We start from the raw sequence: 72,089 nt of genomic DNA on the forward strand, positions 1-72,089 counted from the left end.
AGGTAGACAGCATCCAAAGCAGGCTCCAGGCTCTGAGCTGTCAGCACAGAGCCCAACCTGGGGCTCGAATCCACAAACCACAAGATCACAACCTGAGCGAAGTCAGACTAGTGAGCTACCCAGACACCCGTGAACTCAACAGTTAAAAACGAATTCAGTTAGTAGACAAAAGACTTGAACAGAAACTTAACCATAGAAGATCTATGCAAGGCCATTCAGTGGGAGAAAGGACAATCTTTTCAATAAATGGTGTTAGGAAAACTAGATACCCTTGTACAAAAGAATGAAGTTGGACCTTACATCATAAGCAACTAGTTCAACGGATCAAAGACTTAAACCTAAGAGCTAAAGCTATAAAACTTAGAAGAAAAGGGAGGGGGAAATCCCCATGTCATTGGGTTTGGCAATGGTTTCTTGGATGTGACACCAAAAGTACAGACAATAAAAGAAACAATGGATCAATTGGACTTTATCAACATTTTAGCCTTTTGTGCTTCAAAGAACAGTAACAAGAGAATGGAAAGACAGAAAGGGAGGGGGAAATTTTAAGGTGTACATATTTAATGTGCAACATGATGAGTTTAAGTATACATTTGTGAAACCATCACCAACATCCAAGCTATAGACTTATCCATCGCCTCTCAAAGTTTCCTTCTCGTTATTATTATTAACTTGCATGGTGGGGGGTGACGGTGTTAAGAACACTTAAGATCTACCCTCTTAGAAAAATTTAAGTATATAACATAGTATTGTTAGCTATAGGCATTGTGTTGTATAGTAGACCTCCAGAACTTATTTATCTTGTATAATTGAAATTTTCTATTCTTGGAACATCGTCGCCTCATTCCTTCTTCCCCCAAGCTCCTAGAAATCATTATTTTACAAGAGAATATCTTTGCAAATCATATACCTGATAAGCATTAGATATCTAGAATATATAAAGTACTCCTACAACTCAACAACAATTAAAAAAAAAAAAAAAACCCCAAGCAGGGGCGCCTGTGTGGCTCAGTCAGTTAAGCATCCAACTTTGGCTCAGGTCATGATCTCACAGTTCATGGGTTCAAGCCCCACATCAGGTTCTGTGCTGACAGTTCGGAGACTGGAGCCTGCTTCGGATTCTGTGTCTCCCTCTCTGCCCCTCCCCTGCTCATACTATGTCTCTCTCTCTCTCTCTCAAAAATAAACATAAAAAAAAAGGAACCCAATTCAGAAATGGGCTTAAACAGACATCTCCAAAGAAAATACACAACTGCTCATGAGCACATGAAAAGATACTCAAAATCAGTAGTCATTAGAAAAAAAGCAGATCAAAATCACGGTGAGGTACCAATGCACAGCAGTCGGGATGGTTTTTGTCAGAAAAGCAGACGATAACAAGTGATGATGAGGGTGTGATGAAATTGGAACCCTGACGCATTGCTGTAGGGAATATAAATTGGTGCAGTCATTGTGGAGAACATTTTGGTGGTTCCTCAAAGAGTGAAACATAGGATTACTATATGATCCAGCAATTCCATTCCTAGATACAGTACCCAAAAGAACTGAAAGTAGGAATTCAAACAGATACTTGCTATATTATTAGGGCTGACATAACAAGTACCAAAAGCTGGGTAGCTTAAACAACAATTCTGGAGGCTAGAAATGTGACGTTATGGTGTCAGTAGGGTTGGATCTGAGGCTCCTCCTTGGTTTGTGGGTTGCCATCTTCTTCCTGTGTCTTTACATCATCTACCTTCTATATATGTCTCTGTTCAAATTCCCTCCTCTTATAAATAACACTAGTCAAGCTAGATTAAGGTCCACCCCAATGACCTTATTGAAGATTGATTACACCTGTAAAGATCCTGTCTCTACACACAGTCACATTCTGAGGTACTAGGGGGTGAGACTTCAACATATGAATTTTTGTGGAGATTCGATTTAGTTCGTAATGTTTATACACCGATGCTCATAGAAGCATTATTCACAACAGCCAAAAGGTTAATACAACTCAAATGGCCATCAACAGATGAATGGATTAAAAAATTGGTGTACCCATGTGATGGAAAAGCATTGAGCCTTAAAAAAGGAATGAAATTCTGATATGCGATTCATGGATAAACTTTGGCAACATTATGCTAAGTGAAATAAACCAGAGACAAAGGGTCAAATATTGTATGATTCCATTTATATGAGGTAACTAGACTAGGTAAATAGAGAGAGACAGAAATTAGAATAGAAGTTACCAAGGGCTAGAGCGGAAGGAGGCATGGAGAGTTATTGTTTATTGGTACACTATTTCTGTTTGGTGTGATAGAAAAATTCGAGAAACGTGGCACACTTTGTTAAGTGTCTTTTACCACAATTTTTAAAAATTTAAACAGAAACTAAAAAGGAGTAAAGGAATGACACTTGATAAACAAGGGAAAATGAATCCAAGAAAAAAAAAAACCCATGGAATCAGAAAAGAAACAGTGTAGAATGCCACAGCCACTCTGGAAAATAGTTTGGTAGTTTCTTATAAAACATATGCTTACCATCCAAACCAGCAATAGAACTCCTGGCCATTTATTCCAGAGAAATGAAAACTCCTGATCATGCAAAACTTGTGTACAAATGTTAAAAGCAGCTTTATTTTGAGTAACTTCAAAGTAGCAACATTCCATATGTTATTTCATGCCACATACATACGATGGACCACTACTTAGCAACAAAAAGGAAAAACTCTTAATACGTGTGACAGTTGGAGTGAAAAAAACCCCAGCCTCAAAAAGTTGCATACTGTATGATTCCATTAACATAACATTGCTGAAATGATAAAATTATGGACATGGGGGAAAAAATTAGTGGTTGCTAGTGGTTAGGAACAGGAGTGGAAGGTAGCATGAGGGAGTCGCTTTGTGATGGTAGATCTTGATTTTGTTTTGAATCTTGATGTTGGTGATGGTTAAATAAATCTATACATACTACTAATTGCATAGAACTACACATGTGTGAAAATACAAAAGAGTGCATGTAAAAAAGGTGAAATGGGAATAAGTTTGGTAGATTGTACAAATATTGATTTTCTGGTATGATACTGTACTACAGGTATGTATGGTGTTACCGTTGGAGGTAGGAACGCACAGGAGATATCTCTACTATTTTTGCCAACTTCCCATGAACATTTCAGAATTAAAAGTTTAATCATGTTGGAAATAATTATTTCAAGGGTTTCCAAGCTTCTTTTCCATGTGACAAGTGGCCAGAGGCCACACCTTTGAATAAAGCCAGCTTCAACAGTAAGATGTTTTAATGGTAGAACAAAGTCTAAATACGAATGACTGAGGGAGGAGATGTACAAATCCCAGCTGGCTGATTTTCACTCTCCTCCTTATCACAAGTGATTTCTTTCCACCCCTCAATGGTATACTTCTGTATTACCAATTTTTGGTAAACAATTAAAGTAGAACTTCATCTTACACTATTATGAATTTAGCTCCTGATGGATTAAAGAGACAAATATAAAAGTATAAAATGGTAAAAGAACTAGTGTAAAATATATGTAAATATTCCCTTTACCTTCTGTCGTTCTTAAAATGTTTTCATTTGCAGAATGCATATTCCCACAAAGGTGGGGAAGTTGGGGAAGTTCATCTATGTATAACATCAGTTAAATATAAACACTATTAAATGTAAATGGATTATATTCTCCAACTCAAGGCGTAGAGTGGCTTTCTGGATAAAAAGAAGATGCTGCCTACGAAAGACTTGAATCAGCTTCAAGGACACGCATAGATTCAAAATGAAAGGATGGGAGTAGATATTTCATGCAAATAGAAACCATAATAGAGAAGTGCTAGCTCTACTTATATCATACAAAATAGACTTTAAGTAACAACAGACAAAAAAATTCATTATGTAACGATAAAGGGGGAGATTCATCATAAGAATAGGACAATATGTTATATATTATATTTTATATATATATATATATCCAACATTAGAATATCTAAATATATTCAGCAAATACTAACAGATCTGAAGGGAGACATTGCCAACAATGCAACAATAGTAGAGGACTTGAAAACACTTTCGGGGAGCCTGCATGGCTCAGTTGGTTGAGCATCTGACTCTTGATTTCAGCTCAGGTCATGATCCCAGGGTTGTGGGATCAAACACTGCATCCGGCTCCATACTAAGTGTGGAGCCTGCTTGGGATTCTCTCTCTCTCTGCCCCTCTTCCCCATTTGTGTGCGCTCTCTCTCTCTCTCTTTTTTTTTTTTAAGTTTTATTTATTTATTTTGAAAGGTGGGGAGGTCAGAGAGAGAATCTCAGGCAGGCTCTGTACCATCAGTGCAGAGCCCAATGGGGGGGGGGGTCAAACTCACGAACCATGAGATCATGAACTGAGCCAAAGTCAGAGGCTTAACTGACTGAACCACCCAGTTCTCTCTCTCTCTCTCTCTGAGATTATTTAACTGTAAAAAAGAATCCTGCCATTTGCAACAACATGGATGGACCTTGAAGGCATTATTCTAACTGAAATAAATCAGATGAAGAAAGACAAATATTGTATGATCTCACTTATATGTGGAATCTTTTAAAGAAAAATGAATTCCTAGATACAGATAACAGATTGGTGATTGCCAGGGGCAGAGTGGGGAGGGAGGTTGGTGGGTGAAATGGGCAAAGGTGGTCAAGGGCACAAACTTTGAGTTATAAGATAGATATTATAACTTGGGGATGTATTGTACAACGTGGTTACTCTAATTAACAATACTATATTGTATATTTGAAATTTGCTAAGAAAGTAAATCTTTAAAGTTCTCATGAAAGAAGAAAGGAAAATAAATTGTAACTATGGATGTTAACTAAACCCATTATAGTAATCATTTCACAACATATACATTTATAAAATCATTATATTACACACCTAAAACATACAATATAATATGTCAATTATTTCTCAATAAAAATTAAAAACAAAAAACTTCTACACAGCAAAGGAAACCATCAAACCAATTGAAAAGATAACCTATGGAAAGGGAGAAAATATTTGGAAACTATACATCTGATAAGGTGCTAATACCCAATACATACAACTCAACAGCAAAAACAAAACAAAAACAAAAAACAAATAATCTGATTTAAAAATGGACAGACATCCAGAATAGACATTTTTACAAAGAAGACATGAAAAGATGCTCCACATCACTAAATATCAGGGAAATGCAAATCAAAACTCCAGTGAGATATCACCATCCCTGGACCTGATAAAAAAGATGAGAGATAACCGTTATTAGTAAGTGTGTGGAGAAAAGAGAACCCTTGTGCACTGTTGGTGGGGATGTAAATTGGTACAGTTGCTGTGGAAAAAACTACGGAGGTTCTTAAAAAATTAAAAATGCAATTACTATACATCTAGCAATCCCACTTCTGTGTATAGATGTGAAAAGAGATGAAATCACAGTATCTCAAAGGGATATTTGTGCCCCCATGTTCATTGAAGCATTATTCACAATTGCCAAAGCTTGGAAACAACCTGTGTCTGCTGACAGAGAATGGATAAAGAAATGTTATAAATATATAAAATTTTTTTAATAAAAGGAAATCCTGCCATTTCTGATAACATGGATGGATCTTGAGGACATTGATGCTAAATGAAATAAATCAGACAGAGAAAGACAAATACTGTATGATTTCACTTGTGGAATCTATGTGTGGAATCTAAAAAGGCTGAACTCATGGAAACAGAGCAAAATTGTTGTTGCCAGAGGCTGAGGGGTGGCAAATGGGGACATATTGGTCAAAAGGTACAAACTTCCAGTTATGAATTAAGTACAGCATGTGACTACAGTTAACAATTTCTGAATTACATACTTGAAAATTGTTGAGAACGTAGATCTTAGAGGCTCCTGGGTCACTTAGGAAGTTGAGCATCCGACTCAAATTGGGCTCAATCCCTGGGTCATGGGATTGAGCCCCACATTGGGCTCCATGCTTAGTGTGGAGCCTGAGTAAGATTCTCTGTCTCTCTCCCTCTGCCCCTCTCCATTGCTTGCGTGTGCTCTCTCTCTCTCAAATTTATTTTTTTTTAAATATTTTTATTTATTTCTATGAGAGATAGAGACAGCGTGAGCAGGGGAGGGTCAGAGAGAGAGGGAGACACAGACTCTGAAATAGGCTCCAGGCTCTGAGCTGGCAGTCAGCACAGAGCCCGACGCGGGGCTCGAACCCATGAACCATGAGATCATGACCTAAGTGAAAGTTGGACGCTTAACCGACTAAGCCACCCAGGCGCCCCCCTCTCTCTCAAATTTAAAAACAAACAAACAAACAAACAAATAAAATAAAAGTAGATCTTAAATGTTCTCACCAAAAATAAATAAATAAAATAAAATGAAAAGGGTAATTGTGTGAGGTGATAGATATGCTAACTAACCACTTTGTGGTAATCATTTTGCAACATAAGTGTGTATTAAATCATGTTATACACCTTAAACTTACCAATGTTATATGTCAATTATATCACAATAAAGTTGTGGGGGGGAATAAGACAAATTACCAATACAAATATGAAAGAAAACGGAAGTACTTTTTCAAATATGAAAATTGAAAACATTTTAACCATTTAAAAATTCACAAAGGTGGCGCATCTGGGTGCCTCAGTCAATTGAGTGTTTGACTTCACCTCAGGTCATGAGTGAGTTCCACACTGGGCTCCCTGCTGTTAGCACAGACTTGGGATCTTCTATCCCCCCTTTCTCTCTCCCTCCCCTGGTTGCACTCTCTCAAACATAAATAAACATTTTTTTAATGCAGAAAGGGTGTGAACAAACAGTTCACCATTTAGACTTATGAATGGACAGCAAGAGATGAAAATTGCAACCTCATTAGTAGTCAGAAATGTAAAATAGTTTAATAACATAATTTTTCTCTTGTCAAATTGGCAAAAGTAAAATTTTATGATAACGTTTCATGACTAGGAGTGTACAGAGAAATGTGCCTCACTGATGGAAAGACAGATTATAAAATTTCCAGATGGCCAATCAGTGCGATGTATCAGAGCCTTAAAAATCTTTTTACTCTTTGTGGCGGCTCGGTGGCTCAGTAGATGGAGCGACCAACTCTTGATTTTGGCTCAGGTCATAATCCTAGGGTTGTGGGATTGATCTCCACATCAGGCTCCAGGCTGAATGTGGAGCCTGCTTAAGAATCTCTCTTTTCCCCTCTGCCGTTCTCCACTGCTCGCTTGCTCTCTTTCCCTCTAACATTAAAAAAAAAAAAAAGTTCTTTTACTTTTTGGCACAGTAACCCCATTTCTGGAAAGCTATGCTAAAAAAATAATAAGAAACACAATAAAAATTTACATTACAAATACGGACTACAGAAGTTAAACTTTTTCAGTGTTTAAATTGTGTAGAGGGGGATGTTTAAATCAAGTAATAATTATGTAGAAAAGCTGTCCTAGCATGATGTGAAGCATAGTTCCAAATTTGTTTTAAAATTCCATGCAATGCTAGAAAAAAAGAAAGAAATACAGCAAAATCTTTCCTCTTTCTTTTTTTAAGTTTATTTACTTATTTTGAGAGAGAGAGAGAGAGAGAGAGAGAGCAAGTGCATACAAGCAGGGGAGGAGCAGAGAGAGAGGGAGACAGAGAATCTCAAGCCGGCTCCTCGCTGTCAGCACAGAGTCCGACTGGAGGCTTGAACTCACGAACCACGAGATCATGAACTGAGGTGAAACCAAGAGTCCAGCACTTAACCGATGGAGCCACCCAGGTGCTCCAGAAATACAGCAAAATCTTAACAGTAGTTACAATTGGGTTTGGTTATTACAGATGGTTTTCATTTCCTTTTTAATATTTCCTAAATTTTCCTTATATAGTACCATGGTTGTTTTATAATCAGAAAAATGAAAAATGTATTTTAAGAGTGTGAAAACCAGTGCTCTCCAAACCGCCACACAACACAGAATTGTAATCATGCATATTAGCTCTTAAAGGGAGAAGTGTGTTTTAAAAGTGACACAGTTGATCTCTAAATGGGGTTTCCCAGGCAACCCCTCTGTGGTTACCAATATAGAATGCCACCTCTGGGGTAGAATCATCCTGCTGGAAGGTTCTGAGACCTCCTCCTCCTTAAAAGAATAATGAGTTGTCTGCAGGGCCAGGTGTCTGGTTTAAATTCCCTCTAGGGAAGTACACACTCGCCGAATGGTTTCACTGCCAGAAGAAGAGTGCTACTCCCTTAATAAAAAGTCGATGAAGCTGAAAGAAATCTAGTTTCTTGGACTTGGGGTGACAGCTGGAAGCATGGTAAGCATTCTTACACATGGAGGCATTGCGCCTGAGTGCTGAGTCCACAGTCAGAATTGACCTGAAATTTTGGTGACACCTGCTGTGAGTCTGGGAGGGGGAGGAGTCTGGTCATTTCCTCCTGATTTGAAAAGTCAGAGGGGTGGATGGACATGGTCACAGCTTCAACTGAAGACTTTCTCTTATCATTTCATAAGTGATAGCGGTTCATTCTGAAAGCTCTTTTTTTTAAAATAATTTTTTAACGTTTATTTATTTTGAGAGAGAGAGAGAGAGAGAGAGAGCGTGAGCAGAGAGAGAGGGAGACACAGAATCTGAGGCAGGCTCCAGGCTCTCAGCACAGACCCTGATGGGGGGCTTGAACCCGTGAGGGGAGATCATGACCTGAGCTGAAGTCCAATGCCAATGGACTGAGCTACCCAGGTGCCTCAGAAAGCTCTGTCTTTTTAAAAGTGTTTAGATGAAGGACGCCTGGGTGGCTCAGTTGGTTGAATGCCCAACTTGGGTTTAGCTCAGGTCAGGATCTTGGAGCTTCTTGGGTTCAAGCCCTGTGTCAGGCTCGGCCTTGACAGTATGAAGCCTGCTTGGGATTCTGTCTCTCCACCTGTCTCTGACACCCCTCACCCCCCAGCCGCCACCCCCAGCACTGTCTCCGTCTCTCTCAAAAGGAATAAACTTTAAAATATATATATGAAAAAATAAAATAAAAGGGTTTAGATAAGTCAATCAGTAGTGTGCTGGATTAGATGGTCTACTCAAGTTTCTTCCTTTAAAATTTTTTTTCAAGATTTATTTGTGAGAAACAGCGAAAGACGGAACATGAGCAGGGGAGGAGCAGAGAGAGAAGGAGACACAGAATCTGAAGCAGGCCCCAGTCTCTGAGCTGTCAGCACAGAGCCCACTGTGGGGCTGGAACCCATGAACCATGAGATCATGACCCAACCCAAAGTTGGACACTTAACCGACTGAGCCACCCAGGCGTCCCAAGTTTCTTTCTTTTAAAACCATATTAACACTATGCCCTATATATATTCTAGCCCAGACTACATATGCAGAATAGTGCTGGAGGGGCTGCAAAAATCCACACGTCCTGGACTCTGCCTTCAGCTTATTTATAGTCCAGGAGGAATGAGAAGGTGCAAAAACATGAAAAGTTAAATAGCTCAAGACTTAGCTGAGTGTAAGATACAATGAAAGTGACAGGCAACAAATGCATGTTTCACTGCATAATTGTGGCATCTTACATACAATTTACCCTTATATACCAGATCCATGCTAAGTGAGCATTTAAAATGTATTACCTCTTGACTGTGTCTAACAAACCTAATTTAGCAGGAATAATAATAGGTAGCATTAATTAGTGCTTGACACATGCCAGGCACTGTGCTAAGTGCCTCACATGGAAGAACTTATTTAATCTTCTCAAGTAGCCTGCAGGTCGGTTGTACTTATTATCCTGAAGCACAAAGAGGAAACTGGTGCATGGAGATGCCAGCGTGTTGCCTGAGATCACAGAGCTGAAATGTGGAGCCAGGATTGAAACCTGGCAGACTAGCTCCAGGGCCCCCACTCTTTTCATTTCTTTTACTTTTTAGTCTGGTAACGACACTTAACATAAAGTCTATCCCTTCACAGATGTTTAAGTGTATGTTATTGCTGACTCTAAATACAATGCTGTACAGTAGATATCTAGAACCTTAACTGAAATTTTTGGACTATTGATTAATAACAGTACAGCAACCCCTCCCCTCCCCCCCCCCCCAGCCTCTGGTAACCACCATCCCAATCTTTGATGTCATGGAATTGGCTATTTTAGATACTTCATGTTAAGTGGAATCATGCCTTATGTCCTAAGATCCATCCATGTTATCCCATTTTGCAGAATTTCCTTATTTATTTATTTTTTGGCCAAGTGGCATTCCACTGTATGTGTACACATTTTCTTTATGCATTCATCCATTGATGGCCATTTAGATTATTTCCGTGTCTTAGCGATTGTGAACAATGCTACACTGAACACAGGGGTGCAGATCTCTTTAAGATCCTGACTTCTAATTCTTTTGGATAATATGCCCAGAAGTGCTGGATCATATGGTAGTTCCATAGTTCTATTTTTAATATTTTGAGAAAATGCCATACTATTTTCCCTTGTGGCTGCACCATTTTACATTCCCACAGAGTTCCCATTTCTCTCTTTTTTAAAATGTAGGGGCACCTGGGTGGCTCAGTCGGTTGGGTGGCCGACTTTGGCTCAGGTCATGATCTCGCGGTCCGTGGGTTTGAGCCCTGCATCGGGCTCTGTGCTGACGGCTCAGAGCCTGGAGCCCGTTTCAGATTCTGTGTCTCCCTCTCTCTCCGCCCCTCCCCAGCTCGTGCTCTGTCTCTCTCTGTCTCAAAAATAAGTAAACGTTAAAAAAAAAATTTTTTTTTAATGCCTTTATTTTGAGAGACAGAGAGAGAGTGTGTGAGTGGGAGAGGGACACACTGAAAGGGAGAGAGAGAATCCCAAGCAGGCTCTGCACTGTCTGCGCTGACAGCTCAGAGCCCGCTGTAGCGCTGGATCCCACAAACCATGAGATCATGACCTGAGCCGAAATCAAGAGTCAGTCGCTTAACTGACTGAGACACCCAGGCACCCTGAGATTTGAAGCATTTTTATTAGGGACAAGATGAAAAAGAGGAGAGGATGTTTTCAGTGGGCTGTGGCTGTTAGGTCATCAGTTATTGGGAGATTAGGATAATAGCATTTCAAACTATAATATTTGGTTTACATTTTAACAGATGCTGCCCATTCCCGAGCAGCCAAGGATTTCTAGTTGACTATAGGATGCAGCAGAATCACCCTGAGGTTGCCACAGCCTAAAGCAGGGGGCAGAAACGATGGCCTGCAGCCAAATCTGCCACAGCACTTGCTTTTGGAAATAAGATTTTATTAGAATACAGCCACTCCCATTCATTTTGTGTCTTTCACAGAATGAGATGAATAGTTGTAACAGAGACCATATGGTTCATAAAGCTTAACATATTTTTTTTTGACGGAAAAGTTTGCTGACTTCTGGCCTAATGTATCACAGTGATTGTTATTTTTTCTTTTAAAGTATGGTTTTGAGACGCGTCAGATCTACAGAAATATTAAAAGAATACTATAATGAACATTTGTATGCCCTTCTCCTTGATTCAATACTTAACATTCCATCATATTTGCTTCTCTCTCTCTCTCTCTCTGCCTCTCAGGTGCGGATGTCATAACTCAATACCTCTGTTTAGGATATATCTAAATATAGTATATATATATCTCCTAAGAATAAGGACAATCTTTAATGTAACCACAGGAATTTAACATTGATGCATTAAGCAGAAATTTTCCAAATCCAGGTTCCTATGCAGGATAGCTTTTTAGTGGTCATGTGTCTTTAGTGGTCTTTAATTTAGAACAATTGCCCAGCCTCATTTCTTTTTCCCTCAGTTTATTAAGGTAGAGTTGACAAATAAAATTGTAAGCTATTTAAAGTGTACATCATGCTGATTTGGCATACATGGATTTAGTATACATGTGTTTCTTGTTTTCATGACATTGATGTATTTGAAGAGTGTGGGATCGGTATTTTAGGAGAACGTCACCCATCCCAGATTTGTTTGATCACTTCCTGAGGATTACATTCAGGTTTTCGCATTTTGACAGGAATGCCAAAGAGGTGACGCGTCCTTCTCAGTGCACCCCACCAGGAGACCCAGGGATTATTAGTGCAGCAAAACTGTACCATCAGTGGTAGTCGAACAGGATTGACTCGTTCAAGACCCAAAATGACAGGACTCAAAATGGCAATGCTTACTTATCTACAGTTTATTCCCGGAAAGGGTAATAGGTAGCAACAGCATTAAAGTCAGGAAATGTATCACAGCCAAAGGCTGTCTTCCCTTTAGGTTCTGGGAAGTCCAAGTGCAAGGTCCTATTACCCTGCCTTGGTTCAGGAACCACCTGCATGTGCACAGAACACCTTGGAACAGGCACCCTGTTCATATAGAAAACCCAAATGTGTACACAGATTCCAAATGTTTGCGGTCATCTGGGGGGGTGGCATTCATTTAAACAGAGAGCTGATCTATCCAACAATAAGTAACATGAGCACAGGGGCATCTGGGTGACTCAGTCGGTTACGTATCCGACTTCTGCTCAGGTCATGCATGATCTCACAGTTTGTGGGTTCGAGCCCCGCATCGGGCTCTGTGCTGACAGCTCAGAGCCTGGAGCCTGCTTCCCATTCTGTGTCTCCCTCTCTCTCTGCCCTTCCCCCGCTCATGTTCTGTCTCTCTCGGTCCCAAAAATAAATAAACATTAAAAAAAATAATATGAGCACAAATGTTTCATACTTGACAATACTTTTCCTCTCTGATCAATGGCTATCTGTGCTACATGGCACAATCAAACCATAATCAATCGACTTTTGAGTATGTTGTCCCTTCCAACAAAATCTACCTTTTCACATCTACCACAATTATTCCTCATGGCAATATAAGTCAGAGGCCTTGTCTATAGTATTTTGTGACCAAATGTGAAATGCAAACCCAAAGACATAGTCACATCACAATTGCACCTTGTGGTCACACAGACTTCACACGTGGTCATCAGCTGTGTGTACAATTCAGTGGTATTAAGTACATTCACAATGTCATTCAACCATCATTACCACTTGTTTCTAGAACTTGCTCATCCTCCCAAACAGAAACTCTATACCATTAAACAAGAACTCCCCATTCCCTGCTTCCCGCGGCCCCTGATGACCTCTTTTCTACTTTCCGTCTTAATGACGTCTGCTTCATATAAGTTAAATCATATAATATTTGTTCCTTGTGTCTGGGTTATTTCATTTAGCATCGTGTTTTCATTTAGCATAATGTGGTAGCACGTATCAGAGTTTCCTTCCTTTATAAGATGATATCCTTTCGTATGTGTAGACCAACTTGTTTGCCTGTTAATCTGTTGGTGACCATCTGGGCCACATTCTGACTATTACGAATAAGGTGCGATGAACACCAGTCTGTAGGGGTCAGTTTTAGCTCCTGTCCTTAGTTCTGTGCGGTGTACACCTAGGACTGGAATTGATGGGTCATTCTGTGTTTAACTTTCTGAGGATCTGCCACACTGTTTTCCGTAGTGGTCAGGTCATTTGTTGCCTCTTCAAAAAAGAGGAGCTTTTGACAGAGTTCTTTGCCCCCAGGACCTTCTGAGTCAAAGCTAAGAGACTATATTTATTCTCTTCCTCCAAGCTTCTCGCAAGGCGTGGCGATTTGGTTAGATTTTCCCTATCACCTGCTATTGACTCCCTTTCCCCCCTGGAGCAATTGCACCTTCTTCCACATATCATCAATTTTAATCCAGTCCTTTCTCTCTAAAGAAGGCCCCGTGGTTCCCTGCTGTGCAAATATACCACTGGAACTGCAGGAAATGCGCAGGAGCCTCCCCTTCAGTTTATCCTGAGGGTCTGATTGGATCGTGCAAAGAAATGCATCTGTCCCATCCACCAGGTAACAAAATATCTCAGCAGCCAGCTCCACCGGGGTGGGGTGTGGGAAAGGGACAGCCAGTCCTGTCGATCCCTTTGAAATCCTGCAGTTATGTCCAAATTTATGGACATAGTATCTTGTTGTGGGAGATGTCCAGCCTCTGGAGCCCTTAACTGAAGTTTTAGTGCAGAGATTACCAGGTTCGATATTGAAAGAGAAAACGGAGCACAGCAGGGAAGACCCCTGTGTAAATCCCTCTGTCTCCCCTCCCCACTGCCCTGACTCCACCACAAAACATGGCCAGTAAGGGAGACACATCACCATATGTAATTTACGAATCACATATTCCAATTTTTGACCAGACTTCAATTTGTGTCCCCCCTGGGTTAATTCTATTGCCCCTATGGGGCTTGTTAGCAGGCCTTGGCGACACTGTAAATGTGCCCTGTGCCCAGGAGATCTAGAAGAATTACTTCTCCACTTCTGGCCATTTCACCATTGTAAAAGGCCTTGGGAACCCCACTGGGAGTTGGGTCAAGAGACTTTGACCTTTTTTCGGGGATGCCTGGGTGGCTCAGTTGGTTAAGCGTCTGACTTCGGCTCAGGTCACGATCTCATGGTTCATGGGTTCAAGCCCCGTGTCGGGCTCTGTGCTGACAGCTCAGAGCCTAGAGCCCGCTTCAGATCTGTGTCTCCCTCTCTCTCTGCCCCTCCCCCACTTGTGCTCTGCCTCTCTCTGTCTCTCAAAAATAAATAAATGTAAAAAAAATTTTTTTTTTTTTAAAGAGAGAGAACTTGATCTTTTTATCAGTCTTCTTCCTCCATTAGGGCCTTGTTTTTTTTTTTTTGTTTTTGTTTTTGTTTTTGTTTTTTTGTTTTTAACAGTAAGGAATGTCAATTATTTTTAAATTTTGAAATAATATCAGTCTTAAGGAAAACTTGAAGGTATTGGACAAAGAACTATCGCCTTTGTATTAAACCTGAATATTTTAGAATCTGATGTTGTAGGCTCACTGGAACCTTTTTTCTTTCTGAAATTTCCCTAAGCCTCGGAATTTTCCATACTAGGGGCTTTGCGGAGACTTAGATGTGGGATGCCCAGATTTTCATAAAGGTTTTGGTGACACTTTTTCTCTCAACTTCCTCCATTTTTGACTTTTAAAATGAGCTGTCTAAAGATTCCCACATGATTATAGGTTGACTTGTTAGTCCATTTCTTGTTTTGATTTTCTTTCTTTTGTAAAGTTCTAACCTTTTTGAAAACACCTTTACTGAGATGTAATTCATATACCATATAATTCACCCAATTAAAGTGTATAATTCAATGGTTTTTAGTGTATTCACAGAGTTGTTTTTCAAGTGTTTTTACTGGCCCCCAAAGAAACCCTCTTCCCCTTTAGTTACCGCCCCTCACCTTCGGCAACCATGAATCCACTTTCTTCCTCTATGGATTTGCCTCTTCTGCACATTTCACATCAAGTGGAATCTTAACATGTGGCCTTTTGTGACTGGCTTCTTTCATTTATTATGATACTTTCAATGTTCATCCATGTTGGACTATGTATCAGTACATCATTCCCCTTCACAGGTGAATAATGTTCCATTGTGTGGATGTACCATATTTTGTTTAGTCATTCATCACTTGATGAACATCTGGGCTGTTTCCACTTTTTTTGACTATTATGATGTCGCTCATAAATGTTGGTGTACCAATTTTTGTGTTGACATTTTAAAAAAATTTTTAATGTTTTATTTATTTCTGAGATGAGAGAGACAGAGCATAAGAGGGGGAGAGGCAGAGAGACAGGGAGATACGGAGTCTGAAGCAGGCTCCAGGCTCTGAGCTGCCAGCACAGAGCCCGATGCGGGACTTGAACCCATGAATGTGAGATCATGACCTGAGCCAAAGTCCGACGCCCAACTGACTGAGCCACCCAGGTGCCCCTGCGTTGACCTGTTTTAACTCTCTTGGGTCTCTAGACATGGAATTGCTAGGCCAAAATGTTAACTCTTTGTTTCACTTTTTGAGGAACTGCCAGTCTGTTTTCCAAAGTGGCCGTGCCACCAATTTTTTTTTTTTTTTTAATATTTTGAAATCCTCTAGGTGGTAGATGGGATAAAGAATTCGAGGTTGCCTCTTTTACATTCTCCTGTGGTCTCAATAGCCAAGTCATATATGGTGTCAGTGCTGGCGGGACGCCTTTAATTACAGTGTCAGTAGTAGCCCGGGTGAGGGGAGCTTGATTCTGTCATTATACGGATAGTTCAATACTGCCTGCACCTGCAATATTTTTGCAGCTTTAGTGTGCATTGACAAGGGAGGGGCAGTGATATTGCCTTTCCCGGGATAAGCATGATGGGCCCTTCTCTTAATCCATTCTAGAAATCTAGGGGCTTCCCTATGAACCATCCCCACAAAGGGATTAGCCAATAGTTGGTGAGCCCAAATATTCCCCTGTAGTCAGAAGTGTTCAAAGCAGAGACACCTAAAATTCTCAGGAGCCATTTTAACAAAAGATTATCAGGACGATGTCTGTAATGACCTGCAAAATTATTCCATTCCTTCACTGAATAACCCCTTATTTCCATAGTTTCTTGCCTTCCCTGTCGTCTTGCCCAACTTGAATTATCTTCCTTGCTGTCCTAGCTCTCACCGAATTAGCTGATTCATCAAATATTATGGAGATTCTGAGCTTCCTTTCATTTGGCTGATGCTCAAAGCAGCAACCACAGAACTGAATTTTTAGCCTGATAATCAGTCTCCAGTTCCCTGCTGGCCCATTTTTCTAGCCCCTGAGGTCCAGATTCCTTCAGTTCCAGATTTCACTGGAATGTTCTACTACCAGTATCTATTTCAAAGTCTGTGCTACTTTAAACCAAGAGTAACTTGTTCATTTCCATCCTTTTTATCAGAATCACCCTGTTTCTTTCTAGTAATGGCATTAGCCATATTTTGAGCTGAGAATGAGTCAGGGCTTTTTCAGTAAATCCTACATCTGACACCAGCTGCTGAAATGGTTTAACAGGCTTTGGTTGCTAAAGAAAACTCGCAGGATCCTAAAATCTCTACAGTTTATTAGAGAGAAAAAAGACAATATTCAATATAGCAGTAATAGTTAAGTAAGGGCTGGAAAGGGCCAGTTCTATTGTTCTTCTGTAAGAGCCAAGACTCAGCGCTTTCACTCCTGGGACAGGAACCATCAACATGTGCATGGAACACTTCGGAGCAGGCAGCCCAAAACTGAGTCTCTGCTGGTTTCTAATGTTTTACTGGTCACATAGCATAGGCATGTTCCTGCTACGTAACTAGCCCCAACTGCAGAGCCCTTTGGCTGTTAGCAACAAATATGCTGAGAAGCTGACAAAAACTACTCTGAAGCTCCCTGAACCCATGGGTTTCAAAACAATACTATCAGATCGGTGTGTGTCGTACGTTGATCAGGGGTCAGTACCCTGTAGGAACTTTGACAAATCAGGTCCTACCATGGTTAGCTCTCAAAGCGATGAACTTATCTCTGGGTAGTGCTTTACAGTTTTACAGAGTGGAGGACTTTAACCACTTGAATAAGCTGGTGTTATCACCCCCACTTCAGAGACGAAGAACACGAGGTTCAGAGTGCTTGTGACTTGCTCAAGGTACCCTGAAGTACCCTGTGCGCTCCCTCCCCCCCATTTTATCTTATCACTTAACACGAAGTTTGTGCATCTCTTATGTTTTTTCTGAATTCCACTAGTCATGTATGCATCTCTAAACAGCACGCTGATTAGATTAACGTGCTTGAGGGATTTTATAATAATGGAATTATGCTGCAATGTATCGTTCTGTGGTTTGCTCCCTCAGCGATTTATATACCCTTCGAGTGAGCCTCACTGCTGTCAGCTGTTCGGAATAATCTTCGCTGTCGAAATTGTTTGCATACGATTATACTGAAGTCTGTGTTTACGTTCGACTGTATGGGTGTTTGTCTTCTCCTCAATTATTAGTGACTACAAATAGTGGTGCTATAAATATTCTTTATTATGTCTACTCGTGCAGATGTGCAATTGTTTCCTCGGGGGAACATATTCTCCAGAAAGAAGGTACATCTTCAAGTTTGCTGGATAATTCCAAATTACGTTACAAAGCGAGTGTATTAAATTATACTTTCACGGGCAGTGGTTAATACACGAGCACACACACACATCCTATACCTACGTATGCACACACGCTATACTCATGACCGTCACACACAGCACTAAACACGCACACGGCTCCGCAGACGCACACCACCACGGTCTTTACAGAACGCACACCGACACACAGACCCACACCCGCGCACAACGCACGCACACTCACCCCAACGCCACCCGTACAACGCCACGTTCAACCACGGACACAAAAAGGCACGCCCCGCACTCACGTCAGCACGCACACAGCCCGCGTGCTCGCACGCAAGCCCCCACGTGGGCCAACCAGGGGGCGTGGTCCGCGTCGCTCGCGACTGAGGAATCCTGTCCCAGCCGCGCCGCCGTCGGACGCCAGGTGTCGGAGGTCAAGGCAGCGTTGGCGGTGGTGTTTTTTTCTACCCGGAAACCACGGCTGCCGGACCCTGAGAGGAGGCTGTGTCGCGGTGGCGTGAGCCGGACTGGTCTCTGGTCCTCGCCTGGGCCCCGCGGAGCCCGACGCCGCCCCCGGCGCGGCGGGGAGGATGGTGCCGAGCGGCCCCTGGCCCGCCGCGCGCCGCCGCGAGTGATCTCTGAGCGGCCGCGGGCGTCCGCCGAGCAGCTGGCCCGGCCGGGGCCGGGGCGCGCCGCTGCCCACCGGGGCGGGGTGAGCCGGGCCGGGCGGGCCGGGGTCGGGGCTCAGCCGCGGCTGAGCGCGGGGCCGGGAGGGCGCCGTGCAGGTCGGGAGCGGCCCTGCGGGCCGGGTTGCCGCCTTCTCCTCCCGGGGCTGCAGCCCCCGCCCCAGCCGCCGGTGGGGGTCGCTCCGCTTTAGCCCGAGTCTGGCCTGCGCCGCTGGCGTGGGCCCGGTTACCCGCCACCGGCGTTGGTCCCCCCGCATGCCGTGAGCAGGGGGTGCCCCGCCGCCCTCGAGATGGCGGGACTGCCCGCATATGGACCTGGGGCCTGGATAATTTGGAGTTGGCACGGGGAACATTTTGGTAGTTTGCCGTTTTTGACTTGGGGTCGTGTTTGCGTTACTTCTCTCTTGGCAAATCGTATGCATCTCTGGAAGAAGGTGGGAGGGAGGGACTCACCTATGTGCAGCAGCTTGAAATAGAGGTATATTGTGTGTCAGGCTTGGTAAATACCCAGAGTGGGGCGGATAATGATCTTCACTCGTATTTTAATCAAATACATTAAGGAGTGGCTTCGGGGTAATCCAGAGGCAGATAGTTCTGTTTCTCTTGATAAACACCATTAGGAATAAAACCAAGCCTGTTGTGCAGTTTTGAACTGTGTGAACACCATAGCCGGGGGACAGCTGGTGAGGGGGCCTTTGTTGAAGATTCCGATGCCTGTAGTTTAGTTCCCAACTAGCGCAGATTACAGCCCTCACTCAGCGATGAATGGGGAGCTGCTTTGCAGCCTGCTTTAAAGCAGGGAAGGTTGTGGCTGCTCCTGAACTGCTACTTTCCTGCCTCAAAGGTGAGCCTCTATGGGAGTTAGTGGGAGGAAAAATTCCAAGACTGGAATTTGATTAATTTGATGATGGATATTTAATAAATTTTTTTTGTCCCAATAGCTCTCTGGTTAGCTTGGGGGTCTGAGCATTTGTATCCTGTGTGTAGATGAAATTGCTTGAAGGATAAGAACACCTTCCGGTTTCCTCATTTAAGGAAAAGAAATAGACCTGTTGTGCAGCTAAGATCTACTTGATGACTGCAAGCTGTTTACTCTCTAGGATAAGGAGGCAGGGTGCCGGCTTCCTGGTAAAGGTGGGGGAAGAATTTCTGTGGCCTGATTGAGGTTGAGAGGACTGGAAGCCGGGCTGCCACCCGTGTCTGCGTACTGAGAACCCCAAATGCTAGTCAGGTACCCCTGTGCTTGGGCTGCTCCGAGGAGTCAAGTGCAAATGCAGTTTCTGCCCGCCCGCAGGGAACAAGCTTAGAGAAAACAGTAGGCTGTTAAAGTGGCAGGACTTAATGGCCACACGGAAATGATAACTATCAGGGGTTGTTGTCAAGGTTAGGCTTCATAACGGAAGTGACTTGTCGTGGACCTCCAAGCATCTTGAGGATTTGGGTGCGAATTAGCTGGGAAATGAAAAAGCTGGGGCCGGTTGTTGGAACTGCACTCAGGCTAGGTAGCCGGCAGTGGAAGCATTGGCAGACGCAGTCGGTGAGGAGGGTTAAATGCTTTCCTAAGACAGAAAAAGCACAGGCTACCCAGTCTGGCTTCTGGTAAATTTCTGAGTTCTAAAGAATTGTTTTCATTTGGTGGGTTTCTTTTGTTCTGTTACACAGACAGGGGCACAAAGCGGTGCTTAACTTATTTTAAGGACAATGAAAAAGATGCTTATTGTGATTCCTGTCTGGTATTAACAGCCAGGAAATTAAATTTGGTGTCTGCAAGTTGTTTCTGTGCCTGTGTTTAGTTTGCGTGAACTCGCCTCTAGGATGATCTTTGCCATTCTGGCTACAGCCAGTTAATGAACGGCAGGCTTTTTAGCCAATTCCTGAGTGTTTTGTTTTTTGGTTTTTAAATGTCATTTAATTATTATTTTTAATGTTTATTTATTTTGAGAGAGAGAGAGAGTACGAGCAGGGAAGGGACAGAGAGAGAGGGAGACACAGAATCTGAAGCAGGCTCCAGGTTCTGAGCTGTCAGCACAGAGCCCTATGTGGGGCTCGAACTCATGAACTATGAGATCATGACCTGAGCTGAAGTCAGACGTCTAAGCCACCCAGGCGCCCTGAAATGGACTCTTAATTATAGAGAACAAACTGATGGTTACTAGAAGAGAGGTGGGTAGGGAGATGGGGATTAAGGAGAGCACTTGTGGTGGATGAGCACGGGATGTTATATGGAAGTGTTGAGTCACTATAGCATACACTTGAAACAAATATTATACTGTATGTTAATTACCTGGAATTTAACTAAAAACTCAGAAATGAGCCCAGTATCATAGTGATTTAAAAAGAGGAATGGAGGAAAGAGTTTGTAGCAAATTGATTTTCCATTTTGGATTTATTTTGATAAATATGGAAATCTTTAAATTATTTTTCCCTGGTACAAATTGAATAAATTTGACAAGAGGTATGTAGTTCTCTTTGTGTATAATTCCATACCTAAATGTAGGCCTCGGGACTGTACAGTGACCTTTGGTGATAACTGTCTGCAAAGTACGGTCATTTGCCGGTTGGACCTTGATGCTGTTTGGTTAAAAGTGCTGTTTTCACAACGTCTCCCAGTCTTTACACTGAGTTTGGATGTGATAATTTCATATTGAACTTTTAGTGTTGATTTAATCTTGTCATTGCTCATGATTTGTTTTTTAAAATATCTGTTAATTAAATTCCAAGTCATTAAACTTTAATGTGGGGATACTTGTTTTTTTTTATATATATATTTTTTAATGTTTTTATTTATTTCTAGGAGAGAGAGAGAGAGACAGCGTGAGCAGGGGAGGGTCAGAGAGAGAGGGAGTCACAGACTGAAACAGGCTCCAGGCTCTGGGCCGGCAGTCAGCACAGAGCCCGACGCAGGGCCCGAACCCACGAACCGCGAGATCATGACCTAAGCGAAAGTCGGACGCTTAACCGACTAAGCCACCCAGGCGCCCCTAATGTGGGGATACTTGTTAAGTTTGGTTTCTAAGATGGTCAGCAATTAAAAAAAACTAAAGAACAAAGATAAATTATTTTCCACTTTGAGGGTGCCTGGGTGGCTCAGTCAGTTAAGCGTCCAGCTTCCGCTCAGGTCATGATCTCATGGTCCATGAGTTCGAGCCCTGCATCAGGCTGTGTGCTGTCACATCTCAGAGCCTGGAGCCTGCTTCGGGTTCTGTGTCTCCCTTTCTTTCTGCCCCTCCCTCGCTTACTCTTGGTCTCTCTCAAAAGTAAACACTAAAAAAAATTATTTTCCATTTCGGACCTATGGTGAATTAATTTTTTTAAAAGAGGAAGGAGGCACGCTGGAAGTTACCATGGTTTTATATTATGTCTTTGAAAATGGAGCCATGCGTTTGTTAATTATAAGTGAGTAGAGATGCAGCCAGAGTCTGAATTTTGGAAGTAAGTCTGGTTACACACAGGTAACTATGTCAACCCAGGTTGTTCCTTTTCGTCTTTGAGTACTGGTATTGCCTAAAATGCACTAAAACTTGATGCTTTCTGTTGTAATTTATCTTGATCATTTAAACTTGTGAGTGAGTGTGAAAGTCTTTTCTGCACCATGAAATGTATTAGCTTGAGAAACAGGAAACATTGACAAAGATTCTACTCCTCTTTGCTTTATATTCTGATTGATGAGTGTTGTAAGATATGAATTGCCTTGCTTAAAGAGGTGGAAAATAAGTTAACCATTTTAAACTTCAAAAAAATCAGTCTTTTGCTTTTATGACTAAAATACACCATATATAGCCACGGCATAAGAAAATTTTGTTTCTTTTCAGCTTGGCATTAGACTTGAAACCTACCTATCAACCGTGGTGTTGTGATTGATGACAGCTTTTGGAGTGAGATGAATCTGTCTCTTGCCACTTACTCCCTGGCACAGATGGCTTAACCTCTTTTGACTCAGTTTCCTTGTCTGTCAAATGAGATTAGTAATACTCACCTAGCAGAGTTGTGAGGATTAAAAAGTATGATACGTGTAAAGCACTTGGCATGGTGCCTGGCACAGGGCATATTTTAAGTAGTAGCTGTTAAAAATGATACTCTCTTGGGGTGCCTGGGTGGCTTAGTCGGTCAAGCGTCCGACTTTCGCTTAGGTCATGATCTCGCGGTTCGTGGATTCGAGCCCCGCGTCGGGCTCTGTGCTGACTGCCAGCTCAGAGCCTGGAGCCTGTTTCGGAGTCTGTGGCTCCCTCTCTCTCTGACCCTCCCCTGCTCACGCTGTCTCTCTGTCTCCTAGAAATAAATAAACTTTAAAAAAAAAAAAGTGATACTCTGATACTCTCTCCTTTGTCCTTTGGCATCTGGTTTCTGCCTTTATCACATCACCTTAGTTTATTAAAGGGGCTTCACTTATAGAATTACTGATGTCTTAATTGCAAAACTGTATGGATAGTCTTCTGTTTTTATCCCCTTTGGTGCGGTTGACTCAGGTTGACTCTTTATCTGAACGCATCACACTTCTTAGGAGGCAGTAGTATGCTTCCTCATCGACGCGCCAGTTCTGGAGGCTGACTGGATTTGAATCCAGAGTCATTTACTACTGTATGACCTTGGGCAGATTAGCAGACTTCTTTGCTTTGATTTCCTCCTCTCCGAAATACAGATGTTGTGAGGATCATATACAGTATATGCAAAACTCCTAAACCGTGTGCCTCTTTCGTAAAAAGCGGGCAGTTACGTTAGATGTTCTTGTTAAGAACCTGCAGAAACATCATGGAAACAGAGGCAACGAGAACAGGACACATCTGGCTTTCAGTGTGGCTGAAGAAGGCAGTGGTGCCTGGCTATGGAGGACTGCCACGTGTTAGGGACACTTACAAGGTGGGAACCGGTGGCAGTGGTCACTGGGTACACGGCTGTGTCCTTCCTTATGAGGAGGAGTGGCTTTGGTTTCTTGGGAGAAGTTTTGATCTTGGCTCAAGGTACCTGTGGGTCGGCTAAGTAGAGAGCTCCTGTCTGTGGATGTTTGGGCCTGGGGTGGGTGATGGATACAGAAGATGGCAGGCAACCGTGAATGAGTGTGTCTGCCTTGAGCAGAGGCCCACAGCCATGAGCTTAGGGGCAGAGGCAGCTCTGGAAGAAGAGTGAGAAGGAAGGGGTGGCCAGGTAAGCAGAAGGAAAGCCCAGTGAGTGAGGTCCTGGAGGTGGGAGACATTGTGTTGTGTCAAATATTGCAGGGAGGGCAGTTAAGGACTGCAACTCTGACTTGGCCTTGCCATCTGAGACCTCGCTGGAGACCTAGAGGTTTTCCTTTGTCTTCATCGCTGCTGGTCTGCCTCTCTGAGGCTCTGTTCTGCCTACATACCCTGCTTCATGGTAGAGGAGGAAGGATGGTAGCTGGGTGCTTGAGATTGCACAGGCTTCTTTTTATACCAGCAAGTGCCCTTGTCGCTGCTAAGCGTTGGGTAATCTGCACATCCATTAATGCTTTTTCTTCGGCTCAGGGTATTTTTTAAATTTCCACATTCAAAGTGGGCCCCGGGGTGCCTGGGTGTCTCAGTCTGTTAACTGACTTTGGCTCAGGTCATGATCTCACAGTTTGGGAGAGCCTGGTTGGGATTCTGTGACTCCCTCTCTCTCTGCCTCTCCCCTGTTTGCTTTCTCTCTCTCTTTCAAAAATAAACAAACATTCAAAACAAAACAAAGTCCCACAATAAACCAAGTGGGCCTCATCCATATCCAGGTGAGTTCCTGCTATTCTCGTAGCACAGGAGCAGTGTGTTTCCTGGGGTGCGTGCACTGAGCAGGCTCTCCAGGCCTCCCCTGGCATTGCCCCTGGCCCCCACCTCCCAGTCACTTTCAGACTTTGAGAAGGACATGACTTTATAGGAGAGCTTTAAGGAATTTCCCATTTGGCCTTAGGTCGAAAATCTAGTTTAAGATGAACGGTGGTTTTGTTGTTCACATCTGGGTCACGGGTAGTGGTTTAGCAGATCTTAAATTCTAGTTTTAGATTGTAGTTTTATACTTGGGCAAGTGGTTATGTGGTGTACTTGGAGAGAGGGAGACCCTGTGAAAGGGCTCATTATCTGCCATAATCAGTGTTAATCTCCTTTCTTTCTAATAAAATACTATAATCAAGCGACAGAATTGCGTATTTCAGCTGTCCCTGGCCCCTTGGGCAGCCTTCCTCTCATAGTAGCTCTTTTCTCTGCTTCCAGATGTGCCACTTTCCTCACTTCTCCTGACCCACTGTCTCTTGTCCCTTTCATTTGAAGCGATGGCATTCACCTGTTGCCTGTCTCCCCATCCCTGTTCTTACGTCCTCACCATTTGGCTTCCCCCTACCAGAGTGTGGTTTTAGGGGTCACCGGTGATCTTGCCAGGTGGAGCATGACGCAAGCTCAGTTTCACCCAAGTGCTTTATAAAATGCAGAGAGGCCCAGAGAACCTTCCTTAATCATAGTACTTACTCACTTCTCAGCCTCTTCCTTCTTGAAACGCTTCTCCCTCCCTTGCAGGACATGTCACCATCCTGGGCACTTTTTGGCTCATGGTCACCTCCTCCCCTCTGTGGCCTCTCAACCTCTGCCCTAATGGAGGGGCCCACGCCTGTCTGGAGAATTTCTGTGCCCCACCTGCCCGCGGAGCACACAGTACTGAATTGTTTGGAGGAGCCTCACCTAAATATTCTTTGCCATCTTATTCTCGGTGTCTCAGATCCCTCCGAGTACAGATCACTGCAAGTTAAGCTTTGCCTTTCTTTAGCACCAGGACATGGTACAGAACCATCCTGCTTTCTGTTTTTTTCTAGTTTGGTTTAAGAAAGTTCTGGGCATTTTTTTCCCCTATTTCTCATCTTTATTAATGAAGAAAATGAAGATTTAAGGAACTTTTATTTTGGCCACGAGATCAGCAGGATCTATTGAAGATTATAAATTTTATTGTTAGAAATTATTACAGAAGAAAGATATATTCATGATGGACATTTTTTAAAAAGAAAAAAAGATCTATGTAATCTGAACAGCTAGAGAGAACCACCATTGTTTACATTTGAGGGTAGGTTATTTGTCTTTTTTCCCAGATGGTTTCTTTTGTGCACACACTCTCATACTTAAAAAACCTGAATGGCTATTCTGTGTATGTTATTTTAGCTCCTGTGTGTTTAACAACCGTAGTGTTTCTGCTGGGGATATATCATGCTGTAACCATTTCCCTGCTGCTGTCGGATATCTAGTTTCCCATTTATTACTATTTTAAGCACTTCTGAGATGACCATCTTAGTAGTTAAACCTTTGCTTTCAGTAGTGAGTGTTTTCTCAGGTGATGTTGTTAGAAGTCGAATGGCAGAGATAAGAGAGTGCTAGGTTGTAATGCTGTTGGGAAGTATGGCCAAGTTCATCTCTAGAAAGTTTAACGGCCCTTTTCCTCTTCTTTTAAAGTACCTCTGGTGTTTCTCCTAACTTGTGGGTTGCTTGAGGTAACTCTACTTGGTATTGCCTTTTGCCTACTTAAATTGCCACCCGATGTTAGGGTTGTCCTTGAACTGGTCTCAGAGCTCTAGGTACTTTGTCAGTGGACTTCAGTCACATACTCTCACATGCTTCTGTAATTGCATTTTGGCTGTGTTCTCTGGGTACCTTCAATCCCTAGACTTTCCTGAGAGGCAGCCCTGGCGCTTTCTCTCTTTACCCTTGTGAAAGTCTCTAACTGGAGTTGGGATGAATATAGGCGAAGGGGCCAGGTAGTGTGCTTTCTCTCGCTACTTTTCTTAACCCCGTACAGAACTTAACTTCTTTAATGAAAAGTGATGTTTACTCAGGTGAAGATTACAGGCATATTCTTGTAATTCTTACCAGAGGAAGTAAATTTGTTTAACTTTGGTTAATTTCATATTTGAAAATGCTAGTGAATTGTAGGAAAGGAATTTCAAGTTTGTGAAATATTTGACTTTTAATTATTTCATTAAACTTTTTTTTAACGATTTTATTTATTATTGAGACAGAGAGAAACAGAGCATAGTGGGGGAGGGGCAGAGAGAGAGGGAGACACAGACTCTGAAATAGGCTCCAGGCTCTGAGCTGGCAGTCAGCACAGAGCCCGACGCGGGGCTCGAACCCACGAACCGAGAGATCATGACCTAAGCGAAAGTCGGGCGCTTAACCGACTAAGCCACCCAGGTGCCCCCATATTTTGTCCTTCTCTTAATAAGCTCTATGTAAACGTATATAAGAGCTTATTATTACTTTAAATAAACTTATGGAACTTACAGAATTTTCTGTTGTTTTTGTTTCTGAATCTTAGGACTCTTAACTAATGTCATTTTTAATTTTTATTTTCTTAAAAAAACTCAAGTTTTTAAAAGCAGTTTTAGGGTCATAGCAAAATTGAGAGGAAGGTACAGAGATTTTCTGTGTAACCCTGTCCCCCACACATGCATAGCCTCCCCCCTTTATTATCCCCCACATTTGTTACAGTTGGTGAACCCCCCTCACTGTCATTCAGAATCCGTAATCATATAGTCCATAATCATACAGAGTATTTTCACTGACCTAAGCATCCTCTGTGCTCCATCTATTCATCCCTCCCTCCTGCAACCCCTGATCTCTTTACTGGCTCCATAGTTTTGCCTTTTCCAGGATGTCATATAGTTGGAATCCTAGAGTATGTGGCCTTTTCAGATTGCCTTCTTTCATGTAGCAGTTATGCACTTAAGTTTCCCTCTTGGCTTTCATGGCTCGATAGTTCATTGCTGAATAATATATTCCATTGTCTGGATATGCCACAATTTATCCATTCCCCTACTCAGGGGTATCTGGGTTGCTTCCAAATTGTGGCAGTTCTGAATAACGCTGCTTGTGAACCTACATGTGTAGAGTTTTGTGTGACCTAAGTTTTAAAACTCCTTTGGGCGAGTACCAAGCAGTGCAGTTGCTGGATATTGTGGTTAAGAGTGTGTTTTAGTTTTGTAAGAAACCACCAAACTTCTGATGGGGCTGTGCCAGTTTGCATTCCTGCCAGCCGTGAATGACAGTTCCTGTGGCTCCACATTCTTGCCAGTGGTTGGTATTGTCCGTGTTCTCTGTTTTGGCCGTTCTAGGAAGCGTAGTGGTATTTCGTAGTTGTTTCAATTTGCATTTCCTGAGAACCTGTGATATAGGGCCTCTTCATATACTTCTTTGCCGTCTGTAGATCTTCTGTGTTGAGGTTTGTCTGTCTGTTAAGATCCTTGGCCAATTTTTAAATTGTGCGGTTACCGTTTTAAGAGTTCTTTGTTTAGTTTGGATAACAGCCCTTTATCAGATATGTCTTTTGCAATATTTTCTCCCCATCTGTGCTTGTCTTCTCATTCTCGTAACAGTATCTTTTATAGAGCAGAAATCCTTAATTTTAATGAAACCTAGTTTTCTTTTTTAAGTTTTTATTTAAATTCTAGATAGTTAATATACAGTGTAATGTTAGCTTCAGGTGTACAATTTAGTGATTCAACACTTGCATACAACACCCGGTGCTCATCATAACAAGTCCCTTCCTTTATTCCCATCGCCTATTTTTACCCATTCTGCCACCCACCTCCCCTCTGGTTACCCTCAGTTTGTTCTTAATAATTAAGAGTCTGTTTCTTGGTTTGTCTCTTTTTCCCCTTTGCTTGTTTGTTTTGCTTCTTAAATTCCACATAGGAGTGAAGTCATACGGTATTTGTCTTTCTCTGACTGACTTATTTCACTTAGCATGATAATCTAGCTCCATCCATGCTTTTACTCATGGCAAAATTTCATTATTTTTTGTGGCTGAGCGATGTTCCATTTTTTAAAAAAAGTTTACTTATTTATTTATTTGTTTTTGAAAGAGAGAGAATGAGTGAATGAATGAATGAGCAGGGCAGGGGCGTAGAGAGAGAGAGGGAGAGACAGAATCCAAAGCAGGCTCTGCATTCTCAGCAGGGGGTCTGACACCAGGCTCAGTCCCAAGAACTGTGACATTGTGACCTAAGCCAAAATCAAGAGTAGGATGCTTAACTAACTGAGCCACCCAAGCACCCCTGAGCAGTATTCCTTGTGTGTATACATCACTTCTTTTTCCATTCATCAGTTGATGAAAACTGGCTGTTTTTATGGTTTGTCTATTGTAGGTAATGCAGCTATAAATATTCAGGTGCATGTATCCTTTTGAATCATTATTTTTGTATCATTTGGGTAAGTACCCAGTAGTGCAATTGCTGGATCATAGGGTAGTTCTATTTTTTAACTTTTTGAGGAACCTCCATACCATTTTGCATTTCCACCAACAGTGGAGGAGGGTTCCTGTTTATCCACATCCTTGCCAAGACCTGTTGTTTCTTGTGTTTTTATTTTAGCCATTCTTAAAATACTTTGTATTAAAGTTTGTTTGCTTGTTTATTTTGAAAGAGTGTGCCCGCACATGAGTGGGAGAGGAGCAGAGAGAGAGGGAGAGACAGAGAATCCCACGCAGCCTCCACACTGTGAGCGCAGAGCCTGACGTGGGCCTCGAACCCATAAACAATGAGATCTTGACCTGAGCTGAAACTAAGAGTTGGATGCTTAACTGCTTGAGCCACCCAGGCATCCCCCCCTTTTTAAAAATAATTTTTAATTATGTATTTATTAAATGTTTTTTATTATGTTTATTTTTAAAATAAGTTTTAGTAAGTTTATTTGATTTTAGCCATTCTGACAGGTGTGAGGTGATATCTCAGTGTAGTTTTTATTTCCCTGATGATCAGTGATGTTGAGTGTTAATGAAATCCGGTTTATCAGTTCTTTCTTTCATGGATGATTCCTTTGGTGTCATATTAATTTAAAAAAAAATTTTTTTTTAATGTTTTATTTGTTTCTAGGAGAGAGAGAGAGAGAAAGCGTGAGCAGGGGAGGGTCAGAGAGAGAGGGAGTCACAGACTGAAACAGGCTCCAGGCTCTGAGCTGGCAGTCAGCACAGAGCCCGACGTGGGGTCGAACCCACGAACCGTGAGATCATGACCTAAGCGAAAGTCGGACGCTCAACCGACTAAGCCACCCAGGCACCCCTGGTGTCATATTTGAAAAGCTGTCACCAAACTCAAGGTCATCTGGACTTTCTTGTATGTTATCATCTAGGAGTTTTAGAGTTTTGTATTTTACATTCAGGTCTGTGATCCATTTTGAATTCATTTTTGTGAAGGGCATAAAGTTTCTGTCTAGAGCCTTTTTTTTTTTTAAGATTTTATTTTTAAGTAATCCCTGCACACACTGTTCGGCTTGAACTCACAACCTGGAGATTAAGTGTCACATGCTCTTCTGATTGAGCCATCTGGGCTCCTCTAGATTCATTTTTTGGTGGATATTCAGTTGTTCCAGCACTGTTTGTTAAAAACATATGTTTTTGCTTCATTGTATTGCTTTTGCAAAGATCAGTTGCCTACATTTAGGTGGGTCTATTTCTGGGCTCTCTGTTTTGTTCCATTGACCAATATTCCAGGGTCTTACTACTGATGATAGCTTTATAGTCAGACTTAAAGTCAAGTAGAGTCAGTCTTCCAGTTTTCTTCTTTTCCTCTGGTATTGTCTGTTTTGGTTCTTTTATCTTTCCATAGAGACTTTAGGAAAGTTTGTTGATATCTACAAAATAACTTGCTGGGATTTTTTTATTGGGAGTGTGTTGAATGTATGAGTCATCTTGGAAAGAACTGATGCCTTGACATACTGAGTTTTTCTGTCCACAGACGTAGAATATCTCCATTCATTTGGTTCTTTAATTTTGTTCATGAGAGTTTTGTAGTTTTCCTCATATAGGTATTGTACATATTTGTTAGATTTATACCTGTGTATTTGATTTTGGGGGGTCTAATATAAATGGTATTGTGTTTGTAATTTCAAATTCAACTTATTCTTACTGGTATATAGGAATGTAGTTGTCTTCTGTATATTGGCCTTGTGTCCTGCAGTTGTGTTATAATCACTTTCTAGATTATTTTTTTGGTTTATGTCTTAAGTCTGGATTTATATGATTCATTTAATGAACTTGCACGTTAAAAAAAATTTTTTTTTACATTGATTTATTTTTGAGAGTCAGAGAGACCGAGCTCAGCTGGGGGAGGTGCAGAGAGAGGGAGACAGAGAATCCCAAGCAGGCTCCAGGCTCTGAGCTGTCAGCACAGAACCTGATGCGGGGCTCGAACCCACGAACTGCGAGATCATGACCTGAGCCAAATTCGGACACTTAACCGACTGAGCCACCCAGTCACCCCTGAATTTATGCGTTTTAAAATATAGCCTGTTTTGTGTCTGGATATTGATTATGCAGAGACAAGTAAGACGTTGTATCTGCTGTTGAGAGGCTTACAGATTGGTTCGGAAGATAAATGTATACACACACAGTTGCAGTGAGTAGTTGTGAGAAAGTTGCAGAGTATAGCGAGGAGATGTAAATGAAAGTAGTCAATTCTCCCTGAGGGGCTGGGTGTAGGGAAGGGCTGGGAAAGATTCCATAGAGAAGGTAACCCATGAGCTGAGTCTTGAAAGAGGCAAGTGAAGTAGTGGAATGTGGTTCATGAAGGTCAGGAGGACCAGTGGACTCAAAGGCTTGAAACTGTAATATCGTCTCATATGTTCTGGGAATTGCAAGCAGTTAGATTGTTGAGAAGTAGACAAGACCTAGCTCATGGTGGACTGCCATTCTAAGGAGCTTGGACTTTTATCCCTTGGTCATCTGAGAGATTTAAGCAGTAACATGACCAGATTTGCATTTGGAAAAATCACTCTCATAGCATATAGAGGATGCATTATTTGATGCAGATCCAAGTGAGATTCTCAGTGATAGTTACAAGTAAAAGATGATGAAGGCTTGAACTAAAGGCAGTAGACAAGGAGTATGGAAAAGAAGAGGAAGGAAGAGATATTAAAGAAATAGAATCTTTAGCACTAAGTAATTGCTTAGATATGGTGGGGAAGGCACAAGTAGTCTAGAATGTTTTCCAGAGTTCTGTATTGAGATGGGGAATACAGGGGAAAGAGTTATAGTGGCAGGAAAGCAGATGGGTTTAGTTTTGGACATGTTGTGGTATGTGTAGGTGTAGAGATAACGCACTAGATGCTTGTATATAGAGGTTTTAGGGCTGTAGAGAGCTGGTACATCTTCACGAGAAGATGGGGGAAAGTGGATGAATCTCAAATATATTTTGGAAAGAAAATCAACAAGATTAGCTAATGGATTAGATTGGTGGTAGTGGGAAGAGCATAAATATAATTTAGGTCAAGAAGGAGTATGTTGCAGGAAATTTATATTCTGAAATGCTTACATTAGAAAAGAAGAATAAAAATTCTGAGCTAAGATTCCAGCTGAAGAAGTTGGAGAAATCAAACTGAGTAAACCCAAAGAAAGCAGGACAAACATTATAAAAACCACATATAGAACTTGCTGAAATGGAAAACAAATTATTTAGACACAGTCTATAAAACCAAATACTGGTTCTTTGAAAACATCAATGCAATACATCTGTGGTAGTATTGGTTAAAAAGAGGAGAAGGCAAACACAAATCAACATTTGTAGTGGAAAAAACATAACTACAAGTAACTTAAAAATGAAACAAATCACAAAATAATACTGTGCCAGAAATATTAAAAACCAGTATCAAATGAGTAATTTCCTAGAGTAACACATCTTATCAAAACCAACTCAGTAGAAATAAAAAACCTAGACTGGCTGTCATTAAAACTCTGATGAAGCATTTAAGACAACTCAACCAGATCTAAAACCAAACAAAAACTTGGCGAATTCAGGTGGTCTTTTTGGTCAAGGTCTGTCAAGCTTCTAAGAAAGAGAAAAACCAATATCTTACATAGGTTCTAGAAAATACATGTCTAGACAGATTAAATTTTATGTTACTAGGATGATTTCATCCTACTAGTCAAGGAATGTATACAGAGTGTGATCATGGTTGATCATTTTCTTATATCACTTATGAGATACTGAAAGGTCTGAATAAAATTTAGCAAACATAAATCAGCAGTGTAGTTTTAAAAAATCATGATTGATCATATAAAGTTTATCCAAGTGGAAATATCAGTCAACATGAAAAAAATCAACATAGTTCATGTCAGCAGGTTAAAAGAAAAAATTAAGTTGCAGATAAAACAGTCATTAAAATGTAACAGTTGTTTATAATCAAAGTCTCTTTGCAAACTTGAAACAGAAGAGTATTTCCTTAACCTGGTGAGAGATTTCTTTCAGAAACCTCTAACATTTACTGGATTTAATAGTGAAGCATTTCCTTTAAAGGTGGGAATGAGGCAGGGATTTCTACTATTGCTACGTCTATTTATCATGTCACTGAAGATTCTAGTTAAAGCCGTAAGAAAAATAAATGAAATAGGGCCTGGAAAGGCAGAAACACTTATTAGCTTGCAGTGTGACTGTCTACATAAAACAAGAGAAGCTACGAATAGCCTAATTAGAATTTAAAAGATTTCAGCAATGTGTCTGGAATCAAGATCAATATACCAAAGTCTTTTATTTGTATACACTTATAACAGAAAATGTAATTTTTAGAAGACCGTGTCAATAATAGTGGCATAAATTAGTATGTTTTTGAGTTAGTCTAACAAGATGCATAAGAGAAAGTTTTAAAAAAGGAAAGTGGACCCAAATGAGAGAGAGATCTTGTTCATAGATTAGGGAACACAGTGTTATAAAGACATCATTTCTTCCCCAAATTAATAGTCTTTTTGGTGCAATTCCCATTTACAGTTCAACAAGATTTTTCTGGGAACTTAACAAGTGGAACCTAAAATTCATATGGCAGAGTAAAGGGCCAAGAATAGCTAAGACAGTTTTGAATAAAAGTAAAATGGTAGACTTCTTGTATTAGATAGCAAGATTTCAAACAGCATCGTACTCACTTGGGGAGATACAGACATCATGATAGAATGTGAGCAAAAGCCTAGAAACAAACCCACATACACGTGGGAGCTTGATGTATATGAGAGCTGGAATTATAAATCCGTGTTAAATCCATGTTCAATATAAAACCATGTTCAGGTAATGGGATTGGACAGTTGGCCACCTATGTAGAAAAAGATTAAACCAGAAAGAAACCTGCTAGATTCTGGAATCCCAAATCAATTCCAAGTAGATAAGAGAGACTAAAAGTCAAAAGTAGAACTATAAGACTTGTAAAGGAAAGTAATGATAAAAATCTTTTTGACATGTAAAGATCCCCAAGGGATTCTTAATATACACATAATCATAAAAGGCAAAGGTTGATAAAATTTCATACATTAAAATCAAGGACTTACAGCTATTTAAGGAAATGCAAACCAAACCACAGCGAGATAACCACTCATGTCCGGCAGATGGCTCTAACAGTAACAAGTATAGGTGAGGTTGTGGAGAAATTGTAATTCATACTACAGGTGAGAATGCAGAGCGGGACAGTTGCTTTGGAAAATATCCTGGCAGGTCTGCCAACGGTTGAACATGTGGTTACCACATGACCCAGCAGTGCCACTCATAGGGTATATAGGAAAGAACCAGCCAAGAGAAGTGGAAACCTATGTCCACACGAGATGGTTACACATGTACGTTCTTAGCATTATTCATAATAGATGAAAAGTAGAAACAAATGTCTATCAACTGATGAATGGATAAGCAAAATACATGAAAAAAACATTTCATACAGTGGAATATTTGGGGCAATAAAAAGAATGGAATACTGGTATATGCGACAGTGTGCTACAATGTGGATGAACCTTGACAACATCATGCTAAGTGAAAGAAGTCAGGTCACCAAAGACCATGTATTATGATTCCATTTATGTAAAATGTTCAGAATAGGCAGATCGTAGAGACGAGGTTATTAGTGGTTGCCTTAGGGCTGGAAGGAATAGGAGGTTACAGCTAAAGAGGATGGGGTTTCTTTATGAGATGATGAAAATGTTTGAAAATTTATTTTAGTGATGATTGCCCAATCCTATGAATTGAATTGTATATGTTAAATGGGTGAATTGTGTGGTATGTGAACTAGATCTCAGTAAAGCTATTTAAACAAAATCAAGAACCCTTGGCACAAAAACAGACACTTAGATCAGTGGAACAGAATAGAAAGCCCAGAAATGGACCCCAAAAGTATGGCCAACTTGTCTTCTACAAAGCAGGAAAGAATATCCACTGGAATAAAGACAGTCCCTTCAGCAAATGATACTAGGAAAACTGGACAGCGACGTGCAGAAAAGTGAACCTGGACCACTTTCTTACACCATACACACACACAAAATGGATGAAAGACCTAAATGTAAGGTAGGAAGCCATCAAAATCCTCAAGAAGAAAGTAGGCAAACCTCTTTGACCTCGGCCACAGCAACTTCTTACTCACATGTTTCCGGAGGTAAGGGAAACAAAAGCAAAAATGAACTATTGGGACCTCATCAAAATAAAAAGCTTCTGCACAGTGAAGGAAACAATCAGCAAAACTAAAAGGCAACAGGTGGAATAGAAGAAGATACTTGCAAATGACATATCAAATAAAGGGTTAGTATCCAAAACATATAAAGAACTTCTCAAACTCAACACCCAAAAAACAAATAATCCAGTGAAGAAATGGGCAAAAGACATGAAAAGACACTTCTCCAAAGAAGGCATGCAGATGGCCAACCGACACATGAAAAAAATGCTCAACATCACTCATCATCAGGGAAATACAAATCAAAACCATGACGAGCTACCACCTCACACCTGTCAGAATAGCTAAAATTAACAACTCAGGCAACAACAGATGTTGGCGAGGATGCGGAGAAAGAGGATCTCTTTTGCACTGCTGGTGGGAATGTAGTCTGGCGCAGCTACTCAGGAAACAGTATGGAGGTTCCTCAGAAAATTAGAACTAGAACTACCCTGTGACCCAGAGGATACAGGTGTGCTGTTTCGAAGGGGCACGTGCATCCCAATGTTTATAGCAGCACTGTTGACAGTAGCCAAAATACGGAAGGAGCTCCAAATGTCCATTGATAGATGAATGGATAGGATAAAGATGTGGTATATAAATACAATGGAGTATTACTCGGCAATCAAAAAGAATGAAATCTTGCCATTTGCAACTACGTGGATAGTACTAGAGGGTATTATTCTAAGCGAAATTAGTCAGAGAAAGACATATCATTATGACTTCACCCATATGAAGACTTTAAGATACAAAACAGATGAACATAAGGGAAGGGAAGCGAAAATAGTATAAAAACAGAGAAGGGGAGAAAACATAAGAGACTCTTAAATATGGAGAACAAACGAGTTATTGGAGGGGCTGTGGAGGGGGGATGGTGTAAACGGGTAAGGGGCATTAAGGAGCCTACTCCTGAAATCATTGTTGAACTATATGCTAGCTAACTTGGATGTAAATTAAACAATAAAATTTTTAAAAAACCAAGAACCTTTTGTATGGCAAAAATACCATGACTGTAGTAAAGAAAATCCACAGACTTGGAGTACACACAACATAATAAATTGAGAAAGGCTTAGTATCCAGAATATAAAATGAACTCTTGAACATTAATAAGAAATAGACAAACATCTTAACTAGTAAATGGCCAATGATTCAGGCAGTTTACATAGGAAGAACCTAACTGGCTGATAAAGAAGTGAAAAGATGCTCAGTTCAAGGGAGATGCAGTTTAAAATAATGATGAAGTGGCTTGGTGTGTTGAGCGTCCAACTTTTGATTTTGGATCCAGTCATGATTCCAGGGTTACGGGATTGAGCCCCACATCGGGCTCTGCACTGAGTTGGGGCCTGCTTAGGATTCTCCCTCTCTCCCTCTGCCCCTCTCCCCCATTTGTGCTTACTCTCTCTAAAATAAAAATAAATAAAATAATGATGAGATAACATTTCACATCGATCTTGTTGGTTCATATCAGTGAGTTTACTTGAGAATATCAAGTGTTGGTACGTGTTGGGAAAGGGATAAGCCCTTTCATGGTGGAGAAAGTGCAGACTGTCACGGCTTCCTTGGAGAGCCATCTGGTGTGACCAAGTCAGGTTGCACATGGACCTGCACTGTGACCTACTTGTGTCAGAGCCACTCTTGTGCCTGCCGCGGGGCCCTGCCAAGGGAACCCGGGAAGCACCTCACAGGGCTCCTCAGTCCAGCAAAACCCAACCACAGTTGCATATTACACAGCAGGTAAGTTCAGTAACTAGATCTGCATAGATGAACAGATAAATCTCCTAAACTGAATGTTGAGTGAAAAAAGCGGAAGGATATAGTCAGTATATCATTTTCTGCAAGTGTTTGTATGTGATATCAGTAATTGTATCTGATTAGGTATATACATGTGAAAGTACACAGAACATACACAGTTGTGGACTCTGGGGAGAGCACAAAGGATATTATTTTCCATCTCAAAGGATTCTCTGAGGGCGAATGGATCCACAGCCTGGCTTATTGCAAGTGGTTACTGTTCTTAATGGGTGTGGATGCATCTTTTTCTCTTTTGAATTTAAAAGCTGTCACGGATTTTTATTTTTAGTTGCTTTGTTTAGTGTTGTAGTCTGTTCATGTATATAATTGCTCATGACATGTCAGTTCCTGATGTAGGGGGCCAGGGACCAGGGCCATCGCAGTGAACAATACTGGCAAAATTTCTGTTGTCATGAAGCTCAGAAACCAGGGACGAGTGACAACAAACAAGTAGAAAATTAATGGTACTCTTGACTGGCACTTAACAGTGTGAAGGAACTAACGCAGGGTATTGAGAGGGGGCTGAGGGTGGTGAGGGAGGGCTGACTGTTGGGTGGAAACCTGCATTTTAAGAACAAGCATTGGAAATTTGGGGGAAACACCTTCATAAAGGACATGTTCAAAAATTCCAGAAAGAATAAAATACTTCAGAATATATTTGGCAAACAAAGTGTAAATGTGTACTTTGAAAACTACAAAACTTATTGGAATAAATTAGAGAAGACCCAAGATGGGAAGGTTCACAGACTGGAAGGCAGTGCTGTTAAGATGGCAGTATCCCCCAAACCGATCTACAGATTCAGTGCAATCTCTCTCCGAGTCCCCACTGACTTCCTTGCAGAAAGTGACAAGGTGATCCTGAACAGTAGCAAGGCCAGTGTGGCGAGAGCCTGGTGAGGGAGCAGGGGAAGTGGTGCGGCTTCTGGATCACGAAACCCTGTGGGCCATCGTGGAGCTGTCACCAATCTCCTCTTAGGTCCAGTGGGAAGCCTTGGGAGGGCTTTAAGCAGGGGAGTGGTACAATTAAATACATGCCTCTCTGTGCCAATCACTGGGATGGACGTGAGTATGGCAGCAAACAGGACAGAATGTTGAACAAATAGAAGTCAGCCTTTCAATGGTAGGAAATGAGAGCATCCTCAGTTTCTTGTATGTGTGGGCATCTGTTTGTGTCCTATTAGTGGAAATAGCAAGTGCTATTATAATAGTGCTTATGGAAAAATAAGTGTTCATTATAGAATAATTAGAAGTTTCAGATGGAAAGAGAAAGGCCTATCTCTCAATATCTTACCACTTTGACATAATGACAGTTCACATTTAGTGTTTTTGCCTTCTTGGCTTTGGAGTGGATTTATGATCACACATTTCTCAAGTTCAGTAGTGAGTGACTTTCCAACACTTTCTTTTATAGCTTTTCTTTTCTTTTCATAAGTTTGTTTGCTTTGAGAGAGAGAAAGAGAACGTGCACACGGGGAAGGGACAGGAGGGTGATGGGGAGAGAGAACCCCAAGCGAGCTCTGTGCTGTTAGCTAGGCCGGGCTGGAACCCACAAACTGTGAGATCTTGACCTGAGCTGAAATCAAGAGTCGGACGTTTAACCCATTGAGCTAGTGAGGCGCCCCTCACCCACCAACACCATTAAAGGAAACATCAGTGGGGATCCTAGGGTTTCTTTGGGTGAGTCAGTTCCTGAGTCTTCTGATTAATCCCTTTCAGGTGGAGCTGATCAGAATAATGTTCAGCATCAACCCCCTGGAGAACCTGAAGCTGTACATCAGCAGCCGGCCTCCCCTTGTGGTCTTTATGATCAGTGTCAGCGCCATGGCAATAGCCTTCCTGACCTTGGGCTACTTCTTCAAAATCAAGGAGATTAAGTCACCGGAGATGGCAGAGGTATCGTATGTTCTACATTCTCCTGTCAGGCTGGCCTGACCTTCCACAGTGGGAGAACACCCTTGCACCCCCCCCCCCCCATACACCTTTCTTTGGTGGGGACTTTTTTAATCCAGTGAGAAAGAGCAGCATTTATTCTGAGTCTTTTGTCTTCCCTGTGACTCACTTTGTTAGATGGTATGTAGGTAGATAACTGTTGATTTAAATAATGCTGCCAATTGAAGCAGTAAAACATGTATTTTGGAAACTATATTTGTAAAAATGTTTGTCAGGAAGACCAAGAACAAGATATTTGCTATTATTAAATAAATAATTTAAATTTATCTTAAATTGGCTAATTGTTATTTTTAAAAACTGTAAATATTTGTTGTTTTGAAGCCACATGTCATTGAGTTTTATTAGCTGTACTGATAGCTTTGTCACTGCTGTAGAAGGAATATTAAAGAAATAAGATCACTGGATCTTATTCCCACATTTATTTGTCTTTTTTTTAAGTAAGCAGAACTTCAGTTATCTGCAAACTTGCCTTCTAGATTTTATGTTGTGGTCAGTTTAAATACATTATTAGGGGATTGCTCTTTAATCCTTAATCCAGGCATACAATAGTTTGAACTTCACAATACAGATCTTAAAAGTTGTATTTTTGTGAATACAAAGAAACTATACAGAATTAACAATTCTTACTTAATAGAGGTGAACGATAATGTGCCTATTAATAAATGTATTTTATATGTTAGAAATAATGCTCAATTAATTACATGGTGAGTTTACTGGTGGATAAAATTTCTTTGAGGGCAAATGAGTTCCTGTCTTTGTGGATTCTTGGAGTGCCTTCTCTCATCCTTTTTCTGTTTGGGTGTGTTCCTAGGTGGGAGCAGGAGCGGGGCTGGGGGTTGAGATTGCAGTGTTGCCACGTTGTGTGTGCCTCGTGACTAAGAGGAGGCTTCTCCCCAGTGTACTGGGGGTCAGGGTTTTTTCTGCGCTCTGGTATTGTAGATCGTAGAATACCTTGGCAGGAAGGGCCACCTTCACAAGTGAACTCTCTCACAGTTTAGGTGACTGGTTTTAGCTATTTCTATCATGAAACCCTTTCAAAAAGTTTCTGGCCAAGAAGAGACCTGCTGGCTGGCTCACTTTTCCCTCTCTTCTAACACTGCCTGAATCTTTAAAGGTTGTGCAAATAGGCTGCACCTACATTAGGGCTGAAAATGAATATTCTAGTCATAATCAGGGCTCCGCAGCATCCCGGCATTACTTTTCCTCAGAGCCTAAGGCCATGTTGAACATTCGGCCAAGCTAAGTGATTAAGAGGTAGCCTGGATAATTAGTCCTTAATAATCAAAATGGGGCCTGACATTGGCTTTGTCCAGCTGTTAAAATGGACTTAAGCTCTGCAAGAAACCAGTGCCAAGATGCTGCAGAACTTGGGTTGTGATTAACTTAGTGCTTTTATTTTCAAATGAGGATCTGAGGAATATGGGAAACGTTTGGGGCTATGAATCAAAAAAACTTAATCCAGATTGTGCCTTCAACCGTGGGATTGGAGAGTCCTTAAAGTTGCTCTTGGCCTCAGTTCTCGCCTGTCTGGTGTATGAAGGGATGAGGTGAGAATGTTCATTTTCAGCCCTAGTGTGTTTGAGTGGTCGGCTAAGTTTGTAGGTTTGGGGAGAATGGAATTTGATACATCGAGTTGCAGCCTTACTAAATGCTGATCGGCTGGTGCTGTAACGGTAGACTCACTTGACTGCTCGAGGAGTGCTCAGATGGCTTTTTATTTTCTAACGCAGCAAGGAAAAGGTTTTTTGAAGAGGTAGCCTGATGAGGGGATGGGAGAGAAAGCCTCAGATCCACCTCCCTGAAGGAGAGTCAGGGATATCAAGTGGTTTTTTTTTTTAATTTATTTATTTCTGAGAGAGAGAGAGAGAGCATGAGCAGGGGAGGGTCAAAGAGAGAGGGAGACAGAATCCGAAGCAGGCTCCAGGCTCTGAGCTTGCTGTCAGCACAGAGCCCGATGCGGGGCTTGAACCCACAAACCGTGAGATCATGACCTGAGCCGAAGCTGGCCGCCCAACCGACTGAACCACCCAGGCGCCCCTCAAGTGGCATTTTATTTATTTATTTTTTATTATTTTTTTTAATATTTTTATTTATTTCTAGGAGAGAGAGAGAGAGAGAGGGAGAGAGAGTGTGAGCAGGGGAGGGTCAGAGAGAGAGGGAGACACAGACTCTGAAATAGGCTCCAGGCTCTGAGCCGGCAGTCAGCACAGAGCCCGACGCGGGGCACGAACCCACGAACCGCGAGATCATGACCCAAGCGAAAGTCGGACGCTTAACCGACTAAGCCACCCAGGTGCCCCTCAAGTGGCATTTTAGATCAGTGCTAGTGTTAGAGTAATTAGAAGTGTAAGTTTGTCTTCACATTGGGCAACTTTTTGTGAACTAATGTTGCTTGGACAACAAAGTCCTGTATGACAGCCTAGGGTAGCTCGTTGTCGCTGTTTCAGCCTGAGTTCATCTTTGCATTTCTGTGAAAATTAAATGGAACCAAGTCGGTACTTTACTAGGTTGGTTTCAGTTTAATCAAAACACAATCAGCTGTATGTGTTTTTAAAATTGCTTATGATTTAAGTCATCAATACAGATAGTAGGAGAAGCCTGAAAACATCATTTTTCCTCCTTTTTGAAATTGTTCCTGTTTTAAGGTAGTCCTGTTCCAAAGTCCATGACAAGGGGGAGATGAATATTGGTGCTGACTACACTTTTGCATTCTACAGAGAGGAAGCAAAATGTATAGAATTGACCTCTTGAGGAATTATTTTAAGGCAGCCTTATTTATTTAGATCATCATTACACCCAACGTGGGGCTCAAACTCACAACCCCTAGATCAAGAGTCACATGCCTTTCCTTCCGACTGAGCCAGCCAAGCACCCCACGGCTGCCTAATTTTTAAAGAATAATCATGGGGCGCCTCGCTGGCTTGGTTGGTGGAGCGGGTGACTCTTGAGCTTGGCGTTGTGAGTTCAAGCCCCGCATTGAGTGTAGAGATTACTTAAAAATAAAGTCTTAAGGAAAAGATAATGGATCTTAACTGCTAAGTAAATTTGGATGAATGCTTTTAATTTTTACTACTTTTGTTTAAGCTTTCTCTTCAGGTTTGGTTCTGAAGCTAGTTCATTTTCTGTATGTATAATGTGCTATTTTGGTTTGTTTTTTACACATTTTCTTGAATAAGTTTGTTTAATCTCCTGGTTTATTTACCATCTCATGCCAGTGAAGAGTTCATACTTAGCTTGTGAATGTGAGAGTGATTTGGAAAACTGCACTGTTACCCCAACACCAGAGGCTGATGGCTGTACTGTCAGTGCTATTTTAAATGATTGACTCAGAAGTGTCATTGCCCTGCGGCCCTGTGACCCCCACCGTGGGAGTCGTCAGGTCATGGCCGGACGGTGCGGTGGCAGCACTTTCAGACTTGCTCACCCTTACTTCCCTGTGTTTCGTTTTACTGCAGGATTGGAACACGTTTCTGCTGCGGTTTAACGATTTGGACTTGTGTGTATCTGAGAATGAAACGTTAAAGCACCTCACAAATGACACCACGGCTCCGGAGAGCACAGTGACCAGTGGGCAGGCCAGAGCGGCCACCCAGTCCCCTCAGGCCCTGGAGGATTCGGGTCCAGTTAACATCTCAGTTGCGATCACCCTAACCCTGGACCCGCTGAAGCCCTTTGGAGGGTACTCTCGCAACATCACCCATCTGTACTCGACCATTTTAGGGCATCAGATTGGACTTTCAGGTATGCGAGTGCAGCCGTTTTCCTTCCAGGTTTTCCTAGGCAATAGTTCTCCGAAGACTGAGTGTTAGCAGTATGTGGTTTTGCTCGTCAGACTCTATTTTTGCATGTCTCCCCTTGTGTTGAGTTTGAACTAAATAAAGTCAAGAAGGAACTATTTCTACTACGTCTTCACTTAAAGTGCTTGGTATGTAGTAGGCTCTCAATAAAAGCAGCCGAGAAGCAACTTTAAGGCCTAGTCTGGCTTTAATGTTTACAAGCACAAATTTTTATTCAAGTTTCTCACTTGGCGTTTTCAATACATACTATAAATATTTTTATTAGTCTATAAATTTTTGAATGCCTACATTAGCTCAGCCCTGTCCTAGCTGCTGGAAAGAACCAGAAGAAGCCCAAGATTCGATCTTGTCCAGTTGGAATTTTAGGATTATGGAAGAGACCAAAATAAGATGAATTAATATTCATCAAACACTTAAAATAGTTCCTGGTGCAAAGGAAATGCTACAGGAAGTGTGTGATAGTAATACTAAAAATGAACACCTAGGGGCGTCTGAGTGGCTCAGTCAGTTTAGCATCCGATTCTTGATTTTAGCTCAGGTCATGATCTCAATTGTGAGATCAAGCCCCAAATTGGGCTTTGTGCTGGGCGTGGAGCCTACTTACCATTCTCTCTCTCTTCCTCTGTTGCTCTCCCGCTTGCGCATCGTCTCTCTCAAAAAATAAAAAAAATAAACATCTATAGAACATTGAGCGCTGTCCTTTGACCAATAGTGCCCTCTGACCATGACAGACTCTTAAGTGATTCAGGAGAATGTTGAGGAAGTAGTGGAAGCTGAAATAATTAGAAAAGGCTTCGTCCCAGAGGCCTGGACCTTAGAAGAAGACTCTTTGGTTCTTTGTTACCAAGAGCCTCTTAAAGTCCTTAGGGAACTTACAGTGCCTGGCAGCCTCCTGTTGACTTTTATAGGTGGGAGCTGCTCCCGTGGGAATGAGGTAAGGGTGACTTCTGGGCATCAAGTGGACCTAGAACACCTCTATTTTTGTTTAAGCTTCTTTAGCCCTTACCACTTCCCTGCCCTCTGATCCTCAGCCTGTTCCTCTGTGGAAGGGGAACAGCAGTACTCCTTTGGTCACATCATGGGCTGGTGGCACATTTTACATGAACACATACAAAAGCAATTTGAAAATGGTACAAGTGCTGGTCATGTGCTAAAACAGCGGTGATAATAGCTCACCCAGCCCCCAGCTTTCCAACTTGGTCACTGGGGGCCCTTGCCTGGCATCTCCAGACCCTGGCAAACAGTGGCCCCGCTCCGTTTGCCAAGCCATGGCTCTTCCAGGTGAGCAGGACTCAGAGTCTGGCCCAGATCTCTTGTTCCTGACATCCCACAAAGGCAGACGTGTTTCTTCTGTGGGCTGACAGGTGGACAAATTCCTGGGTGGGTTTGACTCCAGAATGAAGTCCCAGAATATAATAAATATATGAGTTCTTCCCTTTGTTTACCAAACACCCCCTGCCCCTGATTTCTCTTTCCTAGGCAGGGAAGCCCACGAGGAGATAAACATTACCTTTACCCTGCCTGCAGCCTGGAGTTCTGACGACTGCGCCCTTCACGGTCACTGTGAGCAGGTGGTGTTCACAGCCTGCATGACCCTCACGGCCAACCCAGGCGTGTTCCCTGTCACCGTGTAAGTGGCTTCCTGAGCCCGGTGGGGGCGTGTCATGAGCTCCATGTACCAGAGCGTGACTGGGGCGCTTCCAGCAGCAGACTCTCAGGATGGCTTCCAGTAAATTACTCTGTAGGACTGTCACAGCCAGACGCGGCTAAAAGATTATTTAAGTTGACTTTGGAATCTTAAAGGTAGAACTTCTGCATAGAAGTATCAGCGAGCGAGCGAGTGCTTCTGCAAGTGGTAAACACATCTGGTTGTCGTTACCTGTTCTGAGGCTGCATTTCCTGTTGGTAGAAGCAGGTCCCAGAAACGAGGAGTAGGAGCTGATCCTGTGACCAGAGTGACATAATCAAGCTTCCCGAAAGATGAAGTTTTGATCTCCATTATTCAGAAGGAGTTAGATTTTAAATCGAGAGCATAAATGAATCTTATTTTCTATACAATAGTTTCTGTTGCTGGAATTTCTACTATGTATTTTTTGTGTGGCTGTCAGTGTTACCACTTGGTCTTTTTAGGGGTTTTTTGGCTCCTTACTCTATGAATGAGATAGTGATCTGTATATACATAAAACACATAGAACGTAGCCAGCTTAAAAGAATTCTCTGATGAACCCTTTTTAAATAAGAATAGCTACCCTCTGATTTATCTGTTTGAGACATTTGGAGGTTTGTAGGACAAGAACAGGTAAGTTAAACATTTGCTATTGGCTATGTATAACCAGTTATATAAAATATAATGAAAAAGCTTGTGTATAAGACTTCCAGTTGTGACTAGGAATTTAGATAATTTTAGGAAATGGGCTTAAAAGGCGCAAATGTCTCTTTGGCTACATCATATGCAGGAGAACCGTGTTCATTGACCTGTGAGGGCAGAAGTCTTAACCACCAGACTCCTAAGTGTTGTATGCCTTTTTCTTATTCCGTATGTGTTTAATAATTTTTTTTAAAAACTCTGTGAACTAAAAACGTTATTTTCTTAACTGTACGTCCCTTATTTCTTCCTTCCACACGTGTGGCTCTTCTCAGTGTTGTGCCAGGGATGGGGGGGGAGGCCCAAGTAAAGGTCTCAAGCCACTGACCACGCGCCTTTCCCTCTCTTCCCCTGCAGACAGCCACCGCACTGCACTCCCGACACGTATAGCAACGCCACGCTCTGGTACAAGATCTTCACCACTGCCAGAGACGCCAACACAAAATATGCTCAAGATTACAATCCTTTCTGGTGTTACAAGGGGGCCATTGGAAAAGTTTATCATGCTTTAAATCCCAAGCTTACAGTTATTGTTCCGGACGTAAGTGAGAAAAATCGTGTGTGTGTGTGTGTGTGTGTGTGTGTGTGTGTGTGTGTGTTCGTGTTCATTCTGGAGGTAAATGAGAAAAATCGTGTGTGTGTGTGTGTGTGTGTGTGTGTGTGCATGCGCGTGCGCATGCGGCTGTATCTGGGAACTATTCGTGTGGACCCTCTTTACCTCGGTGGGGTAGCTTAGCTCATGCCAGTCTAGACTTCCAGCTGGGTTGGGAGACTAGGAGGGGTAGTGGAGACTCGGGAAAATATGCCCCTTTGGTTAACAAACTCTGCATCTGTTCATTCTCTGCTCTGCTCGCAGCAGTTAATCGTTGAGCAGCTGTTGTGTGCCTGACTCATGAGGGTGACGAGAGAGATGCTTGTACCGTCTGCTCAGTCACACCGGCACCCAGAGATTATTTGGTTAGTGTCAGTTTAAGCAAAATCCATATACATTTAGAATTCGGAAGGGTAGAAGTAAATCGGAGGAGCTGAGTCTTTGGCTAGACCTGGAGAGCTGGAGTGGATTTTACTTAATGAGGAGGAAGACCAGTGGAGCTGGACCAGTGGATGGAAGGCTCATTTAGCTTCCTGCTTAGACTTGAACCTGGTTTTTGCAGACTGCATGGATTATTGTAAATGCCTGGACTTTTCTTCTGGTCAGTATATGTCAGGTGGATTTCTTTTCTTTTTGCCTGGTCCTTTTTCTCTTTGGTCTCATTTTATCAGGTTGTGGAAGTCGGTGGGCTGGGGCCCTGCAAGGAGTCACCAGTGGAGATCAGGCTGGATGCTGGACAGAGGCCAGGTTCCAGAAAGACGTTTGTGCCTCGCTGGGGGGACACTGCAGGGTCTTTGTGAAGCAGTGTGTTAGGAAGACTGGTCTGCCCACCTGATGATGTGTTTATGGGATGGAGCCCACGGCTTGATATTTCAGGGCCTGGGGATGTATGAGGGAAAAGGGAGGCATGCATGGCTGGGACGGGGCAGCTAGCAGGCCTGGCGACTGACGACATGTGGGAGGTCAGAGAGGAGTGAATCCGGGACTTGGAAAGTGGGAGAAAGACAAAGGCATGAAGCTGCCCAAGGGGAGAAGCCTTCTTGGTGGGGGAGTAACAAGGAATTAGGAACACAGGCTTGGGCTGTCAGCCATGTGACCTGAGGGCAGTCAGAGGACGTAAGAGAAGGATCTGGATTAAAGCCTCTGGTCTCTGGGACCTCTGGGGGTGGGGGGAGGATGGGGGCAGGGCATTCTTGGGCAGTATGGGAGTGCAGAAGCCAGGGCGGGGGGCTGCCTTCGGAAGGGGTGGGAGGTCCCAGGAACACCAGCTTTACTTAGCTCCAGCTTTAATAGTTCAGAAGAGAAACCTCGTTCCAGTTTGAGAATTAAAGTTGGGGCAAGTCAGGACGTTATGAATCCTGTTTCCAGAAACCCAGCATTGAAATCTTCCAGTAACTCAGTGCACATGTTTCTGGTTTATTCTCTTCATTTAGGATGACCGGTCATTAATAAATTTGCATCTCATGCACACCAGTTACTTCCTCTTCGTGATGGTGATAACGATGTTTTGCTATGCGGTTATCAAAGGCAGACCCAGCAAATTGCGTCAGAGCAATCCTGACTTTTGTCCTGAGAAGGTGAGCAGTGGGTGGGGTCTGGCCCAGCATTTGGCTGAAGATCCCCGCACACAGGAAGTCCCCACTTAGTCCCTGGGCCATTTATTTCGAGTGGCACCCTTCTTCCAGAGGAATTAGTTCCTGTCTTTTTTTTTTCTTTTTAATTTAATTTAATTTTTTTTCATTCTTTTTATTTTATTATTTTCCTTACAAATAGTTTATTGTCAAGTTGGTTTCCATATAACACCCAGTGCTCATCCCCACAAGTGCCCTCCTCCATGCCCATCTGCCCCCTCCCCCCATTTTTTTTTTAAATTTTAAAAAATTAATTTAATTTTTGAGACACACAGACTGGAAGTAGGGGAGGAGTGCAGAGAAAGGGGGACACAGGACCTGAAGCTGACTCCAGGCTCCGAGCTGTCAACACAGACCCCGACACGGGGCTCGAACCCACTAGGTCTGGTCTTTTTATCAGAAGTAGTCTATTCTCAGCATAAATCATGGTTTTGGATTTTCAGCCATATACCCAAGCCTTGAGCTGCTGAAAGGTATTGACTGGGAATTGTTCTCAGAGTCCCCCTGGGGAGCAGCCGACCCTGAAGGACTGTTGTCCCTCTGTCTCTATCAGCTTCAGAAATCCTCTCCTAGAATGCTGATCAGGGTTTCAAAACCGTTAACTCGATCTCAGCATGGTGGTTCCACTTGATCGGTTGCTTCCTGCGGAGACTTTGAGATTTCTCTTCATTCCCTGCCAAGTGAGAGTTTTTCTTAGGGATTTAGTAATTTCCCCGCCTGATCGATGCATTCCGTATGGCTCCCTGGTGTTTGGTTGGGGACCCGGGCTCAGTAAGGGTGCTGGGGGCGCTGAGTTACCTGGGCTTTGCCGTGTGACTGGACTGTTCCTCCTGCTCTTTTCTAGGTGGCTTTGGCTGATGCCTAATCCCACAACTGCCTGTTTTCTAAGAGAGACTGAGAGAACCATAATCATTGCCTGCTGAACCCAGCCTGGGCCTGGACACTCTGTGAATATATTCTCTTGCAATGTTGGGTTATTCCAGCCAAAGACATTTCAAGTGCCTGTAACTGATTTGTATATATTTATAAAAATCTATTCAGAAATTGGTCCAATGATGCACGTGCTTCGCACTGGGGGCAGCAGGAACCCTTCAGCCTCACCTGTGGATTCGGGATGGTTCTGCGCGGTGCCAGGGGAGCGCGATCGCACCACTGCAGAGCAGACCTTGCGTCTTTGCCGAGGTCGCAGGGGCATTTCGTTGCCGGTGGGGTTGAGGTTTGCTTTGGTTCTTGTTTCAGCCCGATATGTACAGAATGTTCCGAACAGTCTGCACCTTCGATATGATACTGCATTTCCAAAGCCACCAATCCATTTTGTGGATTTTACGTGTCTGTGGCTTAATAATCATGGTAACAACAATAATACCTTTTTCTCCATTTTGCTTGCAAGGAAACATGCCTATCTTCCTTAGTCTTCTGTTTTGTTTTGTTTTTTTTCTTGGAAGAAAAAGTAAAATAGTCACATTTTAATACTACTCTAGTTAGGACAGACTTGTGCTTTTATCTTGAGTAAAGAGTTAAATACTTAAAAATCCCCCACATGGTAAAGATCTAAGTTTCATTTTCCACATGGATGCTGAGGAACCTGGTCTTGATTGAGTTGAGTGGGCACAGAATGTTTGACTGTCTTTTTCTTCTCTGTGGCCCCTTCCCTCTGTAAAGTTGAAGCAGCGTCCTCACTCAAAAGAGCTTAAAAATTAAGTAAATGGCTCGAGAGTAGAAATTAGCTGTTCTATTTTCTGGAGTGCAGCTGGCAGTATAGAAAGAGAAACAGATGATTCGGTCTAATAGTTGTAAAAGAGCTTCTGGTCTTCTTTGAAGAGGGAGTGGATTTTGTTTTCTTCCTTTTACTTTTTGCATATGTTTTTATGCAGTGAACGTATCTCCAGAAGGAAAATGGCAGCTCGGAGATCAGTACATGGAAACAATGCCTGTGAAATCTGAGGAAAGGAATTCCGATTTGCCACATAACCTGGAAAAAAACCCAAAGCATTTTTCTTTCTTGTGGCATTTTGATGATCTAGATCCTTTATCCCTTTTTCTTCTCCATCTTCGTGTTTAAAAAAAATTGCGTTACGTTTTCTAGTCCTTTCTTGTTTCGTGTATTCTTTTTTTTTTTTTTTTTTTTTTTTTTTTTTTTTNAAATGTTTTATTTATTTCCAGGAGAGAGAGAGAGAGACAGCGTGAGCAGGGGAGGGTCAGAGAGAGAGGGAGTGACAGATTCTGAAGCAGGCTCCAGGCTCTGAGCTGGCAGTCAGCACAGAGCCCGACGCGGGGCTCGAACCCACGAACCGCGAGATCGTGACCTAAGCGAAAGTCGGACGCTTAACCGACTAAGCCACCCAGGCGCCCCTTGTTTCGTGTATTCTTAACTGTTTTTCCTTAATAGCTCTTTGCCTTAATAAGTCCTTGTCATTACTGACTTCTGTGTTCTCCTGAGCAGTGTTATGTAGCAGAAGGGCAATTAAAACCTTAGACGTGACTGTCAGCACTTTTCCCCTTGAACTTCAGGTTTGTAATCTGTTCCCAGTTAGAATTAGTCCTGCAGTCTGAAATAATTGGCCTAGAACATTTGATCCCGGGAATTCTTGAATGGAAGACAATTGTGGACTCTTATTGAAGATTGTTAAAATAATCACTATAGTAACTTAATATGTTAATATCCCTTTTTCCCCCCCTTTTAGTACATTTCAAGCGTAGTGATCGTACTTGTCTATCCAGTTGGTTTTTTTTTGTTTTTGTTTTTGTTTTTTTTATGAGTTGCTTACATGATGCATGGCTAACCTGGTCCTTTAGTTTTCTCTTTAGAGACTTTGAGACTTTCATGAGACAAGAGTGAGAAAGAGCCATTTGGCTTGGCCTTTAGAAACATCCGTATCATTAAGACCAACAGATTTTAGGTTAAGCTGCTACTGAAATAATAAAATCCCCATGAAGTAGAGTTACAGGGATAGATTTATAACTGGCAGAGTAACACAAATGGAGAAAGACAGGTGGAAAAGCTCGGTTTCACTGGTTTATTCAGTCCAGCTTGTTGCTAATATTAATTACGCTTGTTTTAATTATAGAGAATGGCTGGAATCTCGAACCAGGGGAGGAAGGACTCTGTTAGGCATGAGGGAAGGAAGTGCCAAAAATGCCTGGACAATATGACTTGTCATGAGGCCAGGACAAACACTTAAAATGCAGCATTCGCTCTAGCGGGAAATCCTCAAAGAGCTTCTGGAAACCCAGAGTCAGTCAGGCGTATAAAGGGAAGCGGGGAAGAGGAGAGGCCATGGGCCTGGTGATGAGGTCTAGGGGCTGGAGAGACTTTCGTGAAATCTCAGGAAGTCCAGAGTCCTGGTACCATCTGGGCCCTTGCAGACAAGGCCCAGTCCTCCGCCGCATCTTGCTGGGGGCCCCCAGGACTAGCGGAGCGTCCCACACAGGGCCCACGGCCGCTCCGAGTGACCCTGCACGGGAGCATGGCGCGTCCTCAGGCACCTTGGACTGGAGGTCCAATAAAAGGTTAGCAACTTACTATTAAATGGTTGTTTCAGATCATATTGATCTCTTTCCTTTTTCCTTTTGTGCTTTCACTGTATGACTTGAATCAGTTTTGATTCTATTTGTAAGTTTTTCTCGTCACTAGGAGCCTGCCGTTTCGGTTGCGTTTTCTTTGGCAGTCTGTAGGGATTCGGTATCCTGGTTCCCAACCCTCCTGCAGGCGCTGCGGGCTTACGAGGGCCGGCGGACCCCCTCCCTTCCCTTGCTGCATGGTGGTCAGTAGCTGATCTGTTACGGCATTCACCCCCACGTTCATTTTCTGTGTTTGAAATATGTGCATATGTGCTTTCCAGAATAAAACATCTGAGTTTACTTGCCGTGTCTCTGTTTTCCTCCCATCTGCTGGATGTTGTCCAAGGGAAGAACATACGTGAGGAGTTAACTGGGGGTGTTTCGCGAGCTGTTCTCTCCACGTGTTGCCCGCCGTCAGGGGGCGGGGCGGGCCGCGTGCCTACCAGGCTGGCCTCGGCGAGCACACGGGTCTTCTCCCTGGGAGGACAGAACCTCTGCGGGCCGCGAACCTGACCCAAATCCTGCCCAGAGGTAAGTAAACTGGGGAATAGAGACTGCTGCAGAGCGCGTGAGTCGGCAGGGGGTGTGAGGACGCCCTTCTCAGTGACATATGTCCTTCGCGTGCGCTTGGCCCGAGTCACCGCCAGAAGCAGACGCCAGCCACTCCGCCTTCTCCTGTCACAGAGCTCCCGCATGTGCCACACGCCCTGTGCCAGGACGGCGCGTCCCCTACAGTTATTTGTGGAGCTACTTGTCAAGGGAGGTGGTGTTCGCTAACGTGAATTCTTCCCTTCCCCGATGGCCGGAGGCTCTGCGGACCTTCCCTGCCTTCCCGGCAGGCGCCGGGGTCACAGGCCAGTGTCGAGGCACTCGGGGGCCCAGGACCGTGTTGGACGGGACGCCTCAACAGGTCCGTTTGTTTCTACCTCTTCGCCTCTCCCGCCTCCTCCTCTCTCCTGGGCGGCACTTGGTGCCCCTCACTGCTCTCCCACTGCGCTCTTAGATGGCGTGACCTGCTTCATGACGGCACACGTGAACAAGAGCCCTTGGTCAGTAAGAGCTCCCATCTTCCTTCCGTCCACTCCGTGTAAAATCTCACGTGCGCTGAGTCCTCGAATCCGGTTACTGCTTCATTCCCTGGCGGGCACCCTGCGCCTGAAGCTGCTCAGACTCTCAGAGCAGCAAGGAGCACAAAAAAGATCAGAAAGGACGTGTAGACCAGAGGAGCGGTGTGGAGTGCAGTCAAGGTCTTCGTGAACTTGCTCAAGCTTCTCTCTCCATCTGAGAGAACCCTTTTCTTCTTCTTCTTCTTAACCTCCGAAGACCCCAGACTCGTACATGCTAGTTGTTGCTATCACGGGTGAACTAGGGTGGTTTGACCACCGTGAGAATAGATACGAGTGTGTGTGCTGTGTCCCCAGGGGGCAAAGGGGATCGACTCTTGTTGCTCACTCAGTAACAGTCTTTCTGGGGTTCCCCTAAGTGCCCTCACTCTTCCGGGAGCTACATGGACAAAATACTTGTCTTTTTGGCACTTCCTTCCAGTTGGGGAGACAGTTCACGAAAAAACGTAATCTACTGGCAGATAGTGATGAGATCAAGAAGGTTGCAGGGCAGAGGAGAATGGCCGTGCTACTTCGGGGGGCCCCAGATGGCATCTTGGAATAGCTATGGTTTAAATGCACCCAGAAACGGGGGCGGAGGGCTGGCGTTGGTTGCAGAGGGCGGAGCTACGACCCTGGGGCTGAGGAGCTGTGCTCCAGGGACCCCGGCTCCCTGCCGCATGGAGAATGGGGGTCCGGCCGGGATTTGTCCTCCTCCCGAGGGTCCGCCCGGGCTGCTGCTCCGGTGGCCCCGCAGGGCTGGTGTGCCAGAGGCCACGCAGGGAGATGCCGCAGCCCTGTCTGGTCCAGGAACTGAAGTCCAGGGCGGCAGCAATGAGCCTGGGCTCCGACTCCCACATGCCCTACAGCTTTGGCCGAATGGCTTAACCTCTCTGTGCCCCAGTTTCCTCATCCGTAAAATAAGGATGATGGCACTTGAATGCAGTGAGGATTCAGCAAGTTAATGCCAAGTGATTATTTTTTTCAATTTTTTTTTTTAGTGACTATTCAGTTTTTGAGACAGAGTGAGACAGCATGAGGAGCGAAGGGGCAGAGAGAGAGAGAGGCAGAATCTGAAGCAGGCACCAGGCTCCGAGTTGTCAGCACCTAGCCTGACCTGGGGCTTGAACCCATGGATCGTGACCTGAGTGAAGTCGGATGCCCAACCAACCGAGCCACCCAGGCCCCCCAATGCCAAGTGCTTAGAACGGTGTCTGGCACTCCGTGAATGTGTGATCTAACAAAGTGGGGAGGGGAGGAGTGCAAAAGTTGGGCTGGCGGTCACCTCTGGCTACCTGTGGGTAGAGGAGAACCTGGGCCGTGGGGCTGCCTGTGCCCTGGCTTCTCACTCCTCAAGGATGAGAACGCATGCCCGGAAGGCAGTTACGTAACTGAAACAAACATCTTGAAGTGATCATTGCTCCCAATGCGAATGACACATACCGATATTTTTAAATTTTAGTTTCTTCAGTTTAAAAACTGAGCTTGCCCACTAAATTGATTACACGGCCAACTAATGGAAAGCAGACTGCGGTTTCAAAGCCACTGACCCTGGATAATTTATGAGAGCCCTCACAGCTGAGAGATTTCAGGGCCTGAACTCCAGGATTCTAGCTCTCCATTCGTTTTGTCATTTTGAGAAAGCTTTCCAAGCTCTCTGGCTCTCAGAATTTGGGAGCCTGACATCTTAAAATCACATGGACTTCATTTTAAAGATGAAGTAGCTGTTAATCTTTAAAAAAAAAAAAATAATAAAAAAGAATAACAAAGACACACAGAAAGGGTTAGGGAAGGTACTTTGAGTTAAAGCCCCGTGTGCGTTTCAGACACGATTCCTCTGCCCTTTTATCTCTAGCCTGGCCCCTGGGTCACACCCTGAGTCAGGAAGACTGTCCGTCTTTCATCCCTGTCCTTTGCCGAATCTGGCTGTCTGCCCTGCACCACATCCATGCCCGTGTGGCTGCTTCACATGCCTCGTCCGTATAGAAGTCGGGGAATCTTCCGGTCCTTGGCACATGGGTTCCCACTCGGCCCACACGATGAACACTGCAGCAGTCTGCCAGCTGGAAGGAGACCCCTCCCTGTCCCTCTGGTCCAGGGTGCCCGTTCCAGGCTCTGCCTGGCTGCTTTCCTACTCTAGCACCGCCGGGGGGGCCTCTGGTGCTGGGGCAGCTGCAGGCCACCCACGGGCACACAAGAGCGGAATCAAGGTCACGCATAGGGCATCAGGGACCCCTTGGCTTTCTCTAGTGCCTTGAGCTCAACCTCATGAGGCCTAAGCTTTTCATTTTATAAATTATACTATCCTGAAAAGAGATAATATCATTTACCAACATATAATTAAAAAAAATACAAGACTGGGCGCCTGGGTTGCTCAGCTGGGTGAGCGTCTAACTCTGGGTTTTGGCTGAGGTCATGATTTCGTGGTTTTGTGGGTTTAAGCCCCGCGTCTGGCTCGTGCTGGCAGTGCAGAACTTGGTTGGGATTCTCTCTCTCTCCCTCCCTGCCCCTCTCCTGTTTCTCTCTCTCACTCTCAAAATAAACATTAAAAAAAAATAGAGGACTATATGCTAACTAACTTGGATGTAAATTTTAAAAAATTAATTTAAAAAGTTAAAAAAAAGTGTTGGGTGGTAAGAACTCTTTAGCTAAATTATTTTCTTTTTAAGAATGTAACTTTAAAAATATACACAAGTAATTAAGTGCTTATTGTTGGGGGAGAAACCCGATGAACCAGAAAAAAAAAGAAGAAAGGAAGAACAATCATCAAAATAATCACAGACCTCAAAAAAAAGATAGAAGACTAACTGAAATATAAATAGAAGGAAAGCAACATGTAATGGACTCAGGTGCGTTTTAAGTAAAGGTCTGGGAACAAACTTTTTTTTTCTTTTTAAATTTTTAATGCGTATTTATTCTTGACACACACACACACACACACACACACACACACACACAGAGTGCAAGTAGGGGAGGGGCAGAGAGAGAGGGAGACAGACTCTGAAGCAGGCTCCAGGCTCTGAGCTATCAGCACAGAGCCCGACGTGGGGCTCGAACTCACGAACTGCAAGATCATGACCTGAGCTGAAGTTCGACACTTAACCAACAGAGCCACCCAGGTGCCCCTGGGCACAATCTTCAAGCGATGACAATGGGTTAGATCATGTACCCATGAGAGGATTTCTGTGAGCGGGACAGCCCTGCACAGAGGGACAGCTGAGGTTCTGACAGGCCACCCCAACCCTGGCAGAGCTGCAGGAGATGGGATTTCTGTTAAGTTTCCCAACACAACAAGGGACACCCTTCCCTTTGTTTACTTGCGATCCTGGAAAGTACAGCGCATGTCTAAAAAATAATTTGTGCAAAACAGAGTTAGGTTCCAGGCTCAAATGATTATATACATTTTTCATCTCCACACGAAGGATGGATATGACCCTGGGGGCTTTGTGAAATGTGACAGGTCTTTGCACTGTCCTATGGGGAGGCCTCCGCGTCCAAGGAGAGGCCCCTTATCATTGTGACAATCAAGAACCTCTCCTAAACAACGTGTCCCTAGGGGTGGCATCAGTCTGTTGAAAACCAGGGCCCCGGCATATTCACCCCATGCGTTCTGCCCCGACGGAAAGCTCCCTGATGCCTCAGCTTGTGGCTTCCTACCAACCCTGGCCACTTAGAATGGCTCTCATTCCCCGGCCCCTAGAGTCCAGGTCCAGCAGCCTGTGATCTAGGGCTCTTCCCAGCTTGCCTTGCTGTGGCTCACACTTCAACATGATGCCGTGAGCTGAAGAGGTACTGCCCTGTCCTTCATCCTCCGGAGGGAAGGGAGGTTGGTCCAGAGGGACAGTCCTGTGATCTCCCTCCTGCAAAGAGGTCCATCTGGCACTCGTGAAAGCCAAGGTCCCACACAGGCAGGCATTGGGACTGGGGAACAAGTGATGGACTTCCTGTCCCCATCCTTCTTCCTGTGCGCGCCCCCACCGCCTCATACATCCCCCCCAGTGCACAGAGTGCCAGGAGAGCAAGAAAAGAAAATAACAGATCTTAACCCACATTTCTTAATCCACAGAGCACATCCAGTGCTCATCCCAACAAGTACCCTCCTCCACGCCCATCAGTCCCCTTCTTTTCTCCCCCACCCCCATCAGCCCTCCGTTTGTTCTCAGTATTTAAGAGTCTCTTACAGTTTGCCTCCCTCCCTCTCCCCAACTGTTTTCTCCCCTTTCCCCTCCCCGCATAGTCTTCTAAGTTTCTCCTGTTCCACATGAGTGAAAAATATGGTATCTGTCCTTCTCTGCCTGACTTATTTCGCTCAGCATAACACCCTCAAGTTCCATCCAGGTTGCTACACATGGCCAGATTTCATTCTTTCTCATTGCCATGTAGTATTCCATGGTATAGATAAACCACATCTTCTTGATCCATTCGTCCGTTGATGGACACTTAGGCTCTTTCCATGTTTTGGCTGTTGTGGAGAGTGCTGCTATGAACATTGGGGTACATGTGCTCCTATGCATCAGCACCCCTGTATCCCTTAGGTAAATTCCTAGCAGTGCTATTGCTGGGTCCTAGGGGAGTTCTGTTGTTAATTTTTTGAGGAACCTCCACACTGTTTTCCAGAGGGGCTGTACCCGTTTACATTCCCACCAACAGTGTAGGAGGGCGCCCGTTTCTCCACATCCTCGCCAGCATCTAGAGTTGTCTGATTTGCTCATTTCAGCCACTCTGACTGGCGTGAGGTGGTATCTCAGTGTGGTCTTGATTTGTATTTCCCTGATGAGGAGGGATGCTGAGCATCGTTTCATGTGTCTGTTGGCCATCTGGATGTCCTCTTTGGAGGCAGAGTCTGTTCATGTCTTCTGCCCATTTCTTCGCTGGGTTGTTTGTTTTTCCGGTGTGGAGTTTGGTGAGTTCCTTATAGATTTTGGATACTAGCCCTTTATCTGATATGTCATTTGCAACTATCTTTTCCCATTCCGTCGGTTGCCTATTAGTTTTATGGATTGTTTCCCCTGCTGTGCAGAAGCTTTTAATCTTGATGAGGTCCCAACAGTTCATTTTTGCTCTTGATTCCCTTGCTTTTGGAGATGTGTTGAGTAAGAAATTGCTGCGGCTGAGGTCAAGGAAGTTGTTTCCTGCTTTCTCCTCTAGGGTTTTGATGGTTTCCTTTCTCACATTCAGGTCCTGAAGGAGTCGTTTTAACCCATTTGTCAGGTTGTGGGTGTTAGTTTTAACCCGGTCACCAAGTCATGACTCCCCTTGTAGTGTCCATCTACACTGCAGCAGCTCTTGGTAAGCTGAATGTGGATGGAGTGTGAGGGCGCTTCCCTCAGGGCAACTGTGTGAGGAACATACACCTCGTGCAGGAGTGTAGACCGCACAGGTGACACATGTCCATCCAACTGACCGTCCGAGGGAGGGTGATGATGTCAACTCATATGCTTAATCTGAGTGGAGCCTAATTTCAATCTAAAAGTTTTTACAGGGGCACCCGCGTGGCTCAGTCGGTTAAGCGTACGACTTCAGCTCAGGTCACGATCTCACAGTCTGTGAGTTCAAGCCCCATGTTGGGCTCTGTGCTAACAGCTCAGAACCTGGAGCCTGTTTCAGATTCTGTGTCTCCCTCTCTCTCTATCCCTCCCCTGCTTGCATTCTCTCTCTCTCTCAAAAATAAATAAACATTAAGAATTTTTTTAAATAGGGGCGCCTGGGTGGCTTAGCCGGTTAAGCGTCCGACTTTCGCTTAGGTCATGATCTCGCGGTTCGTGGGTTCGAGCCCCGCGTTGGGTTCTGTGCTGACTGCCAGCTCGGAGACTGGAGCCTATTTCAGACGCGGGATCTCCCTCTCTCTCTGACCCTCCCCTGCTCACGCTGTCTCTCTCTCTCTCTCTCTCCTAGAAATAAATAAAACATTAAAAAATTTAAAAAAAAGAATTTTTTTGAATAAAAATAAAAGTTTCTACACCCTTATGAATTGATTGGTACCCTCCAGGTGTCTGAGCATGTATGCCCCACTCTGGAGATTACTGCCCTGTGTGGTGTCGGGACCTCTCAAGAGGCAAACCTAATGCTAATCCTTCTCTCACCAGCAGAGGGAGATCTGCCTGTGAATGGAGAGCTTCACTTCAAGGAGGCTGATTCACCCCCAGGAGCTGGAGCTGGGAGGGTGGAGAGTCTGGATCCCAGCTGGACGCCAAGGTGTGTGTCTGGGGCTGAAGGGCTCAGTCATGGTTGAGTGTCCCTGGCAAAGTGTTAGGCAACTATAAAAGGGGCCAAAATCGGCAAAACCAGCCATTCCAGGGCTCTGGATGTTGACCAAAGGCAAGGAGACGAAAAATTGAGAAGCATCTATGGGAACACGGAGCTTTTGGGAAAGAACGGTGGGAGTCTTACATCGAGCTGATTCCTTTCCCCTCACCCCCCTGGTAGCTTGTAGTACTACCAGGGTGAAGGTGCCTTTGAAAACTAGCAGTTTCACTGCTGGATTTCATGTGGAGAGAGAAAGCCCGTGCTCACTGGCATTGTCAGTAAAAGTAGCAAACACAGTAGGAAATGAAAAGTGAAAGCCCACAGCTTTCGTAACCTGAGGCTGCAGACCCACACGGGGCAGGTGGCAGATCAGTGGGCTATCTATGAATTTGCGGGGGAAATCCTGGAAAAGAGAGAGCCAGAGAGTGCTGATCAAGCTCTCCACTGATCAAGAGAGCTGATCAAGCTCTTCCTGGTGGAAGGGGGGCGGGGGTGTGTTCATATACAGGATCTGTGGTATATGAGAAGACCCAAGATCTGTGGTAGAAAGTGAAAGCTGGGAAAGATTTGAAAACGGACTGAATTTTGAAGAGCCCCCCACCCCCACCCCCATCCCTAGGTCTATTGACCAAGGGTGAAAGCCTCACTGGCTCAAGGTGTTTGAGCAGAGGCTCTAACCTGTCATTACCTGACTGCTCTACTCGACACACCCAGAGACAATGTCTAGGCAGATTTTATTTTACAAAAAATAAAGATGTAAATTAAAAAACTGAGCAGAGGAACACCTGGGTGGCTCAGTCGGTTATGCATCAACTTTGGCTCAGGTCATGATCTCACAGTTTGTGGGTTTGAGCCCCATGTTGGGCTCTGTGCTGACAGCTTGGAGCCTGGAGCCTGTTTCAGCTTCTGTGTCCCTCTGTCCCTCCCCCGCTCGCTCACTCAAAAATAAATAAACATTAAAAAAATGATCAGAGACATTATGGGCTATGTACCATAGGGCAGGCAGATTCCAAAGATTGAGTCTAGGCATTTACTAAAAACAAAACAATAACAACAACTTTCAGGGGAAAAATTCGGAATCTGAAATCACTATACAATATGTCATCAAAATGTCCAGTGTTCAACCAAAAATGGAACCCAAAATGAAAAATATAGTAACATTTACAACCATTTAAATATGCCTAGGTATGAATCTGACAAAGCACATATAGAGTTGATGAAAGACATAAAAGTCAAATAAATGGAAAGGCATACTGTGCTCATGACAGAAAGACTCCGAGTCAAGATGTCAATGCTTGCCAAATTGATTTAAAGATTTAATGCGATTCCTATCAAAAATGCCAGCAATGGGGTGCCTGGGTGGCTCAGTCGGTTAATCATCTGACTTCAGGTCATGATCTCTCAGTTTATGAGTTCAAGCCCCACGTCAGGCTCTGTGCTGACATCTCAGAGCCTGCAGCCTGCTTCAGATTCTGTCTCCCTCTTTCTCTGCCCCTCCCCCACTTGGGCTGTGTGTCTCTCAAAAATAAATAAACATAAACAATTAAAAAAAAAACCCAAGATACCACTATACACTTGTCAGAACCAGAGAGAGAAAGACAGAGAGAGAGTCCCAAGCAGGCTCTTCACTAATAGCGCAGAGCCCAGCATGGAGCTCAAAACTCACAAACTGTGAGATCATGACCTGAGCTGAAATCAAGAGCTGGCTGCTTAACAGACTGAGACCCCCAGGCGTCCCCACTGTGGAATTTCTTACGGAGCCAAGCATGCAACTACCATACAACCCAGAAATTGTCCTTTTGGGCATCTATCCCAGAGAAATGAAAATACAGGTTTACACAAAAACCTGTGCATGAACGTTCACAGCAGTTTTATTCATAATAACCCTAAACTGGAAATGACCTCGGATGTTCTTCAATGGGTAAGTGGTTAAACAAACTGTGTGCCTTACTCTGTTTAGGCTGCTGTGACAAATCACCATAGACGGGGTGGCTTATAAACAACTGAAGACTGAGAAGTCCAAGGTCTAGTCTCCAGTACATTTGATGTCTGGGGAGGGCCTGCTTCCAAGTTCATGGACAGTAATCTTGCTGTGTCCTCACATAGCAGGAAGGGCAAAGAAGCTCTCTTTTATAAGGTCACTAATCCCATTCTTGAGAGTTCTGCCCTTGTGATCAAATCACTTCCCAAAGACCCCACCACTAAATACCATCATATTGGGGATTGGGTTTCAACATGAATTTTGAGGCAACACAAAAATCCAGTCTACGGCACTGTGGTATATTCATATCATGAAACACTACTCAGTAAGAACGAACCATTAATACATGCATCATTTGAGATAAATCTCAAAGGCGTTATACTGAGTAAAAGAAGGCTCACATGCTATATACTTGCTCTTATGTAACTTTGTCGAAATGACAATTATAGAATTGGACAACATTTCTTAATAGTTTCCAGGAATTAAGGATGGAGGGTGCAGTGGGTATGGATGTGGCTATAAAAGAACAGAAGGTCCTTGTGATGGAAGTGTTCTGGATTCTCACTATCAATGCCAATATCCTGGTGGGGACATTATCCTATGGTTCTACAAGATACTACCACTGAGGAAAACTGGGCAAAGGGCCCATGACATCTCTCCGTATTATGTCTTAAATCCACATGTGAATCTACAATTATCTGAAAGTAAATATATCAAATTTTTAAAAATCTGAGCAAAGACATCAGGTTCCTTCACACTATGGAGGGAGAAGCATTCCACAGATTAACTTCAGGCAAGTTACTAAAAACAAAACGATAGCAACTCTTGGCGGGAAGATCAGAATCCCAAGTGCCTACAATATATTATCCAAAATGTCCAGTTTTCAACAAAAAAGTGTGAAGTGTGTATGGAAACACAATAAGATCCATATTTGGTGAAAAACCGGTCAATAGAAACTCTCTTTAAGTGGATCCAGATGTTGGATTTAGCAGACAAAGGCTTCAAAGCAGCCATTATAAATACACTCAGAGAATTAAAGGAAAATATAATTGAAGCAAAATATAATTACAACTAAGAAACAGGCAGTCTCAACAAAAACAATGAAAAATATAACCAAGAACCAAATGGAAATTCCCAGAATTGAAAACTGCAGTAACTTAGATGAAATATTTGCCAGATGGATTTAACAGTAGATTTGAAATGGCAGAAAAATCAGGGAACTTGAACACAGGTTATAAAAATTACCCAATCCTGAATACTAGAGAAAATTTAAAAATGAAGAAAAATGAACAGAGCCTGAAGACCTAGGGACAATATCAACCATGCCAACATGGCAGTCACAGCAGAAAAAAAGAGCAAGAAAAGGAAAGGAAAAATATTTGAAGAAATAATGGCCCAAAACTTTCAAATTTAATAAATATCACTAATTTACAGATCTAAGAATCTCAACGAATCCATGTTAGAATAAATACAAAGAGATCCCCACCTAAATACATCATGGTTGACCTTGAAAGACAAAGAGCAGGAGGGGTGCCTGAGTGGCTCTGTTGGTTAAGTGTCTGACTTTGACTCAGGTCATGATCTTGAGATTTGTGAGTCTGGCCCGTGTTGGGCTCTGTGCTGACAGCTCAGAGCCTGGAGCCTGCGTCAGACTCATGTCTCCCCCTCTCTCTCCCCCTCCCCTGCTCATGCCCTGTCTCTTTCTTTCTCAGAAATAAATATTTAAAAAAATTTAAAAATCACAAAGCAGCAAGACAAAAAAAGTGATTTGGTGAAACAACAATGCAATCACTTGACTTCTCAGCGGCAGGGAGGAAGACAGCGGGGCGGCACATGCAAAGTGTTGAAAGAAAACCAGCTGGCCAGGCGACTTCTAGAGGCAGAGAGATTATCTTTCAAACATGAAGTTGAAAGACATTCCAAAGGAAACAAAGCCGGAAAGAATTCATTGTTAGCAGATTTGCTTTATAAGAAATACAAAAAATTGGGGTGCCCGGGTGTCTCAGACCGATTGAGCACCCATCACGATCCCAGGGTAGTGGGGTTGAGCCCTTCTTCGGGCTCTGCACTGAGGGTGGCGTCTCCTTGGGATTCTCCCTCTCGCTCTGCCCCTCTCCCTGGCTTGCGTGTTTGTGCCCTCTCTCAAACAGATAAACAGGAAATACAAAAGGAATTTTTTTAAACTTCAAGAAAATGACAACACGTGATAACTTAAATCAACATGGACGAAATGAAGAGCACCAGAAATGGTAAGTATGTGGGTAAAGATAAAAGACTAAAAAAGTATATATTTTTTTCCTTAATTTCTTTGAATGACATACAATTACTTAAAGTAATAATTATAACATTGTAATCTGAGCTTTAATTTTTTTTAAGATCTTATTTTTAAGTAATCTCTACACCCAACATGGGGCTCGAACTTACAACCCCGAGATAAAGAGTCATGTGCTCTACTGACTGAGCCAGCTGGGTGGCCCAAGGAACCTCAAAGTTTATAACATATATGGATGTGATACATATGATAATAATAGATCAAAGGAGGGGTGAATGGAACTATCTGCAAACAAAGCTGCAGTGTTTTACCAGAATGAAGTCAGCTTTAACCCAAAGTAGATGGTGAGTTAAGATGTACGTAAGGTACATCCCTAGGGAGTAACTACTAAGAAAATAACTCCAAAAACATCACTGAAATGTAAAGAGAGTTAAAATGACACATTAAAAATATATTTTAAAAAATTTTTACTGTTTTATTTCTGAGAGAGAGAGAGAGAGAGAGAGAGAGAGAGACAGCGTGAGCAGGGGAGGGTCAGAGAGAGAGGGAGACACAGAATCTGAAACAGGCTCCAGGCTCTGAGCTGGCTGTCAGCACAGAGCCTGACGCAGGGCTCGAACCCACAAACCGTGAGATCATGACCTGAGCCGAAGTCGGCCACTTAACCGACTGAGCCACCGTGGCGCCCCTAAAAAATATTTTTTTTTAACACAAAAGAAGGCAGTAAAGAAGGAAGAGAGGGACACACACACACACACACACAGCAGAATGGCATGTGTAAACCCATGAGGTGTGAATAAATCAAATACTATAATTGAAAGGCAAAGATTGTCAGACTGGATACAAAAGCAAGATCCGACCATAGACTGTCAAGAAGAGACACGTTTTGGATTCAAGGCAACAGAGTGAAAATAAAGGATGGGAAAAAGATATATCAAACAGCAACCACGAGAGCTTGGGATGGTTAGATTATCATCAGACAAAATAGATCTGAAGACAGAAAAATATTACTAGGGGCAAAGAAGGACGTTTCAAAATAATTGGAAGATTAATGCATATATTAGGAATGTAACATATGTATTTAAATGTACACACAGGTAACAACAGAGCCCTAAAATACATGAAACAAAACCCAACAGAAGTGTGAGGAGAAACAGAGAATTCAACAATTCTAGAGATTTCCATACCACATTCTCAAAAATTGATGGAATAACGAGACCTGAAATCAACAAGGAGATAGGATAATTGAATAACATTATCAGCCAGGTTAACTCCAACCGATAGCAGCAGATTGCACATCCTTTACAAGTGCACTCGGAACATTGTCACGAAGTCAGGCAAGATGGCTGAAATCATTCCAAAGTATGTTTGATGGCCAAATGGAATTAAATCCAGAAAAAAATTCGGCAAATCCCCAAATATGCGGAAGGAAAAGATAGCACCCTCCTGAAAATAATTCATGAATCAAAGAAGAAATGACAGGGAAAATTTTGAATGGAATGACAAGGAAAACACAACACACTAACATGTGTGAAATGTGGCTAATGTGTATTTTAGAGCGTGTTTAGAGGTTGCTGGAGTACCTGAGGGAACGCCTTTAAAACAGCTGATAGAAATGTTCTAAACCGGATTGTAGCGATGGTTACACATCCCTATAAATTCGCTAAACACATCATTGAATTGTGCCCTTGCAGTGCATGAATTGCATGGGTGTGAATGATACCAGATACAGGTGTTTCCCGAGGGTTGGAGGAGGGGAGAGTAGTTGATTGCAAAAAGCCACGTAGGTAGGGTGACCACTTGTCCTTCTTAGCGACTTTTCCAGTTTCAAAACTGAAAGTCCTACATCCTGGGACCCCTCTGCAGGCTCAGGAAAACCAGAAAGTTCGCTACCATACACACAGGGCAATTTTCAGGGTGACGGCACTGTTCTTTATGTCACCGAGGTAGTTCATACACGACTCCATGCATTTGTCAAAACCCCGTACCTAACGAGTTTTGCTGCATGCAATTTTTTAAAAAATCGACCAAGATGTCATGAGATCCCAGCACGGAATGCAGACTATGACAAACTAGCCTGTATTACATTTGACAGCACCTTAATGGAGGGGGTGGAGTGAAAAGGCCCTGATCTAAGTAATTTTGGAAAAGGATTCTTTGATCGGATACCATAAGGCTAGAGACAAAAAAGTACTGTAAGTGGACATTGTCCTCTGGTTGGCAAATTTGTTCCTCATGGAGTATAGTTTGGCAGTTCTGAAACTATTTGTTTATTTTTGAGAGAGAGACAGAGAAGGCGCAACTGAGTGAGGGGCAGAGAGAGAGAGAGAGAGAGGGAGAGAGAGAAAGAGAAGCAGGGCTCATCCGAAGTGGGGCTCATGGCCACCCAAAGCTCACCCAATATGAGACTCGAACTCACAAAACATGAGAGTGTGAGCTGAGCTGAAGTCAGCTGGGAACCTGGGGCCTGGGGCTGGCCGGGCGGCAGGTTTACACATTATGGGCAGACACCGCGGTCCTCTGTCCCATCTCTGCCCCTCGTTCTCGCTCGCGTTTCTCTCCTTAGCAGGTTTGCTTCATTTCCCCTAAGGCCCCCCTCTCCCTTAGCGCTGCCCCTACCCTGCTTTGCTTCTCTCTATGATTTCACACTACACGATGCAGCTACAGCATTAGATAGTCACCTGTTCTGGTTAGATTTTGCCGCATAACAACCCATCCCCAACTGCGTGAGACGTCAGCCGTTTTAACGTGCTCAGCATCCCGTGGGTCAGGAATTTGAACAAGGCCCAGCAAGCATATGAACTGTCTCTGCCCCACGATGTCTGGGGTCTCCGCTGGGGGTGGCTCCTAGGGCCGGGGGCTAGAATCACCTGTCTGGCACCTGAGACTGAGTGCAGCACCTCGGTGTGGCCTTTGCAGCTGGCGTGAGCCTCTTAGAGCGTTTGCAGGTGTGTCCTGGAGACCGGTGTCCTGTTATTCTCCTCTGGTGATGCAGTCACAGGCCTGTCCCCATTCAAGAAAGGGAGCCACCCCGCCTCTCCCTGGGCAGAGGGCCAAGGAAGGCAGGCCCTGCTTCACAGCCACCTTACTTGTTTATGTCCTGTCTCCTCTCTGTGAGGTCAGGGACTGTCTCAGTTTCGTTTTCCACCGTCCCCAGTGAAGGCACGCAAAGAATTGCTGCTGTTGGACGCTGTAGAACGATCGTGGCAAGAAAGGGTCACTTCATTCCTAGTCTTAAAAGCTTTTATTAAGAAAACTTCTCCGGGCACCTGGGTGGCTCAGGCGGTTAAGCGTCCGACTTCGGCTCAGAGCATGATCTCACAGTTCGTGGGTTCAAGGCCCGCGTTGGGCTCTGTGCTGACAGTTCAGAGCCTGGAGCCTGTTTCAGTTTCTGTGTCTCCCTCTCTCTCTGACCCTCCCCTGTTCATGCTGTCTCTCTCTCTCAGAAATAAATAAAAAATATTAAAAAAAAAAAAAAAAAAGAAAGAAAACTTCTCAAATGGCGACGGCATCTTCTCAAATGTCTGTGGCGGCGACCAGATGGCCCACCCACCTCACCTCTTCTGAATTCACATGCTGTTCCCGCAGCCCCCAGTGCCTTCCACGCTTGCTACTTCCCAGCACCACGGTCCTGCTGGAAGCCACAATCTGTTTGAGACTCGCCCGGGGAGTGGGCGGAACATTGCAGGTGCCGCCCTGCCCCCCGGCTTTGCGGTGTCCATGCCACACCCTGGAGCCGGACCCCCTAGGAGCCCGAAAGTGAAAAGCGCTCAGAGACCTTCTGAGCTGAGAATGCCCCTTACTAGCATGATTCACCTCGACCCCCACGGAATCCTGGTCCTTTGGGCCGAGACCCCGAGCTTCTCTGCACATTCCGGTGCTTGTTCTGAGCAGAACAAGGATTTGTCACGTCGAGGACACGCAGGCCTTCCCGGATGACCTTCCCGGATGACCGCACGGCAGTCCACGTTGTCACTGCCTCTCTGCCCTTGCGTGTGCTGTCCTCGGGGATGGGAAATCCACGGCCTTCCTGGCGGCCCCTCCGCTGGACACTTGCTCTCCCCTCCCCCAAGCTGCCAGGGGCCAGGCTTGTGGTCTGTGTCGCTGGTCGGTGTGTGTGCGGTGGGGCCGCGCACCTCCAGGGCAGTGACACAGGGTGGAGAGGGGTCTACAGCCTGTGTGGCAGGAACTCCCAGGCAGGACTGGTGAGCAGTTCCTACTCTGGAGCCCTGTCTGCTCCAGAGGAGGGTCTTCACCCTCTCTTGCATCTGTGGCTACCCCTCCCCCCCCCCCCCCCCCCCCCCCCCCCCCCCCCCCCCCCCCCCCCCCCCCCGCCTCCCGCCTCCCGCCCCGCCACCAGGGAGAGCTGCCCAGGGCGCAGTGGCCCGAACCGTCAGAGACTGGGCTGCAGACCCGCTCTAGCCCGAGGCTGGTCCCAGCGTCTGATTTACTGTGGCAGGCGACGCCCGGGACCCCCGAGGAGATGGCGGGGCTACCCCGTCCCTGATCCTCAAGGTCCGGCTGCGCTGCGGTGCGACCCGCGCCCGGGGCAGGCATTGCGACACCGCGGGGCCTCCTTTCTGCTTCCTCTTTGGCCCGTCGCTCACCTCCCTGGTTCCCGAGCCTGTGCCTCCCGGATCCTCGCCTCCTCCTTGGGCCGGGGAGCCTCGAACACCTGCACCCGCCTCCGTTCTAGAGGCTGCGCCCAGCCGCTTAGGAGCCGCGCCGCCTGGTTCAGCCCCGGCCCCGCTGCAGCTGCTTCGCCTTGAAGTTCCTCTTCCTCCTGGACGCTCGTGAGAAGGACGTCCCGGGCCCTGAAGGTTCGTTGGAAGAGATGAGGAAGGGGAAGCCTGCAAGGCGCTCACGGGGAAGAGAGGAGCGCCAGGGGATGGCGGTGGGGGCGCGGGAGTCACGGAGGAAAGGAAAAGGGAGAGGGACGCTGGGGACCCTTGTCCTTCTTTCCCAGCATTTGGACTTCCTTCTCTGTGGGACGCCTCACCTTACCAGGCCGGCCGGCCTCTGGCTACAGTGGCTGAACAGGCTCCGTGAGGCTGCTAGGGATTGAATTGTGTCACCCCCTCCCCGCCAACTTCATGTTGAGGGCCTGACCCCCAAGGTGACTGCATCTGGAGGTAATTGGGGTTAAATGAGGTCAAAGGGCAGGGCCCGGATATGGTAGGATTGGTGTCCTTAAAGAAGACACACCATCTGTCTCTGTCTCCCCTGCCCTGCCTTTCGCCTTCGCAAGCTCGCACAAAGATGAGGTGGGAGGCCACAGCAAGATGACCTACAAGGCGGGAAGACAGGCCTCGCTGGACGGTGACAGTGGCGGCACCCTGAGTTTGGCCAGCTAGCCTCTTGCGAGAGAATAAATGTGTTTACGCCACTCCGGGCTGTGGTATTTTGTGGTGGCAGGCCAGGGTGACTGAGCCAGGGGCACATGACCCACCTTCTTCCGGTCAGGTGCACCCATGCGTGTTCCCCAGTCAGGCATGTGGTGATGAGAAGGGGCAGCAAATCCCTTTCGGGGAAGGGGCGGCCATGGGGCCCGGGATGTCCAGCTCCAGCGGCAGCTTCCAGAATCCACTATGGGTGGTGTCAGGGCTATAGTGATGTCGCGTGTCTGCACGAGGCCAGTCTGTGGAGTGTTCTTACTACCTGCGTAGCCTACAAGCCTGGTTCTTTGATCGTTTCTGAGAGTCTGTGAGCCCTTAAAAAAAAAAAACAAACCACTCACTGAAGTATCACATACCACAAGCTTCTGTCTTGCTGGAGTTTTACTGAATGACTACACCAATGTGATGAGCATTCAGACCAAGGAACAGAACATTAATGCCGTTCCCCAGGGGCGTTCCCCAGGGCCCTGTTCCAGTCACTACCATCCTCCTAAAGGTAACTACAGTCCTGACTTCTAAAAGCTCACGTTAGTGGATCACAAAGAATATATTCTTTTGTGGTGGGCTTTTACTGCTCAACATCATCTTCATCTTCGTGTGATTTGTAGATGCGGTTGCAGGTAACAGGAGTTCATTCTTTTTCATGGCTGCATAGTATTCCTTTGTGTGAATCTGCCACACTTCTCTGTTCTCCTGTTGCTGGGCATCCAGGAGATTTCTATTTGGAGTCTATTACAAATAATGATGCTATGAACGTTACCATACATGTATGTTGTGGAACAGATGTGAACATGTCTTTCACGAGGTCAAGAATTGCATGCTCTACTGAGTTCAAGCCCCACGTGGCGCATATCATTTACTTAAAAAAAAAAAAAAAGGATTAAACAGGTGCCTAGGTGGCTCAGTCAGTTAAGCATCTGACTTTGGCTCAGGTCATGACCTCATGGTTTGTGAATTTGAGCCCCGCATCAGGCTGTCTCCTCTCAGTGCAGAGATCCTGTCCCCTCTCTCGCTGCCCCTCTCCTGCTCTCTCTGTCTCAAAAATTTTAAAAATTTAAAAAAGATATAAAAAAATAAATTGTTTTTTTAAAATTTTAACCACTCTAGTGGCTATATTTATTGGCCATTTGAATATTTCTTGTTTTGAAGAGCTTGTATTTTGCCTATTTTAAAATTGCATTGGGGCACCTGGGTGGCTCAGTCGGTTAGGCATCCGACTTCGGGTCAGGTCATGATCTCACGGTCCGTGGGTTCGAGCCCTGTGTCGGGCTCTGTGCTGACAGCTCAGAGCCCGGAGACTGCTTCAGATTCTGTGCCTCCCTCGCTCTCTCTGCCCCTCCCCTGCTCATACTCTGTCTCTCAAAAATAAACATTAAAAAAATTTAAAAAAATTGCATTTTCAATATTTATCTTGTTGACTTCTTTATATATTTGAGACACAAGTCACTTGTCAGATAATGTATTGCAGATATCTTCTCCCACTTTGTGACTTGTCTTTTCATTCGCTTAATGGTGTGGTTTGATAAGAATAAAATTTTAATATTCATGCCGTTGAATAGATCAATTGTTTCTTTAATGATTGCAGTTTTTGTGTCCCGTTTAAGGAATCTTTTCCTAAACCAAACTCAAGAAAAGAAGATATTCTTTTAAATTTCCTCCTAGAAACTTTGGTATACCTTCCACATTTAGACATGCGATCTATCTGGAATTGTTTCGTGTATGAGATACGAGTCATATGTTAACGACACAAAACCATTCGTAGGATAGTGAGCTTCCTCACTGACATGCAGGGTCACCTTTGTCATAAGCTCCATTCTGTTCCATTGATCTCTTTGTCTATCCTTGTGTTCATCTCACACAACATCACCCCCCCCCCCCAATTATTTTTATTGTGGTAAAATACACATAACATGAAATTTACCATCTTACCCATTTGGGGGTATACAGGGGCATTCATATTTTTGGGTAACCATTACCACCGTCCATCTTTTCCAGAATGCTTTTCATCTTCTCATACTGAAACTCTGTACCCATTAACCAATAATTCCCCAGTCCCCATACCCCCAAGCCCTCAGCAACCATGATTCTCCTTTCTGTCTCTATGGTTTTGATTATTATAATTATTGTCTATAAATAGACCCATATAATACTGGTCTTTTGGGACTGGCTTATTTCACTTAGCATAATATCCTCAAGGTTCACCCATGGTGTAGCGTATTTCCTTCTTTTTAATGGAGTAAAATATCCCATTTTATGTATATGCCACAATTCCTTTACCCATTTAAGGTGACAATATACACTTGAGTTAGTTGTATGTAAATTTTTTGCCTTTATATATGTCTATGATACATTTTGAGTTAAGTTTTGTGTGCGAGGAAGAGAATTCGATTCATTCTTTTGTACATGGATATCTAGTTGTCCTGATACCATTTGTTGAAAAGGCTTCCTTTCTCCATTGAACGCCTTGGCAATCTTGTCAAAATCGATCGAGCATAAATATATGGATTTATTTCTAGGTTCCTAATTCAGTTTCTTTTGTCTATAGCTATGTAGTAAGTTTTGACATTGGGAGGTTTGACCCTTCCAACTTTACCTTTCTTTTTCAAGACTGTGCTGACTTTTCTATTTCACTTGAAGTTCCATATGAGTTTTAGGATCAGCTTGTCCATTTCTACAAAAAAAAAGCACTTAAAATTTTGATTAGGATTTTATTGAATCTGTAGACATCTTATGGAGTATTGTCATCTTAACAATATTAAGTCTTGCAATCCATAAACATGGTATGTCTTTCCATTTCTTTAGAACTTGAATTGCTTTTAACAATGTTTTATAGTCGTCAGTGCAGAAGTCTTAAAGTATTTAGATATAAATTTAACCAAAGAATTATATCATTTTTGGTACTATTATAAAAGGGATTGCTTCCTTAATTTTAAGACTGTTCATTGCTAGCGTATAAAAATGGCAACGGAATTTTTTATATTTGTCTTATGGCCTACAATTTTGCTGAACTCATTTATTAGCTCTAATAGGTTTTTGTAGACTCATTAGGGCTTTCTGTTATATAAGATCAGGTCATCTGCAAATGGCTTCACTTCCTTTCTGCTCTGGATGCCTTTTACTGATTTATTTAATTTATCGCTTCTCATCTAATTATCCTTGCTAGAACCTACAGTACAGTAAAATAGAGGTAGATAATATAGTTGAATAGAAGATAAAAGCAGCCATGCTTATTTTATTCCTAACCTTAAGAGGAAAGCTTTCAGCCTTTCACTATTTAAGTATGATGTTAGCTGTGGGCTTTTATATATGCCTTCTATCAGACTGGGAAAGTTCCCTTCCTTTAGCTTATTGAGTGTTTTTTGTATCACAAAAGGGTGTTGGATTTTGTCACATGACTTTTCTGTGTCTATTGAGATGATCTTGTGTCCCCTCTGCCTTCTGCCCCACCCCCATTTAAAAAATTAATATGGTGTATTACATAGACTGATTTTTTTTAAAACTAAGATTCTTTAATTTTTTATTATTTTAAAAAATGTTTATTGATTTATTTTGAGAGAGAGAAAGCAAGCAAGCAGGGGAGGGGCAGAGACAGAGAGAGAGACAGAGAAGCCCAAGCAGGCCCTATGCCGTCAGTGCTCAAATTCACAAACCCTGAGTTCATGACCTGAGTCGACACCAAGAGTTGGATGCTTAATGCTTAGCCACCCAGGCACACCTAGATTGACTTTTGTATGTCAAACTAATCTTGCATTACAATGGGATTCTAAATCCCATTTAGTCATGTTTTATACCTCTTTTTATATATTGCTGGATTCAGTTAGCCAGTACTATATTGAGAATTTTTGCATCTATATTCATGAGGGGCTATAGTTTTTTTTTTTGTATTTTTTTTTTACTGATATCTTTTTTTGGTATGAGGGTAATAATTAGGAATGTGTTAGGTAGTGTGCTATTTCAATTTTTTGAAAGTGCTTGAGAAGGATTGGTATTAATTCTACTATAAATGATTGGTGGCCTTCATCAGTGAAACCATCCTTCCTGACTTTTCCTTTGTTGGAACTTTTTTTGATTACTAACTATCTCTTTGTTATATGTCTCTTCATATTTTGTATCTATTCTTTTTTTTTTAAATTTTTAATGTTTATTTATTTTTGAGAGAGACAGAGAGTGAGCAGGGAAGGGGCAGAGAGAGATGGAGACATAGAATCCAAAGCAGGGTCCAGGCTCCGAGCTGTCAGCGCAAAGCCTCATATGGAGCTCGAACCCACAGACTGCGAGATCATGACCTGAGTCAAAGTCGGATGCCCAACCAACTGAACCACACAGGCACCCCTTGTATCTATTCTTGAGTCAGTTTTGGCAGTTTGTGGGTTTCTGGAATTTGTCCATTTCATCCAGGTTATCTAAATTTCTGGCATTATAGT

The 72,089-nt window shown here is 43.6% G+C and overlaps 1 protein-coding gene across 1 annotated transcript; it reads left to right on the forward strand.

Annotated features, from left to right (window-relative positions):
• The first annotated feature begins 18,345 nt into the window (after nt 1-18,345).
• TMEM248 (transmembrane protein 248) lies at nt 18,346-49,017 on the forward strand. The gene is made up of 7 exons (XM_039238077.1): nt 18,346-18,597; nt 38,488-38,664; nt 42,177-42,462; nt 43,998-44,148; nt 45,241-45,424; nt 46,909-47,052; nt 47,951-49,017. The coding sequence occupies exons 2-7, from the start codon at nt 38,506-38,508 to the stop codon at nt 47,969-47,971; spliced, it is 945 nt and encodes a 314-aa protein (XP_039094008.1). The 5' UTR covers nt 18,346-18,597; nt 38,488-38,505; the 3' UTR covers nt 47,972-49,017.
• The last annotated feature ends 23,072 nt before the right edge of the window (nt 49,018-72,089 follow it).

Source organism: Hyaena hyaena, unplaced genomic scaffold (genome assembly GCF_003009895.1).
Source record: "Hyaena hyaena isolate Hyena2069 unplaced genomic scaffold, ASM300989v1 scaffold_135, whole genome shotgun sequence".
NCBI classification, from domain to species: Eukaryota; Metazoa; Chordata; class Mammalia; order Carnivora; family Hyaenidae; genus Hyaena; species Hyaena hyaena.

Bases quoted from the DNA above. Each gene is read 5' to 3' on its own strand.
- TMEM248 (XM_039238077.1), top strand. From the start codon at position 38,506: ATGTTCAGCATCAACCCCCTGGAGAACCTGAAGCTGTACATCAGCAGC. The intron at 44,149-45,240 runs GTAAGTGGCTTC...CTTCCCCTGCAG, and splicing joins GGCGTGTTCCCTGTCACCGT to ACAGCCACCGCACTGCACTC. The intron at 45,425-46,908 runs GTAAGTGAGAAA...CTCTTCATTTAG, and splicing joins TTACAGTTATTGTTCCGGAC to GATGACCGGTCATTAATAAA.